Source organism: Equus caballus, chromosome 4 (genome assembly GCF_041296265.1).
Source record: "Equus caballus isolate H_3958 breed thoroughbred chromosome 4, TB-T2T, whole genome shotgun sequence".
NCBI lineage: Eukaryota > Metazoa > Chordata > Mammalia > Perissodactyla > Equidae > Equus > Equus caballus.
Window position 1 is genome coordinate 9,307,619 of NC_091687.1, and position 72,089 is coordinate 9,379,707.

The following is a 72,089-nucleotide window of genomic DNA, read 5'->3' on the forward strand; positions in this document are numbered from 1 at the left end:
GCAGTGTATGTTTTGCTTTGTTTTGTTTTTCCCAGTTGACAGTGCTTGAAGGGAAAGGCACCTGATAGTAGGTAAGAAAATATTGGCTCTGAGTTCAGAGAGACCTGGCTTTAAATGACAATTACTTACTTAATTACTACTTAAAAGTAGTGACCTTGAGCATAGAACTTAATTTCTCCAATATTACACTGTGGACCATATTCGCACCTACCTCCAGAGGCTATTAGAGTAATAATGAGGTTCCCACTGCATAGTTGAAATTCAGAGCCCCTATTCTGCCCACAGCAAACTTTTACAAGGGGAAAAATATTACAGATGACTGTCAGTATTTTTGTGTATGCGTGTGATCTATTATTCAAAAGTAGAACTGCCAACAGTGGACACTAATGCTGTTGAGGACTTGCAAGTGCGAGGTATTATTAATACACTTAATCCAGGAGACAGGGTGCTGTAACTCCATTCTACAGATGAGGAGGGACAGATGCAGAGAGTCCAAAAGGCTTCCCTGAGGTCACAGATGCTAATGCCAGACCCAGGATTCAAACACAGGCACTCAGGGCTCAGAGTCCAGTGGCTTAATCCCTCCACTGCGATACCTCTTGGTGTGACCGCAGGTCTCATGTGGTTATTGTGAGGAGCAGGAAACACAGTCCTTGGGAAACACTAGTGTAGAGCTGAGCACACACAGTGCAAGTCGTGCTAGACATTATGGTGACCCCATCGGAATGTCCCAAACCAAATGAGTGTGAATCTGGTGATCCTTGAAAGAGAAGAAACCTGGGTGCCTTCATTTGACTGTGGCTCCTCTTGGAGCAAATGCCCCAAAGACAGCACCATGACCACTGTCTCAGGGAAAGAATTAGAACTGTAGTATTGACTATCATCACAGCCAACGTTGGACTTGTTTGCTCAGGTGTCATGCTGTTTCTTACCTCGGACTTTCAGTTAGATTTCACCAAATCAAAGGACACATAGACAAAAGTAGACTCTTGATTTCTTTTATTGTGCCTATTATGAAAAACAATGTACAGACTTTTCAAGAAACAACAATGGTAGCTTAAGGATGTGTAAAATGGAAGGCTTCAAGGAGGTCATCTGGTTTAATGGCCCTAAGGGACATAACTAGAGCTGCATGTTGTCTGTACTCAGAAGGCATGATTATTTGAGTCCTGGAGGAGCTGATGGAGATGCTGGAGAGTGTGATGCTGAAAGACGACCCTGTGGCCCTGCCCCTGAGAAATGGCAGAACTCGTTGTTACAGAATAAGATTTTCTGGTTGCCCAGTGGTTTAGAAAACTATTTTCTAACGTTGATATAACAGAAAAATACCCCATGAACTGAAATAACCCATACAAAGAGAGAAACCCCAAATAGATCCTTGGCAGACAGTTTTAGGGAAAATAAACAATGGAGGAAAGTTGCCTTCTTTGTGCCACCAGCTGTTACAAACTCTTTCCGTTGCCACAGACTGCTGCTCTCCTCAACAGACAGAAGGCCATGATGGCAGAGTAGACCACGCTCATGATGAGGAGGAGGAGGTAGGCGTAACAGGCCAAAGTGCTGCTGAGCTGCAGCTGCAGGGCGTCTAAGAGAAGTCATATGATTAGATTCACCTGTCCTTTTGAAAGGATGGGACATATGAATTGGAAGGTGGTCACAGTTCTTTATTTCTAACGACCTACATTGCCTTGACACGCTGCACTATCAAACCCAAGAGTAAACAGGTACCCTACCCCCACTAACAACAACAGCAACAACAACAACAACAATAAGATGACTCGGAATACAGTTGACAAGTTATGTCGATCAACAACCTCTGCTAAATTCACTTAGAATATTCCATAATAAAAAAGTGAGGTTGCATATTTAATGAATGAATCCAATGGGAGAAAAGTATTTGTGATAAATAGCTTTTAGCATTTCTTCACCCCACCAAGTCTCAAAGCCATAATAATAGCTAATATTCCTTAACTACTAAGCAAGTGCCAAACACTCATTCTGAGAGCTTTGCATGCAAAGCTTTAATCTTATTTAATTTTTATAATAACCTATGATACCATTATTTTCATTCCCATTTCACAAACAATTTGATGATGGAGAGAGGTAATTTGCCTCATGACATGCATTTAGTAAGTAACAGAAGCCAAAATTTCACCCCAGTTCCATGACTTTAAAGAACACATTCTTAGCCATTCTGTCATTCTGCATCTCCGAATGCAAGAAATGCCTCAGACATCAAAAGGTTATGCATAAATATAAAGTGAGACTCTGATTTAGACACAACTGAGTCAATACACGTTGTGTATACATTGAGATTCCTATCAAGAATACAATCCATGGAAATTTGGTGGCGTTCACAGTGGGGTGGGCGGGAGGTTGAGTAAAGAGGGTATTATGTAACATGGAGAAAGCAGTTAATCCAAATTCTCTGAAACTTTAGGAAATCGTGGCCCACTCACCTGTCCTTCCTAAATGTCCCTCATTGTGGCTATGGTGTTATAGGATATTTGCACTTAATACCCTTTGAAGTTTTTCAAGAAATAAGTGAAGTCAAGAAATAACAACAATGATAGTGAACCAGACTGTCTATTCAATGAACCACAAGGCAGAGTCTCTTCCTGTGGAATTCCCCTTTTTCATGTTGTATCTTCGTAGATTCAAAACTCCAGCATCATTAGTACTTCTTGTGGAAAGAGATTTCAGAGGTGATGTGCTCATAACAGCTTGCCCTTGTTCAGGTGAGGTGTTAGCAGAGGGCCAGAGCCCCCTTGATGTGGGAAAGAAGGGAAGATCAGCAGGGCTAGAGCCAATGCTTCTAGTCACTTTCTTTGTACATACGTAGAGAGAAAGGGCCATAAATCAGCACTGCTTCTGTGCCAGCTAAATGAGATACCCTATGCTGGACATTCCACATAGATGATATTATCTCTTCAATAACTGAGTTAGGTGTAATTATTCCTGGTTAGCTGATGAGAAAAGCGCTGCTCAGAAAATATAAGTAATTTTCCTATATGGATGCAAGTAATCATTAAAAGAACTGGGATCAAGTCCAGTGTGTGATACTGTGAATCCTGTGCACTGAGCCACCCCCCACCATGTGTCCATCCTGTCTCAGGTACTTGGCTTTAAGTTTCTTGTTCTAGGACTGTATCTTAGAGGAAGAAGAAAGAACTGAGTAAGTGTATGAACTCTGGATTCAGATGGCTGGTGTGAAACTCCTGATCTAGCTGTGTGGCATGGTGCCAGGTACTTATTAATTTTAGCTGATTGCCCTTATCTGTAAAAGGGGAAAACATGTTCTACGACTTCATGAGAGTATTATGAGAATTAAACAAGAAAATGCATGCAAAACCCAGCACTAAGCCTTCTGTATATGAAGCTTTCAGTATCCTTAGTTCCTGTTTTTAGGTGCTGGGAAGGACCAGAGACTTAAAAAAGAAAATTCTAGATGCAGCTTATTATCATGTATCCCTCAGTCATTACAGACGAAAGCCACACAAATGAATGAAGTCCATTGTTGACATAATTCAGAGCCTGTCACTGAACTCTAATTTGCAGTCATCTCATCCCTAAACCAGCATTTACTGTGTTTAGATGACTCCTAGGAAGTGATGCATTGATTTAAAATATCACTCTGTCTGTTCTGCAACATCCAGCCTTTCTTGTTTTTCTACCTTCAAAGTGAAGTTTATCAAGAAGAAAAAAATGCTACAGCAAGACATAAAGACAAACATATACAAAAACTTACTGCTTTCACCATTCCAACAAGCTTTTGTGGAGTTGATAGCAGGGACCTCTAGAAGAAATAAGAACAAGTTGTAGTCAATTCTTCATGCCTATGATTTAACAGTGTGATATATATGTATTTGCATGTGTGTCTGTATACATATATATACACATATACACACATATATGTAAAATCTGCCAACAGACTGGGAATAAATTCATAAAAATATGAGACCCACAATTTCAGGAATAATTGGTCTTCTCAACTAAGTAGAAGGGGAGTTACAAAGATAATTTGATTAGTAGTGAAAAAAATGCTACAGCATGATATGGAGGAAAACAAACAAAAACTTACCACTTTCCTCTTTTGAGAAATCTTTTGCAGAAAAAACAGCAGTGACCTCTAGAAGGAATGAGAGCAAGTATTAGTCAATTGTGCATGCCCATAATCTGACAGTGTGTGTGTATAAATGTATATATACATATACATATGTGTGTATATATATATAATTTACTGAGACACAGGAGAGAAAGTCGCTAAAAATATGAAATTATGAGCCCCACATTTCTAAGAATAATTTGTCTTTCGTATTTTAAGCCCGAGAATTATAAAAGTTAAGTTAATGAGGACAGAAAAAAACCTATAGCATGACAGAGAGGCAAATATAGACATTGGCTTACTGCTTTCCTCTGTCGTGTAAGCCTTTGTGGAACCGATAGTGGTCGCCCTTGAGGTGACAACTAGAAGAAATGAGAGCAAGATTAGTCAATTATCCATTCCCATTGCTCCATAGTGTGTGTATGTGTTTATATGAGTATGTGTGTACGCACACACACACACACACACACACACACACACATAATCCGCTGAGAGTGAGACTGTCCTTTAAAGTATGAACCCTACAATTCCAGGCATAGGTCATCTGATTCTCTGTAGTTCAGTGGATCTAATTCATGTATTGTGTTTGTGCACAGGAAAATCTTGACCTTTATAAAAGATACATTTTGTTTTCCTTTGTCACAACTGAATGGTTATACTCAAGACTGTCTTGCTTTCCTTCTGTATTCACAGCTCCTGGCACAGCACCTGCCACAAACGAGTGGATGGGAAAACACTTGTCAAACAGAAAAATAAATGGAAAATGTCGCTACTCTAGTCTTCAGCACGTACTGCTGACGTGAAGAGTAGCTACCAAAATCAATTCACCAGCTCTCAGAATCCACAACTATATCTCATGTTTGAAGGAATATAATTTTGGCAAATTTCTCACAAAGCAAAGCAAGCATGCACACGTTTCTAAATTGTGCACATCACTGCATCCCCAACTCAGGCACGTGATTTCTCGAGTAGTGCTGTTTTGGACGTGACGCCAATATGAATAAAAGCTAATAGTGATTATTACTGTGCCAGGCACTATGTTAAATGCTCCACATGCGTTGTGTCATTTGATGCTCCAGTCACACTGAAGTGAGTTGTAGTTTGGAGGAGTCCTTGTTGCAAATGATGAAACAAGGTTGAGAGTATAAGTAACTTGTCAAGAGTCATACCAGTGATGGCAGACCCAGCATTCAAAGGATCCTTGTAGCAGATCAGTGAGATAGATCATGTGGAAAGTACTTTGTAAAAATAACCCATAGAAATAGAAAAATTATTTATAGAGAAACAAAATAATTCCAAATGCGGACAATACAAACATTTTCTTCTCTCCAGATATGTTACATATTCTTAGCAAATGAATTTCTTACTACAGGAGCTAAGCATTTCAGTGCAATTCTTTCCAAACATAGAAAGACAGGTCAAGTCACATTTATACTTCTCATAATATACACATGAGGTGAGACTTATATACAATGTCAAAAAAAAGAAGGAAGACGTATAAAGGTAATTTTTTTAAAGACTATTTCATGGATGAAAACTGATTTGAAACCATTGTTTTAGTTTATGCTTTTTCCACAAGATGTGTTCCTGTTCATATGGATGTCATTCTGGTATGAAATTTTATGCGCCCAATGAAACCTCTTTCTGATGGCGTTAAAACTGGACATGAGATATAAGATTTGGAATAAATTCCAAGAATGAAATGATAGCATAATCATATTTAAAAGCTAAAATATCTTCAAGAACTGACTTTAACATTTCTTAAGAGTCTCTTTCTTTTCCTTAACAATGACTTACTCATCAAAAGATAAATCAAACTCTCTTATTACCATCCACTGATTGAAGTAAAAACAATAAAGTAAACACTTTTCATAATAAAATTTGTGTATGCATCCTAAGTGCTCTTCCTCAACCAAGCTTGGTCAAAAACTTGTACCAGACTAGTTTTATCTTCTTCAAAGACACTTCATTGATTTGTCCTTTCAAGCAACATTCTAAGCTTTTATCAAAAACAAAGAAACTTTCAAGAAACAGCTTTATAAATGAACTGTAGAACGACATCAACAGAAATGTGCTTATTAGCTGTCTTGCCCTGAGAAGCCCATGCAGACATTTGTTTCAGAAATTAGGTGCCACATAAAACACATGACCAACTGAACTTCTCTATGATGATCATCACCATGGAACTTACTATACTTATTTTTCCCTGATCACTGGAAAAATCACAACTTAACAGGACACTTCAGCCCAGTGGTTATACTAAATTTGTGCTTTGCATACATCGCTTCCCCTCTACTTCTTAGCTATAGAAATACTAAATTAGAGCTGTTGTTTTAATGTCTCCTTAGAGAGTTTTAGGAAAGGTAATTAAAAATACAATAAATACATAAGTAAATACGTCTATGTAGCATTTTCATAAGCAAGTGTCTTTACTGAAAATATTTCATTTGCTTTTCGTCACAGCCCCAGGAGAAAGCCAAGGCAAGTTTTCCTACCTAATTTCACTGGTGAAACTGAGGATCCGAGAAGATAAAGACTGCCTTCCTACTTCAGACTGGTACGCAGCAAAGGTCTTCACAGAATTTGTTATGTGCTTGCTCCCTACAGCTTCAAAAGGGCTTGTTAACCACAGGCAATGTATAACTCAATTTCTCCTTGTTTATAGGTGCTCTGTGGCCTTTGGTCTGTTGTGTTCATACTCAGAACTTAAGTCCTGAATCTAGACAGTTACAGAACCAAATGCAGGACCACGGCACATTGAGCCCTCTGCCCACACTGTCTGAATTATACAGAATCTGCAACAAAGGGACTCCTTTGGGACATCATGCCTGAATCACCAGTGACTTTGTGTGATTAGGAAGAGAATCTATTCTCTTAAAACAGATCCTCCATGGCACGGTAATTCATCACAGTGTACTCATCCACACATCCCTCCCAGGCATGACACAGGCCAGTTCTGCAATAAACATTTGTTGTGCTCTATTTACCAAGAAACGCATTCATTATGTAGAATGAAAGTATGTGTGTACATGTTAGCCTCACCCAATCTTTAATTATGACATTTTACCGTGCGTTGTTAGGTAAAATACAAACCTGGAAAATCTAAGAAGATAAAAAATTTACAGGCATAATTATTTGACTTTTGGTCAAGCTGCCATCTGGCTCCCTCATATGTACATCATTTTGTAACCTAACGGCATTGTTTTTGGGTTATACTTTGTGTATGGCAAGATGAAAGTTAGAGCGACTTTTCTTGCTGATTAGCACATTCCTGGAAGACGTATAATTGTTCTTATTTCCTGATCAACTAAGATCATCCAAAGTGGAATCTCATTCTGAGCATTTCTTGCGTGCCAAGTGCTAGGTGCGGTCGCATATCTTGTTTCATTTAATCCGTACAACCACCCTAAAAAACTCCACTGTGACCTTAATATTTTGCAGGATGAATCTCAGTCTTTGAAAGGTTAAGTAAATTTTACTTTTTCTTTTTCTCTGTTATGCTCGAAATCTATACTATTTTAATTGTATGGGGAAATAGAAAGACATTTATGATAACAATAAATGGAGAAACATTTAAGAAAGACTTGCATTTGTTTAATTAATGGTAATGATGGTGAGCCAGACTAATTATTCAGTGAACAAGACTGAGTCTCTTCTGAGGAGAAAATTTCCCTTTTACATGCTTTATCTTCAAACAGTCAGAACTCCAGAATCATTAGCATCTGTTGTGCAAAGGGATCTCAAAGGTGATGTGCTCACAACTCCTTGCCCTTGGTTAGGGAAAGTGTTAGCTGAGGTCCAGAGCCCTCCTGATATTGCAAACGGAGGAAAGATCAGCAGGGCTAGAGCCAATGCTTCTAGTCACTTTCTTGGTACAGATATAGGGAGAAAGGGCCATAAGCTAGTGCTGCTTCAGTGCCACCTCAATGAGATAGCCTACGCAAATCAATCCACATAGGTGAACTTATCTCATCAGTAACTGAGTTAGGTGTAATTATCCTGATTGGTAGGTATGAAAAGTCCTGCTCAGGAAATGTAATTTTCCTATATTGATGCAACAAATCATTAAAAGAACTGGGGTTCAAGTCCAATCTGTGATACTGTGAAGCCCGTGCAATTACCCATCCCCCTCCTTGAGTCCATCGTGTCTCGGGGCCTTGGGTTTGGGGTTTGCTGCTCTAGGACCATATGGCAGAGGAAGAAGAAAGAACTGAGCAGGTGGATGAAGTCGTGATTCAGATGGCTGGGTTGAATCCCCAGATCCAGCTGTGTGGTAAGTGGCAGGGAGTGTCGTTAATTTTAACTCATTGTGCTCATCCATAAAATGGGGAAAATATATTGCATCACTTCCTAGGGATATTATAAGAATTAGACAAAAAAAAATGCTTGCAAGACCCAGCACAACACCTTCTGTATAGGAAGCTCTCAGCACGTATCAGTTTGTGTTGTTAGCTACTATCAAAGACCAAAGACAAAAAGATCTGGAAACACCTTGATATCATGTGTTCCTCAGTCGTTAGAAACAAAAGCCACACAAATGCTGGAAGCCCACTGTGGAAATAATCCAGAGCCTATCACGGCACCCTCTAATTTACAGTCGTCTCATCCCAAACCAGCACTGACTGTGTTAAGACGACTCCAGGAAATGATGGATCGATTTGCAATATCACTTGGTATTCTCTACAAAATCCAGCCATTCTACTATTTCTATCTTAAGATAGGGAAGTTCAAAAGTTAAGTTTCTCAGGATGACAAAAATGCTATCTCGTGAAATAATGGCCAACATACACAAGATAAATGGCTTTCATCTTTTAGGTAAGATTTTGTAGAACAAACAGCAGTCACCTATAGAAGAAATGAGAGATGTATTAGTCTACTGTGCGTACCTATAAGTCGAGAGTTGAAATATATGAGTATGTATGTATGCATGTGTGTGTGTTTCTGTTTGTGTGTACCTATATACATTTAGATTTATCTATTTATACATATTTATATGTATAATATAAATATTATATTATCTCTCTCTCTCTCTCTATATATATATATATAATCTGCCAACAGAGCCACAGGAGAGATACTCATCAAAAATATGCACCCTACAATTCCAGGGATAATTAGTGTTGTCTGCTATAAACTAGTGAGGTTCAAAATGTAATTTGATGAAGAGGGAAAAAAATACCATAGCATGACATGAAGGCAAGCAGAGAAAAAAACTTACCAGTTTGCTCTGTTGGGGAAGCTGTTGTAGGTGCAATAGTAGTGACAGCTGGAAGAAATGAGAGAAAGTGTTAGACGATTGTCCAGGCCCATTATTTGACAGTGTCTGTACGTAAGTACGAATATATGTATGTATATATAATCTACAGACAGACAGGAGACAGTCACTAAAACCATGAAAGTTATGAGCCCCACAATTCCAGCAATAATTGGTCTTTTATATCCTAAACCAGAGAAGTACAAAAGTTAAGTTGATTAGGAGGGGAAAAAATCCTACAGTATGACAGAGTGGCAGACATAGACAGTGACTTACTGCTTTGTTCTGTCGTATAAGCCGTTGTAGAACCAACAGTAGTGGCCATTGAGGTGACAACTAGAAGAAATGAGAGCAAGATTATTCAATTGTTCATGCCCATTGCTCGATAGTGTGGGCATGTGTTTATATGAGTGTGTGTATGCACACACACACACAAACAAACACACACACACACACACACATACATAATCCGCTGACAGTGAGACTGTCCTTAAAATGATGAGCCCTACAATTCCAGGACTGGTTCATGTGAATCTACGTAATTCAATAGATCTAATTGATAAGCTGTCTTTCTGCATGTTGACCTTCATGAAGAAAACATTGTTCCATATTTATCACACCTGGACGGTAATATCCAAGTCTATATTGTTGTCCTTCTGTATTCACAGCTACAAGGACAGTGCCTGTCACAAAGGAAGTGATGGGGAAATACTTGCCTAATGGAAAAAGAAACAGAAAATGTGGCTACTCTACGGTCTTCAGCACACGCTCCTGACATGAAGAGTTGCTACCAAAATCAATTAGCTAACTCTCAGAATCCACAACAGAATGTCACATTTGAAGGTGTCTGTTTTAGGCACCTTTCCCATGAGAGCAAATGACTCACATACCCCTTTCCAGAGCATGCATATCCCAACATCCCCAACTCACGCCCAAGATTTTCTGGAGTTCTGGGGTCTGTGGATGCGACAACAGTATGATTCCCTCTTATTTATATGTGCCCGGGGGCTTTGGTCTGTTGTGTTCATACTCAGGACTTTAAGTCCAAAGTCTAGACTGTTAGCGGAAGACTGCCAAGACCAAGAAACGTTCAGCCCTCTGCCCACACTGTCTAAATATGTGCAGCATCTGCATCAAAGGGACTCCTTTGAGACATCATGCCTGAATCACCAGTGACCCTGAGTTATTAAGAGGAGAATCTATTCTCTTACAGTAATACATCCTCCTTAGGATGGTAATTCTTCCTAGTGTCCTCGTCCACACATCCCTTCCAGGCCTGGCACAGGCCAGTTCTGGAATAATTTGTTGAGCTGCCTTTACCAATGGCAAGAAATAGATTCATTAAGCAGAACAGAAGTATGTGTGTACACAGTAGTGTTACCCAATCTTTAGTTATGAAATTTTACCTTGCGCTGGTTAAAAAAAATACAAACCTGGAATACCTAAGACCATTCTAAAACTGCAGTGGCAAAATTATCTGACTTTCTGTTCAGTTACCATCTGGTTCCCCCCAATGAACACCATGTGGTCACCTAATAGCATTGTTTGGGGGTTGCACTCTGTGTATAGCAAGATGAAAGGCAGACTGACTCTGCTTGCTGAGAAGAACATTCCTGTAAAATGTATAATTGTTGTTATATCCTGATTAACTAAGATCATCCCAAGTGGAACCTCTTTTTGAGCATTGCGAGTGTGCTGAGTGCTAGGTGCTTTCACGCATCCTGTTTCATTTAATTCATACACCAACCCTAAAAAGCACCACTGTGGCCTTAATATGTTGGGAGATTTATCTCTGCTCTGAAAAGTTAAGTAAACTGTAATTTTTCTTTTTCTTTGTTATGTTCAAAGCCTATAATATATTAACTCTATGGGTAAATAGAGCGACATTTATGCTACCAATAAATGGAAAATCTTTTAAGAAAGATTTCTATTTGTTTAATTACTTAACATTTGATGAGTCAGAGTAGTTATTAAGTGAACCACAGGACTGTGTTTCGTCCGGAGAAAATTTCCCTTTTACATGCTTTATCTTCAAACAGTCAGAACTCCAGAATCATTAGCATCTGTTGTGCAAAGGGATCTCAAAGGTGATGTGCTCACAACTCCTCGCCCTTGGTTAGGGAAAGTGTTAGCTGAGGTCCAGAGCCCTCCTGATATTGCAAACGGAGGAAAGATCAGCAGGGCTAGAGCCAATGCTTCTAGTCACTTTCTTGGTACACATATAGGGGAAAAGGGCCATAAGCTAGTGCTGCTTCAGTGCCACCTCAATGAGATAGCCTACGCAAATCAATCCACATAGGTGAACTTATCTCATCAGTAACTGAGTTAGGTGTAATTATCCTGTTCGGTAGGTATGAAAAGTCCTGCTCAGGAAATGTAATTTTCCTATATTGATGCAACAAATCATTAAAAGAACTGGGGTTCAAGTCCAATCTGTGATACTGTGAAGCCGGTGTAATTACCCATCCCCCTCCTTGAGTCCATCGTGTCTCGGGGCCTTGGGTTTGGGGTTTGCTGCTCTAGGACCATATGGCAGAGGAAGAAGAAAGAACTGAGTAGGTGTATGAAGTCGTGATTCAGATGGCTGGGTTGAATCCCCAGATCCAGCTGTGTGGTAAGTGGCAGGGAGTGTCGTTAATTTTAACTCATTGTGCTCATCCATAAAATGGGGAAAATATATTGCATCACTTCCTAGGGATATTATAAGAATTAGACGAAAAAAATGCATGCAAGACCCAGCACAACGCCTTCTGTATAGGAAGCTCTCAGCACGTATCAGTTTGTGTTGTTAGCTACTATCAAAGACCAAAGACAAAAAGATCTGGAAACACCTTGATATCATGTGTTCCTCAGTCGTTAGAAACAAAAGCCACACAAATGCTGGAAGCCCACTGTGGAAATAATTCAGAGCCTATCACGGCACCCTCTAATTTACAGTCGTCTCATCCCAAACCAGCACTGACTGTGTTAAGACGACTCCAGGAAATGATGGATCGATTTGCAATATCACTTGGTATTCTCTACAAAATCCAGCCATTCTAGTATTTCTATCTTAAGATAGGGAAGTTCAAAACTTAAGTTGATCCAGATGACACAAATGCTATCTCATGAAATAATGGGAAACATATACAAAATTAATGGTTTTCATCTTTTAGATAAGATTTTGTAGAATAAATAGCAGTCACCTATAGAAGAAATGAGAGATGTATTAGTCTACTGTGTGTACCTATAAGTCGAGAGTTGAAATATATGAGTATGTGTGTATGCATGTGTGTGTGTTTCTGCTTGTGTGTACCTATATACATTTAGATTTATCTATTTATACATATTTAAAATGGCTCTCTCTCTCTGTGTATATATATATATACACATATATATGTAAAATCGGCCAACAGAGCCACAGGAGAGATACTCATCAAAAATATGCGCCCTATAATTCCAGGGATAATTACTGTTGTCTGCTATAAACCAGTGAGGTTCAAAATGTAATTTGATGAAGAGGGAAAAAATGCCATAGCATGACATGCAGGCAAGCAGAGAAAAAAACTTACCAGTTTGCTCTGTTGGGGAAGCTGTTGTAGATGCAATAGGAGTGACAGCTGGAAGAAATGAGAGAAAGTGTTAGACTATTGTCCAGGCCCATTATTTGACAGTGTCTGTACGTAAGTACTTATATATGTATGTATATATAATCTACAGACAGACAGGAGACAGTCACTAAAACCAAGAAAGTTATGAGCCCCACAATTCCAGCAATAATTGGTCTTTTATATCCTAAACCAGAGAAGTACAAAAGTTAAGTTGATTAGGAGGGGAAAATATCCTACAGTATGACAGAGTGTCAGACATAGACAGTGACTTACTGCTTTGTTCTGTCGTATAAGCCGTTGTAGAACCAACAGTAGTGGCCATTGAGGGGACAACTAGAAGAAATGAGAGCAAGATTAGTCAATCGTTCATGCCCATTGCTCGATAGTGTGGGCATGTGTTTATATGAGTGTGTGTGTATGGACACACAGACACACACACACACAAACACATAATCCGCTGACAGTGAGACTGTCCTTAAAATGATGAGCCCTACAATTCCAGCACTGGTTCATGTGAATCTATGTAATTCAGTAAATCTAATTCATAAGCTGTCTTTCTGCATGTTGACCTTCATAAAGAAAACATTTTTCCATATTTATCACACCTGGACGGTAATATCCAAGACTATATTATTGTCCCTCTGTATTCACAGCTACTAGGACAGTGCCTGTCACAAAGGAAGTGGTGCCGAAACACTTGTCTAATGGAAAAAGAAACGGAAAATGTGGCTACTCTACAGTCTTCAGCACACGCTGCTGACATGAAGAGTTGCCACCACGATCAATTCATCAACTCTGAGAATCCACAACAGAATCTCATGTTTGAACGTATATGGTTTAGGCAAACTTCCAATAGAAGGAAAGCAGAGCACGTAGGGCTTTCCTAACTGTGCACATCCTCGTATCCCCAACCCAAGCACATGATTGCCTAGAGTTGTGGACATGGTAACAATATGAATAAAGCTAATAGCTACTGAGTAATTCTTACTGTGCCAGGCACTATGTTAAATGCTTCACGTGCATTATCTCGTTTAATGCTCCAGTCACACTGACATGAGTTGTATGAAGGACTCCTTGTTACAAATGAGGAAATAAGGTCTGGATATAAGCAACTTGCCGAGAGTCATATCAGTGATGGCAGAGCCAGCATTCAAAGGATTGTTGTGGCAGATTCAATGAGATGGAGCATGTGCAAAGCACTTTGTAAAAATAACCCATAGAACTCAAAAATATTCTATAGAGAAACACCATAATTCCATCATTGTGGACACTAGAAAATCTTCTCTTTCAGATGTGTTAAATGTTCTTAGCAAATGATATTTTCATCACAGGAGCTCAGCATTTAGTACTCTGAATATATACAACCTAAGGTGATATTTCTCTGTAATGTTAAAAAAAAGAAAAAGAATAAGATGTCACCAAACATACAGAGATAAAAGTTTTTTAAAAGATAATTGACTGTTGAATGGAAGAAAACAGAGTCAAAAGCATTGTTTTGGTTTATCCTTCTACTACATGTATTCTTGTACATTTAGATCTGGTACTGAATGCAGTTTTACGCCTTCAATGAACTCATATTTTTGATGGCTAAAACACTGGGTTTGAGGTGTAACATTTGGAATAAATTCCGATAATGAGAATGTTAGCATAATCATGTATCGATGTTAAAATATCTTCAAAACTGACTTTAATGTGTCTTACAAGGCTCTTTCTTTTCCTTAACAGTGACTTTTTCATTAAAAGATAAATAAAACTCTTTTATTACCATGCATTGCTTGAGGAAAAAACAAAAAAGTAACGGTTTTTCATTATAAATCTGTGTATGTATGCTAAGCTCTCTCTCTCAATCAGGGTTGGTCAAAAACTTGGACCTGATTAGTTTTATCCCTTCAGAATCACTTCAATGACTTCTGGTTCGATGTTATATTCTTAGTCTTTATCAAAAACAAGATACTACCAAGAAACAGTATTAGAAATTTGCTGTAAGCTGACGTTAACAGAGATGTCCTCATTAGCTTTGTTGCCCTGAGAAGCCCATGGAGACTTTTGTTTCACAAATTAGACGCCAAGTAAAACACATTATGAACTGAAACTTCTCTATGATAATCATCACCAGGCAGCTTACCGTACTTTTCATTTTTCCCTGATCACTAGAAAAATCACAACCTAAAAGGACACTTCAAAGCAGTGGCTATATTAAACGTGCTTTGCATAGATTGTTTCCCCTGTGTTCTTAGCTATAGAAATAGAAAATTAGGGCTGTTTTTTAAATCTTACTTGAGTCAGTTTTAGGAAAGGATATTAAAAATTACAATCAACGCATAAATAAGCACATCACCATTGTGTTTTCAAAAGCAAATCTTTTCATTGGCACTATTGCAATTGCTTTTCATCATGGCCCCAGGAGAAAGCCAAGGCAAGAGTTTGAAGCTAATTTGATCATTGAAGAAACAATGAAGCAGAGAAGGTAATGATTGACTTCTGAGGCCGGCCCTGTGGCCAAGTGCTTAAGTTCACATGCTCCCTTTCTGTGGCCCAGGGTTTCGCTGGTTCTGATCCTGGGCGTGGACATGGCACGGCTCATCAGGCCATGCTGAGGCACCGTCCCACATAGCACAACCAGAGGCACTCACAACCAGAATATACAACTATGTACTGGGGGTGGGGAGGGGCTTTGGGGAGAAGAAGAAGGAAGGGGAAAAAAAAAAAAAAGAAGATTGTCAACAGTTGTTAGCTCCGGTATCAATCTTTAAAAAAAAGTAAAAAGAGAAAGACTGACTTCATAAATTTGGACTGGTATACAGAAAAGATCTTCACACGTTTTGTTCTCTATTTGTTGCACACTGCTTCTAAGGGGTTTATTAACCACAGGGAAAAGTACAAACTGATTTCTTCTTATTTGCCCTTCGGAGACTTTGGTCTGCTGTGCTTATACTCTGGACTTCAAGACTTGAGTCTGTTGAATTACCAGGCCACTGCCAGGACTCCTTAGGGACATCATGCCTCAATCACCAGAGACATTAAGTGATTATAAAAGAATGTCTTCTCTTGTAATAGGACATCCTCCTTAGGGACAGTAATTCATCCCAGTGTACTCAACTATACATCCCTTCCAGGCCTAGGACAGGCCAGTACTGCAATAAATGTTTATTGAGCCGCATTGACCGATGGCAAGATATGCATTCATTATGTAGAATGGAAGCAAGTGTTTACACATTAGCCTCCCCCAATCTCTAATTATGAAATCCTACCTTACAGTGGCATATAAGACACAAACGCAGAAAATCTAAGGCCATAATAAAATTGCAATGTCAAAATTATTATATTTTTTGTTGAGCCGTGATTGGACTGCATCAAATAAGCACAACTTTGTCACCTAATAGCATTCTTTTGGGTTATACTCTGAATACAGTAAGAAGACAGTGAGAGTGACTCTGCTTGCTAAGTAGAACATTCTTGAAAGTTGTATAATTGTTCTTATTTCCTGACCAAGTAAGATGATCAAAAGGGGCCTCTCTGTTTGAGCATTTCTTGTGTACTAAATTGTTAGCTCGTTTCAGATATCTTGTTTCATTTAATTAATCCACAACCCTAAAAAAAGTCACTGAGAACTTAGTATCGGTTGATGAAACTGAGGCTGAGAAAAGTTAAGTAAAATCTTTCTTTTTCTTTTTTATGTTCCAAGGTCTAACTATCTTAATTCTATGGGGGGAAAAAGGACTATTTATTCTGCCAATAAATGGAACAACATTTAAGAAAGATTTATATTTGTTTTTCATTAATACTTTATGGAAAAGGTGGGCTATTCCCTTTGGAGAAAAAGTGTTTTGGAAGGTTATATTTATTTATACATACCTTTGTTCACTGAAGGAAAAAGAATCTCTTGGTCAATCCCTCTTTGATTATTCTCATGTTGGACAATACATCTGTGTTCTTTATCCATTGACTTTCCAGTCACGGTCAGCCAGCTGAATTTCATGTATGTGTCGTTAGTCTTCACGGTATTTCCCTGCTGGGATTTCAGAATTGTATGCCCATTCTTTTCTTTCCAGTATACCTTGATAACATCAGGGAAGAATTTCTCAAGAAGACACAAATATGTTCCAGCCTTATGGAGGTTGATTTCAGCAATTGAAGGAAGAAAAATGGTGGGCTTGGGGGGAATGGCTGCAGGAAGGCTGCCATCTGTGGGGGGAAATTGGATAGCAATTAAAAACAATCATTAGAGATGCACAAACATTGAGCAGTGTGGAACAACCTAGGACATGGTAAAAGGAAGAAAAGCTTCCACTGAATTAGTGCTCACCATGGTCGAGTACTGATTGGTCATATTTTCAATGGGAAAAGAGGTTCCAGAGGTTATATAACTTGCCCAGAGTCACAGCTGTTAAGTGGCACAGCCAGGACTACAACTTTTCCTTTGTTCCTTCTCCACATGCTAAGATGTGGTATGAATTTTTACTGTACCATTTCAAGACTTCTAACAGTCATGAACACACAAAATTTTTAAAATCTCTTTTGTCCTATAATCATGGAGCGTGTTTTCAAGGTGGGTAGGTAGGTGGTGGAGATGATGTCTCTGCACGTGAGAATGTCTAGTCCTTTCTAAAGTACTTCCCTTTTCCCATCCCGTTAATTTTGCAACTTATGCTCTTTTAGCCAAATCACACTTTGTCATGTTCTGTAACTCTTTGAAATCTAGATCTTTATTTAACTGTTTCTCAGATGCACCAGATTGGCTTATTTGTCTTATAAATAAATAGGAGGAGGAAATTTTTCATTTTTTTAAAAAATGATGCACGGTAACTTGCTAATGGGAATCCACTTTTGCATGTAATCGACAAGCACGTTGACCTTTTAGTTTCAAATGTGGATCCCATGCCCACTTCTGAGATAATGAGGTTCTTCTACTTGATGTATAGTTTTATATAACATCTCAATTTCACATTTGAGCCACTCCAAATTTTTGGGTAGTGCAGTATTAGAGCTGCACCTCCAAATTGTTTATAAATCTTTGAATTTAGAGGCAAATGAGCAGTATTTTACAAACTCTTATTAAAAATTTTATTGACTATTTTCAGAAATGCTATCTTATTAATCTTATAAAGTACTGCACTTATCAGAATTTTGCTTCACTTTACACTATGTTCACCAAAAGCACATTTTATTTTGGAATTTCATTTGCAAGTCAAGCTTGAAGAAGAATACATCATATTTTGACTCTCAGTGTCTCCTCCAAAATTTGTATCTATCCCGTAATGCTGCTGAACTGTTTTAGAGCTCCACTGTTTTCTTTCCTGAATTAAGTATATATATAATTGGTGTAACATTAAATGTCACAGTTCCAGAATCTCTTGCAGACATAATGTCAAAACAAGTAACACAATATCATAGTTTATAAAGCCATGTCACTTGGATGCTGGAATGTTAGCTGATTACATATTACTGTGAATCTAGTGATTGGAATTATAAATATTAAAACTCTTTCCAATTTGATTTCTAATTGACACACAAATGCTTTCCTCGTACTCTCATTGGGTTAGTTGGAGTTATATGATTCAATGGGCAATTTCTTGAGTAAAGAAGAATTAGATTTCTTTTTTTTTTTTTTTTTTTTTTTTTTATTAATGTTATGATAGATTACAACCTTGTGAGATTTCAGTTGTACATTTTTGTTAGTCATGTTGTGGGTACACCACTTCCCCCTCCGTACCCTCCCCCCACCCCCCCTTTTCCCTGGTAACCACCAATCAGATCTCCTTCTCAATATACTAATTTCCACCTATGAGTGGAGTCATGTAGAGTTCGCCTTTCTCTGACTGACTTATTTCGCTTAACATAATACCCTCGAGGTCCATCCACATTGTTGTGAATGGGCCAATTTCGTCTTTTTTTATGGCTGAGTAGTATTCCATTGTGTATATATACCACATCTTCTTTATCCAATCATTAGTTTCTGGGCATGTAGGCTGGTTCCACGTCTTGGCTATTGTAAATAATGCTGCAATGAACATAGGGGTGCAACGGACTCTTGAGATATCTGATATCAGGTTCTTAGGATAGATACCCAGTAATGGGATGGCTGGGTCATAGGGTATTTCTATTTTTAACTTTTTGAGAAATCTCCATACTGTTTTCCATAGTGGCTGTACCAGTTTGCATTCCCACCAACAGTGTATGAGGGTTCCTCTTTCTCCACAACCTCTCCAACATTTGTCGTTCTTGGTTTTGGATGTTTTTGCCAATCTAACGGGGGTAAGGTGATATCTTAGTGTAGTTTTGATTTGCATTTCCCTGATGATTAGCGATGATGAACATCTTTTCATGTGTCTATTGGCCATATTCATATCTTCTCAGAGTGAAGGGATGGAGAACAATACTCCAAGCTAATAATGAACAAAAGAAAGCAGGTGTCGCTATACTAATATCAGACAAGGTAGATTTCAAAGCAAAACAGATAAAGAAAGACAAAGAGGGACAGTATATAATGATAAAAGGGACTCTCCACCAAGAAGACATAACACTTATAAATATATATGCACCCAACACAGGAGCACCAAAATTTGTAAAGCAACTCTTAATAGAACTAAAAGAAGACATCAACAACAATACAATAATAGTAGGGGACCTCAACACACCATTAACACCAATGGACAGAACATCCAGACAGAAAATCAACAAGGAAATAATAGAATTAAATGAAAAATTAGACCAGATGGACTTAATAGATATATAGAGAACACTTCATCCAAAAACAGCAGGTTACACATTCTTCTCAAGTGCACATGGAACATTCTCAAGGATTGACCATATTTTGGGAACCAAAGCAAACATCAATAAATACAAGAGAGTTGAAATAATATCAAGCATCTTTTCTGATCATAACGCTATTAAACTAGAAATCAACTACAAGAAAAAAGCAGAGAAAGGTGCAAAAATGTGGAGACTAAACAACACGCTTCTCAACAAACAATGGATCATTGAAGAAATTAAAGAAGAAATCAAATATTATCTGGAGACAAATGAAAATGAGAACATGACATACCAAATCATTTGGGATGCAGCAAAAGCAGTCCTAAGAGGGAAATTCATCGCAATACAGGCTCACCTCACTAAACAAGAAAAAGCTCACGTAAGCAACCTCAAACGACACCTAACAGAACTAGAAAAAGAAGAACAAACAAGGCCCAGAGTCAGTAGAAGGAGGGAAATAATAAAAATAAGAGCAGAAATAAACGATATTGAAACAAAAAAGACAATAGAAAGGATCAATGAAACAAAGAGTTGGTTCTTCGAAAGAATTAACAAAATTGACAAACCCCTAGCCAGACTCACCAAGAAAAGAAGAGAGAAATCGCAAATTAATAAAATCAGGAATGACAGAGGAGAAATCACAACAGATACCAATGAAATACAAGAGATCATAAGAGAATACTATGAAAAACTATATGCCAACAAATTGAACAACCTGGAAGAAATGGACAAATTCCTAGACTCCTACAATCTCCCCAAACTGAATCAGGAAGAAATGGAGAATCTGAATAGACCAATCACAAGTAAGGAAATAGAAACGGTAATCAAAAACCTCCCCAAAAACAAGAGTCCAGGACCAGACGGCTTCTCCGGAGAATTCTACCAAACATTCAAAGAAGACTTAATACCTATTCTCCTCAAACTGTTCCAGAAAATTGAGAAAGATGGAGAACTCCCTAACACATTCTATGAAGCCAACATCACTCTGATCCCCAAACCTGACAAGGACAACACAAAGAAGGAGAACTACAGGCCGATATCACTGATGAACATAGATGCAAAAATCCTCAACAAAATTTTGGCTAACCGATTACAGCAATACATCAAAAAGATTATACACCATGATCAAGTGGGATTTATACCAGGGACACAGGGATGGTTCAACATCCGCAAGTCAATCAACGTGATACACTACATCAACAAAATGAAAACCAAAAACCACATGATCATCTCAATAGATGCAGAGAAAGCATTCGACAAGATCCAACACCCATTTATGATAAAAACCCTCAGTAAAATGGGTATAGAAGGAAAGTACCTCAACATAATAAAGGCCATATATGATAGACCCACAGCCAACATCATACTCAATGGACAAAAGCTGAAAGCCATCCCTCTGAGGACAGGAACAAGACAAGGGTGCCCACTTTCACCACTCCTATTCAACATAGTTCTGGAGGTGCTGGCCAGAGCAATTCGGCAGGAAAAAGAAATAAAAGGAATCCAAATAGGTAACGAAGAAGTAAAACTCTCGTTGTTTGCAGACGACATGATCTTATACATAGAAAACCCCAAAGAATCCACAGAAAAACTATTAGAAATAATCAACAACTACAGCAAAGTAGCAGGGTATAAAATTAACGTGCATAAATCAGTAGCATTTCTATACACTAACAATAAACTAACAGAAAAAGAACTCAAGAACTCTATCCCATTCACAATCGCAACGAAAAGAATAAAATACCTTGGGATAAACTTAACCAAGGAAGTGAAGGATCTATACAATGAAAACTACAAGACTTTCTTGAAAGAAATAGGCGATGACATAAAGAGATGGAAAGACATCCCTTGCACATGGATTGGAAGAATAAACATAGTTAAAATGTCCATACTACCTAAAGCAATATACAGATTCAATGCTATCCCAATCAGAATCCCAAGAACATTTTTCACAGAAATTGAACAAACAATCCTAAAATTCATATGGGGCAACAAAAGACCGCGAATTGCTAAAGCAATCCTGAGCAAGAAAAACAAAGCCGGCGGAATCACAATCCCCGATTTCAAAACGTACTACAAAGCTACAGTGATCAAAACAGCATGGTACTGGTACAAAAACAGGTCCACAGATCAATGGAACAGAATTGAAAGCCCAGAGATAAAACCACACATCTATGGACAGCTAATCTTCGACAAAGGAGCAGAGGGCCTACAATGGAGAAAAGAAAGTCTCTTCAACAAATGGTGCTGGGAAAACTGGACAGCCACATGCAAAAGATTGAAAATTGACCATTCTTTTTCACCACACACCAAAATAAACTCAAAATGGATCAAAGACCTAAAGATTAGGCCTGAGACAATAAGTCTTTTGGAAGAGAATATAGGCAGTACACTCTTTGACATCAGTTTCAAAAGAATCTTTTCGGACACTGCAACTCCTCAGTTGAGGGAAACAATAGAAAGAATAAACAAATGGGACTTCAAGAATTAGATTTCTTAATTGAGAAGAAAAGAAAAAGAAATTCTTGAGAAGTGCTACCTAAATAGCAAAGTTCCTGATTTTTATAGTAAATTAGTAAGCAAGCAATGTTGATGGTTTTTTCCATGTTGTAAATACAATTAGGTCATAATGTGCTTATTTTAATTTTATATATATCCTGCTTTTAGAGTAAATAGTATTTTGCTTATTATGATAGTAAGACACTATATTTCTCCAACCTTATACTTTGTTTTCAATTTAAAAAGCATGTTATAGGGTCTGGCTCGCTCTGCTTCAGTGGCCTTGGGTTCACCAGTTCCTATCCTGGGCACGAACCTACACACTGCTCAAGAACCCATGCTGTGGCATCATCCCACATAGAAGAAATAGAAGGACTTACAACTAGGATATGCAACTGTGTACTGAGGTTTTAGAGAAAAAAAAAAGTGAGGAATATTGGCAACAGATGTTAGCTCACGGCCAATCTTCTTCACCAAAAACAGCCTACGTTAAAAAAAAAATCATTAAAAAAACCCAGCAAATTTGCCTATCTCAAAAAAAAGCATATTATATAAAATGACTAATTTTTCAGTCATCCATTATATTTACATAATTGTAGCTTTTAGTCAATATATTAAAGAATGTAATTTTCATCTTAGAAAGTTTTGCTCTTTATAAGAATACTTCTGATCATTGTATTAAAGAAATTGAAAATAAAATGATGATTTGAAAAATTTCTGCATGTTAAAATGCTATACTTAGCTGCTGTCCCTTTTCCTTAGCTAGATCCTTTCAGTTTCATTTTATTCAGGAGAAAATAAATCTCACATTTGCATAACTTTCTCAATGTAGCAGTTAGCTGACCATTAAATAGTGTACTTATGTATACAGGGTTAGTGCCTATGTTTTAAATAATTGCATTGCAGGCTTTTTCTTTAAACATTCCTTTTAATACTTATTAACAGCGTATTTTATGGTAAAAGTCATTTTCATGCAGCGTAGAATAGAAACCAGGTAAAAAAATAAGCAAACACATCTAATCCATTTATATACCTCATCTGCATGACCAAGTAATACATTTGAGGGAAATTGCCTCACTTGCTTATATTTTATTAATATGCAACAGTATGAATTCTAAAAAAATTTACAAAATGTCAACTACATTTTTAATTGAAAGCATGATATTTCAACCCCACATGTTGGTATTGATTTAAGTATTCTTTAGTTTCTTCTTGTAATTTTTTATCAAATAAATAATTATAGCTATTTGATATTTAAATATGTATTTCAAATTTATGACAGATTACTACTATAATTGACTTTACGTCTTGACAATTTTCTGTAGGAATTTAAACTTTTTTCCGATAAACATGGGCATGAAGCTTAAACTAAGTGGCTACAAATTTTTGAGCCAATACATGTTAGTATTAGAGATAATATTAACTAAAATAAAGGATTGAGATTTTAAAAACATAGGACAGCATAAAAAACACATTTTAATCTCATTTTTCTTGCCAAGTGATGGAAAACCCTGCTAAAGATAAACAAATAACTCCAAATTCGTACTCCTAGTGTGAGTGGACAGTGAGATGAGTTTCCATTGGAGCAGTTGGAAGGACAGCTAATCCTCTGGAGAGCTACTGCTCTGTCAGTGTCATTGTCATCAAACAACTCTCCACACTGGGTACAGTTCTCCCTTCACAGTGGAATTGGAGGAACATTAATCCAGCACCTGTTAGGTGTTGGACAATGTGCCAAGCATTTACTCACACGATTTCATTCAATTCTCACACAAGGCCTGCTGGATACACACTGTCATCCCATTTTATGCATTAGGAAACTGAGGCTAGAGAATAATCGCCAAGTTCACATAAGCAGGACGTAAGTGGTGGAGCCAGGTCAGCCTGACCCCAAAGCCCAGGCTCTTTGACAACACCCTCTCGCAGTTAGAAAGGAAATGTGTCAACTCACAAAGCTTACCTGTGATAATAAACTTCGTCCGTGGGCCAAACCCATTCAAGATAATTACGTACGTTCTACTTAAGTCCTTTATGAAAATCCACATGTACACAAAACCAAATCCCATTGTAATATTTGCACAATGTTGTCTATGCTGGTTTTTGCCACAGGGATCTGTTTTAAAAGCTCTCCTAAGATTTCTAAGTCCAATCCCCATCATATTACTGTTTTTATTAAACTTTCTTAACTATTATTCCAATTGAAGTGCTTCTTTCCTTCCCTCTATTATGTTGAAAAATTCCATTCTTCTGATCCCTACTTATGATGACATTTTGTTGCATCACCAAGGAGTTTTGTACAAGAATTCCACAGTGACTGAGACGTATCAAAAACTTTAGACTAAAGTGGCATCTCTGAGTTCTTAAAATTCTAGGGATCTATGATGGCCTGTGATTCAAAAGACCAGCCTTCTGCTCCTGGTGCATTTTGCACAGAACAATTCTGTGGCTGAGAAGTAAAGTGAATGAAAGGCTTTGGGATTTCATTTGTTTGAAAACAATAGAATTTAGTATAAGTCAACCAAACATCCCTACAAGAGCTGAAGTGAGACCAAAATTAAACAAGATCTGAAAAGCGATTTGAGTAAAAATGCTATTGAAGTAGAGATTGTAATTATTATTATGGCATTATCAACATTATCTTCATCACTAACAATTCGTTTGTGATGATTGTGGGCTCCCGTATGATATTTTAATCTTGTGGCACCAAACCTTGCCCTTAATAATAGGGATTCAGTCTGCAATCTGGAGTTGGAATAGGGATTGCAATCTGGAGTTGCAGTTACGTCTGTGGTAACTAAGCCTGAAGACTTGTCCCTTCGTTTGCATTCCACTTTGCTCTAATAAGCCTGGATTTCTCAAAGCCATAAACCGAGTAAACGTGACTTTCATGCACTCAATTAATAGGCAATCACTGTTTTGTCTTCTCCACTGCATTCCCAGTGTTAGGAAAATCAAAGGGATCATTGGCTAAAGCTTAATAATATACAGTCAGTGTATGAAAATGCTTCACTTGTGTTGTCCAACCAACTGGCTTTTTTCCCTAATCAACAGCACAATGTATTTGCATTCCAAGTTTTCACCAAAAATTTCAGCCTCAAACTGACATCTTTCCAGCCCATGTGGGAGGTCCAGCTTGAAACTCCTGGCAGTGGGCTTTCAAGGCAGAATGACTAGAGAGATGACAAGATGCTTGTCCTCAAATCCTCCTATTGCCACATTAGATCACTAAGCCTCACCTGCCTGACAATATCCACTGAGGGTCACTGTCTGTGGATGACAGCGTTGTGATGCCCATAGCATTGATGCAGTGGTGGTATAATATGGGTTTGCTGAAAGACCATTTCTTCCATCTTATCAAATGGATGTTAAAGGCAACGTCCACTTTATTACTTCATTTTCCTCCAGAGAAATCATGCTTGAAGTCCTTTTCTAAGTTTATCATGGGAAAAACTTGTCCTATTTGAAATTTTATTCTGCTTCATTTCATCGGTTAATGAAAACTATGAATTCCACTTCATTTCTCCTGTTACCTCTGAGCATAAAATTTGACCCTGTGTTTTTGCTAGATAATCACAGATCTTTTTTCTTCTGCTTTCCTTGGTGGTTCTTTTGTTTTGGTTTTTTGGTTGGTGTTGTTTTTTCTGAGGAGTATTAGCCCTGAGCTAACATCTGTTGTTAATCCTCCTCTTTTTGCTTCAAGAAGATTAGCCCTGAGCTAATATCTGTGCTAATCTTCCTCCACTTCAGACAGCTGGTTGCTGTCACAACATGGTTGACGAATGGTATAGGTCCCTGCTTAGGTTCAGAACCCACGAACCCAGGACCCCAAGCAGAGCACGCTGAACTTAGTCGTTATGCCATGGGAGTGGCCCCCCTCCTTAAGGATTTGGATCTTCTATTTTTATCTCATGCTTTGACTGGACAGGCATACTTTGAAGGTATGGTACATTCAGCTCCACATCACCGCAATAAAGCAAATCACACAATTATTTTGGTTTCCCAGTGCACATGTAATTTGTCTACACTATTCTGTAGTTTATTAAGTGTGTGATAGCATTATGTCTACAGAAGTAATGTACATGCCTTAATTAAAAAATACTGTATTGCACTACTCAGCCATAAAAAAGGACAAAGTCGTCCCATTCGCAACAACATGGATAGACCTTGAGGGTATTATGTTGAGTGAAATAAGCCAGACAGAGAAAGACGAACTCTGCATGACTCCACTCATAGGTGGTAGTTAACATATAGACAAAGAGAACTGATCGGTGGTTACCAGGGGAAAGGGGGGGTGGGGGGAGGGCAGTGGGGGTGAAGTAGTGTACCTACAACATGACTAATAATGATGTACAACTGTAATTTAACAAGGTTGTTAACTATCAGAATCTTAATTAAAAAAATACTGTATTGCTTAAGAATGCTAATGATCTGAGCCTTCAGAGAGTTGAAATCTTTTTGCTTGTGGAGGGTCTTGCCTCAGTGTTCGCTGCTGAATGATCAGGGTAGTGTTTGCTAAAGGTTGTGGTGGCTGTGGCAATTTCTTAAAAGAAAACAGCAGCGAAATTTGCTACATCAACTGACTCTTCCTTTTACTATCAGTTTTTGGGTAGAATGTGATGCTATTTGAAATCCTGCATTGTCATTTCAACAACATTCATACCATCTTCACCAGGAAGAGATTCCATTCCAAAATACCAATTACTGTGCTCATCCATAAGAAGTAACCGCTTGTTGATTACAATTTTGGCATGAGATTGCAGCAATTCACTCACATCTTCAAGTTTCACTTCTAATTCTTGCTCTATTTCTATTTCCACCACATCTGCAGGACTTCGTCCACCGAAGTCTTGAATCTCTCAAAGTCGTCCACGAGAGTTGGAGTCAACCTTTCCCAAACTACTGTTAATTCTAATATTTTGACCACTTTCAATGAATCATGAATGTTCTTCATGGCATCTAGAATGGTGAATCCTTTTTAGAAGGTGTTCAACTTACTTTGCCCAGATATATCAGAGAAATCACTATCTATGGCAGCTATAGCCTTATGAAATGTATTTCTAAATAATAAGAGTGGAACGTCAAAATTACTCCTTGATCCATGGGCTTCAGAATGGATGTTGTGTTAGAAGGCATGAAAACAACATGGATTTCACAGTACATCTCCATCAGAGCTCTTGGGTGACCAAGTGCATTATCAATGAGCAGTAATACTTTGAAAGAAATTTTCTATTCTAACAGTCGTTTTCAACAGTGGGCTTAAAATAGTCAGTAAATCATATTGTAAACAGATGTAATGTCTCCCATCTTTTGATATCTCATTTATAGAGAACAGGCAGAGTAGGTTTAGCATAATTCTTAAGGGCCCTAAGATTTTCAGAGTGGTAAGTGAACACTGGCTTCAACATAATGTCATCAGCTGCATTAGCTGCTAACACAAGACTCAGGCTGTCTTTTGAAGCTTTGAAGCCAGACACTGACTTCTCCTCTCTAGCTATGAAAGTCCTAGATGGGACCTTCTTCCAAAAAAAAGCTGTTTCATCTACATTAAAATATGTTATTTAACATAGCTACCTTCATGAATTATCTTAGCTGGATCTTCTCCATAACTTGCTGCAGCTTCTACATCAGCACTTGCTGCTCCACCTTGCACTTTTATGTTATGGAGACGGCTTCTTTCCTTAAACCTCAGAAATCAACCTCTGTCAGCTTCAGTCTTTTCCTCTGTAGCTTCCTCACTTCTCTCATCTTTCATAGAACTGAAGAGAGTTAGTGGCTTGATCTACATTAGACTTTGGCTTAAGGGAACCTTATGCCTGGTTTGATCTTGTATTCAGACCACTAAAGCTTTCTCCCTATCAGCAACAAGGTTGTTTTTCTTTCTTATCATGTCTATGTTCACTGGAGCAGCACTTTTAATTTCCTTCAAGAACCTTTCCTTTGCAGTCACAAACTGGCATAAGACTTGGCTAACTGGCACAAGAGCCCTAGCTTTTGTCATATCTCGGCTTTTGCTATGCCTTCCTCACTAAGCTTACTCATTTCCAGCCTTTAATTTAAAATGAGAGACATGCAGCTCTTCCTTTCACTTGAACACTTAGAGGCCATTGTAGGGTTATTAACTGCCTTGATTTCAATATTGTTGTGTCTCAGGGAATAAGGAAGCCCAAGGAGAGGGAGATGGGGAAACAGTCAGTGGAGCAGTCAGAACACACACCACATTCATCAATTCACTTTGCTGACATATATAGGCCCACTTCACGGTGCCTCTCAAAACAATTACAATAGTAACATTGTAGATCACTGATCACAGATCACCATAACAATAATAATAATAATGAAAAATTTTGAAGTATAGCAATAATTTCCATAATGTGACTCAGAGAAATGAATTAAGCATATGCTTTGGCAAAAATGGCGCTGGCAGAGTTGCCTAATAGAGGGTTGCCAGAAACGTTCAACTTTTACAAAATGAGGAATGCCTCTGTTTGTGTATTTGATTTCAGGTCTTCTCACATAGATTTCGGAAATAGGCAGTTTAAATAAATGACAATTAATTTGTGCATTATAGCTTGTTTCTTTTTCAGCCCCAGAGGTTGATAGATTAGTAAGGTCTGACTTAATATGACATGAGAGGTAGGAGAATATGTTTGCAAATCTCAGCTCTGTGATATAGACATAAAATATGCAGAATTCAAACAGACTGAAAGTGCCAGAACATAAAGAGAGGTTTTCTTTCCCAAAACTATCGCACAGAAAACAGGGGTCGCCTTATGTCTCAGTCCTTTTACAACATTTCATGTTAAAAGATGCTCTTCTAATACTCTGCTGTCATCAAAAACTACTACTTGGACAAGATCTCCACCTTTAATTGAGCTCAATTAAAGCTAGTTTTAGAGCAAGCACTGGTGAAAGAAAATAAAGAAATTTAACATGGATTTGGTAAATATTATTTGGGAATAAAGCTTGTACAGTTTATGCTTATGTTGCATATTTATAAAATAGAATAAATTAAAGAGTTGTTTTCCTTTTATTTGCAAATGGATAATTTTCTCTTTAGATAAATATCTGGTGACATCATCCCACAGGGATCACAAAACTGGCACTCAGCCCCTGAGATGACCTAGAATGTCGCTCTAAGGTGGGTGTTGCAGGTGTATGTGAAGAGTCTGAACAAAATATTTAATGAAATATGAGGGCAAAAAGAGCAGTGATTATCGGGGCTGGCCCCGTGGCCGAGTGGTTAAGTTCGCGCGCTCCGCTGCAGGCGGCCCAGTGTTTCGTTGGTTCGAATCCTGGGCGCGGAAGTGGCACTGCTCGTCAGACCACGCTGAGGCAGCGTCCCACATGCCGCAACTAGAAGGACCCACAACGAAGAATATGCAACTATGTACTGGGGGGCTTTGGGGAGAAAAAGGAAAAAAATAAAATCTTTAAAAAAAAAAAAGCAGTGATTATCAACTGATACTTATGTTGATATAATTTTTAACTCTGTAGCTATAATCTAATTAAAAATCAAATACTATACGTGGATATTTGACTTTTATTTATTTGACTATAAATTAATATATTCAATATGCAAAAGCCTCTCCTTCTTTTTCTTGCAGATGCTTCTACTGGAAAATGAGAGATCACCTTATATTCAGGCTAATAAATTTGAGATAATACTTATTATATTCTAATAATTTTTAGAGACTTTTAATAGTTAGTCTTAGAAATTGAAAGGTTTTTCCAAATACAGACCATTCCTTCCTATGTGAACTGTAGACTAGATGGTAATTAATGCATTTATATGCACTCCTGATTTCTTAAAGACCTCCAATGGTGGTAATTTGAATCCTGGAGAATTGACATTTTTATCACTGACCATGTTGGTAATTTCCATATTTAATTCCATTTAATATTCGAAACATCCACTTGAGATGGTTGTTTCATGGATAGAATGAATGGACGGAAACATATCAAAATGTTAACAGATTCCTATTGATATATACATTTAATATTTTGTTTATTTTTCTGTGTTTCCCAATTTTTTTCATAATGGGCAAGTATTATTTTAATAATTTAGTAGAGTTATAACAAGTGAATCAAAATTTATTTACTGAAGGATGACTGGTCAAAAAGTGATAAATCCTGAATCAGTGTCCATATTTTCCCTGTCCCACTCTTCTAAAAACATTTGAACATATACTCACTTGGAAAATAAAGGACTAGAAAGCTGGTTTTTAATCTATGAGTTCTCTGTTTATATGATCACAACCACTAAGGAAAACAAAATTCTTACTTGCTTTCATTTTTTCAATCTTTTAACAACTTTGTGAAAATTCTTTGAAAACTTTCTCTTCAGTGGATCTAGTGATTAAGAATATCCTTGTGAGATATTCTTCCTCAGTCAGGCAAAATTTCATCTTTAAGGCTAATGAAGACTGATTAAATTTACTGGACTGAACTTAGAAGAAACAAACCCATCTTGTGACATTCTTGAATATGGTTGCCCAGTTCAATGTTTTAATACTTGATGTTAGTCACGCTCTGACCAAATAATAAGTTTAGCATTGTTTTTTCAATTTTTCCCATTGGTTATTTTGGAATCAAATACATAAAATACCTAAATTTCATTACAAATCTTTCAATACAGAAATCGCAAATGGACCTAACATCTCCACCCTTAGGGACTCATAATTCATCTAACTAGGTAAATTTTTGTTAATAGCCTCCTAGCTATGGCTAGGAAGCCTCCTCTGCTGGGCAGAGAACAGCCTCCAAGGACATGGTTGGGGTTAGAACGCTTATCTACTAGGCTAGAAGCTTTTGGAATATTGAGACTTGTTCTATCTTTATCTTCTTCCATCATTCATCTCCAGAGTCCAGCTCAGAAACTGTCTTCAATGACTGTTTGCTGACAGAATCAATAAGCAAATGAGGATGTAAAACCATGCAGACTCTTTTCATGGACTTTGGAGCTGAAATGGCTTATTGAGCTTACAAATTCCAGTAAACTGGCCCATCTCTAGGAAATTCATCAATTGTTGCGATGGCATAAATTTTGACTGATTTTAGCCTACCTCTAAGAAGCTAGAGTAATAAGTGAGATTTATTGATCTTATATAGTCAGTTACTTTAAGAATCAATGTTTGGCACTGCTGTTAGGGATGAGATGATAACCAATAAGATAGGTTTTGTAGGTTACTGGGAGAAAAGAACACTATGTAGGATCTCAATATATAGAGAAGAGGTATTTAATAAAAGTGCCTCTCAGCTAAAGTATTGTTAACAAGAAAAGTATCATGAACCAGTAACATAAACAATAGTTTACAGACATAGTCCAAAAAATATCTTAATTTCTAGCCTGAGTCAATAATTTTTTAAGTGTGTATTTTAAAAGTGGAATTTCAATCTGCTTACAATCAGGGATATGAACAAACCATTTATGAAGTAGTTTTGTTTTCATGTATAACAGCTAGTAGTTGCAAACTTGCTATTCATATGCTAAGGTCAAGTATGTGGCAGTCAGATAAGAGTCATCCTAAACTGTTTTTTCTAAAACGCATCTACCAGTTTTTCATTACTAGAGTAAGAAACAGAAAAAGGTTACTTACCAGAGGGAGTTACTATGAGCTTAGTCCCTTTTCCAAATATCTTCATCCAGTTTGCTGTGTCACACTGGTTACAGCTTCTACAAAAACTCAGCCTCCTCCTAAACCTGATGATGTACCTATGGTTAAAAAACTGTGTACTGGTAAATTGATCTTCTGGGTTCCTTTGGGAGTCCTTGAACATAAGTTTTGTGACATCAGATATTATATAAGTTGTCCTCAGATAAATTGACCCAAGCGTCTGTTTTCCAAAAAGTCTGTAATCATTGAAAAGCACTGGTGGAAATGGAAAGAATAAGAGCAGACTAAGAAGAGATCAGGCCCAACTGGTCAACCAATTACTTTCCTAAATTACTAGGAAAAACATTCAGAGAAATAGGATACATATATTTTTTTTATTTCCAGGTGTTCAATTGTGTTGAAACTGCTCAGAGATCACATCAAAGGGAAGGCCCTTTTGTTCTCACAAATACCAGGGCTGCTTCGTTAGCAATTTGGGAATGTATTTCTGAAAGGAAGAAACTCTTCAGTAACTGAAATGGAATGATGCCAATAAAAATAGACTTGAGAAATGTGAACAAATTTCTTCCTTTTGTATAAAGCCACTTTTACCATTTGGCAATAGGATTGCTTACCCAGCAATGCCAAATAGAAAATAATAACTGTGATGACATTCTTTTTCATGGTATAAAAAAAGAAATTTATGGAAGTCTATCTTGTATGAAATAATAGATTATTTGAACTAAATTTCAAATCACATTAAGTATTCTTTTGTGATTACAGAATGTGGAACTAGAAATCAACTGTAAGAATAAAGCTTGGAAAGCTACAAATATACTGCTGAATAACTATTGAATCAATGATGAAATCAAAGGAGAAATAAAAAAAATACCTAAACTGAGGGGCCAGCCCCGTGGCCAAGTGGTTAAGTTCATGTGCTCTGCCTTGACGTCCCAGGGTTTCACGGGTTCAGGTTCCATGCATGGATCTAGCACCACTCATCAAGCCATGCTGAGAGCGCATCCCACATAGCAGAACTAGAAGGACTTACAACTAGAAAACACAACTATGTACAGGGGCACTTTGGGGAGAAGAAGAAGAAAAAAAATAAGATTGGTAACAGATGTTAGCTCAGGGCCAATGTTTAAAAAAAATAACCACTAAATTCAAATGAAAATGAAACACAACATACCAAAAGGTATGTGATGCAACAAAAAGTGGTAGTGAGGAAACTTTATAGCAATATTGGTCTACCTCCAAAACAAGAAAAAGCTCAAATAAACATTTTAACGTTACACCTACAAGAAGTAGATGAGGAAGAACAAATGAAGTCCAATTTCAGTAGAAGGAAAGAAATAATAAAAATGAGTGTGGAAATAAATGAAACAGAGATTGAAAAGATAATGGAAACGATCAATGAAAGTAAGAGTTGGTTCATTGAAAAGGTATACATATTTGACAAACCTTTAGTAGGCTCATTAAGACAAGAAGGTAGAGAGGCCGGCCTGGTGATATAGTGTTTAAGTTCCTGCACTATGCTTCAGTGGCCCAAGGTTGGTGGGTTCAGATACCGGGAAGAGATCTATACACTGCTTATCAAGGCATGCTGTGGCAGATGTCCCATGTATAAAATAGAGGAAGATGGGCACAGATGTTAGCTTAGGAACAATCTTCCTCAACACACAAAAAAGGAAAAAAGAATAAAGGGAGAAAGCTCAAATAAACAAAATCCAAAATGAAAGAGGAGAAATTAAAACAGATACCACAGAAATACAACCGATTATAAGAGAATACTATGAAAAGCTATATGCAAATTGGATAACCTAGAAGAAATGGATAAATTCCCAGGATCATACAACCTTCCAAAACTAAATCAAGAACATATTGAGAATCTAAATAAAACAATCACTTGAAAGGAGATTGAGGGGCCAGTCCGGTGGCACAGCAGTTAAGTGTGCACGTTCCGCTTCTCGGCAGCCCAGGGTTTGCTGGTTTGGATCCCAGGTGCAGACATGGTACCACTTGGCAAAGCATGCTGTGGTAAGCATCCCACACATAAAGTAGAGGAAGATGGGCGTGGATGTTAGCTCAGAGCAGTCTTCCTCAGCAAAAAGAGGGGGATTGGCAGCAGTTAGCTCAGGGCTAATCTTCCTCAAAAAAAAAAAAAAAAAAAAGGAGATTGAAAGTGAAATAAACCCCACCCCCACAAAAAAAGTCCAGGAGCAGGCAACTTCTCTGGTAAACAATACCAAACATGTAAAGAATATTCAATACTTCAATATCTATCCTTCTCAAACTTTTCCAAAAAGTTGAAGAGAAGAACCTTCTTAACTTATGTTACAATCTCAGCATTACCCTGATTCCAAAAACAGACAAGGATGACACAAAAAAAGAAAATTACATGGCAATATTGCTGAGCAACATAGATGCAAAAATTCTCAACAATATATTAATGGATTGGATACAACAATACATTAAGAGATCATGTACCGCTATCCAGTGGGATTTCTTCCAGGGAGGCAGGGGTGGTTCAACACCCACAAATCAATTAACATGATACACCATATTAACTAAATGAAGAATAAAAATTATAGGACTATCTCAATAGATGCAGTGAAAGCATTTCACGAGACCTGGCATCCATTAATGACAAAACCTGTCAATATAATGGGTGTAGAAGCAAAATACCTCACCATAATAAACACCATATAAGGCATGCCACAGCTAACATCACACTCAGTTTTGATAACCTAAAAGCTATCTCCCCAAAATAGGAATAAGACAAGGATACCGACTTTTATCACTCTTATTTAATATAGTATTGGAAATCCAGACCAGAGCAATTAGACAAGAAAAGGAAATAAAAACTATCCCAAATCTAATGAAGAAGTAAAATTTTCACTAATTGTGGATGACATGCTTTTATATATAGAAAACTCTAAAAACACCAAACAAAGCTCTTAGAAATAACAAATGAAAACAGTAAAGCTGTAGAGTACAAAATCAAATATAAAAATAAGTTGTGTTTCCATACATTAACAATGAACTACTTGAAAAAGAAAACAAGAATACAATTCCATTTAAATTGCAACAAAAAGAATAAAATACAGAGGAATAAATTTAACCAAGGGATAAAGACCTATACATTAAATCCTATAAGTCACTATTGAAAGAAATCAAAGACATAAAAAAATGGAAAGATGTTCCATGCTCATGGATTGGAAGAATTAACTTAGTTAAAATGTCCATATTATCTAAGCAATCTACAGATTCAATGCAATCTCAATCAGAAGCTCAATGACATTTTTCAAGGAAATAAATAAAGAATCCTAAAATTTCTATAGAACAACAAAAGACCCCAAATAGCCAAAGCAATTCTGAGAAAAAAAGAACAAAGCTGGTGATATCATACTCTTGAATTCCAAATCTACTACAAAGCTTTTGTTCAAAACAGCATGGCACTGGAAGAAAAAGAGACACATAGATCAATGGAACGGAATTGAGAGCCCAGAAATAAAACCACAAATGTATGGACAGTAATCTTTGACAAAGTTCCAAGAATGTATATGGAGAAAGGAAAGTCTCTTCTGTAAATGATGTTGGGAAAACTGGACAGCTACATGCAAAGGAATGAAAGCAGACCATTATCATATACCATACTCAAAAATCAACTCAAAATGAATTAAAGACTTGAATGTAAGACCTGAAACCACAAAGCTCCTGGAAGTAAACATAGGCAGTACATGCTTTGACATCACTCTCAGCAGTATCTTTTTGAATACCATGTCTCCTCAGGCAAGGGAAACAAAAGAAAAAAAAAAAAAATAGGAGTACATCAAACTAAAAACTTCTACATAACAAAAGAAACCATCAACAAAAAGAAAAGACAACCCACCCACTGGAAGAAAATTATTGCAAATTATATTTGAGATAAGAGGTTAATTTCCAAAATATATAAACTGATAAAACTCAACAACAGCAAAAAGAAAAACCTGATCAAAACATGGGCAGAGGATATGAGCAGAAATTTTTCCAAAGAGGATATACAGACGGCGAACAGGCACATGAAATGATGTTCAATATCACTTATTATCAGGTAGATGAAAATCAAAACTAGTATGAGAGCCAGCCCTGATGGCTTAGTGGTTAAATTTCAGCACTCACCAGTTGGGCTGTCCGGCCTCATTTTCCAGTTGCGGAACCACATCACCCATCTGTCAGTTGCCATGCTGTGTCTGAAGCTCACATACAACAACTAGAATGACGTACAACTAGGACACTATGCACTGGTGCTTTGGGGAGGGAAGAAAAGAGGAAGATTGACAACAGATGTTAGCACAAGGCAAATGTTTCCTTGCACAAAAAAAAATACTGTGAGATATCACCTCACAATCATCAGAATGACTATTTCTAAAATATAAAAAATAAACCCCATGTATTGGAGAGCAGGTAGACAAAAGGGAACTCTCACACACTGCTGGAGTGAATTCAAATGGTGGAACCCAATATGGAAAACAGTATGGAGATTTTTCAAAGAATTACAAATAGAAGTACCCTATGATCCATCTATTTCACTTCTGAGTATTTATCAAAAAACCCTGAAACATTATTTGAAAAGGCGTATGCACCCCTGTTTTCACTGCAAAATTATTCACAATAGCCAAGACTTAGAAGCAGCCAAGTGTCCACCCACAGATGAATGGACAAGGAAGACGTCGTATATATACACAATGCAATACTACTCAGCCATAAAGAGGAAGATATCATGCCATGTGTGGCAATATGGATGGAACTTGAGGGTATTATTTTAAACAAAGTAAGTAAGAGAGAAAAACTGCATGATTTCACTCATATGTGGAATATAAACAAACAAATAAACACATAGAGGAGAAGAACCGATTGATGGTTACCAGAGGGAAAAGCAGTGAGGGGAGGGCAAAAGGGGTGAAGAGGCACATATATATGGTCACAAATAGAAACTAGACTTTTGGTGTTGACCACAATGCAGTCTATACAAAAGCCAAAAAATAATGATGTATACTTGTAATTTACCCAAGGTTATAAACCAAATTGACCCCAAAAATAATAAAAATAATAAAAAGTAAGTAAAAAATAAATAATAAAAATAAATCTCAGCAAATAGTAAAAAAAAAAAAAAAAAAGGAACTGGGTATTGCAGCCACTATGGGTAATACTTCCTGTCTATACAAGTTAGAAAAAGAGACCTTCAAGCCTAATAAGCCACCGTGGGCACCCCAAGCATGAATTTCATCTCTAACTTGGGAGATGGGATCAGTAGGAATCAGGAGAGAAAACAGATTTTGTTTTTAAAAAAGGCAATGTTGTTAGAGAAAATGGGGTCAAGACAGAGAGCATTACAGACATTTCTGATCACCAAATTTCACCTGGTCTGTCCCTAAGTACTCAATAATATGCAGGTGGTTTAATACTTTGAAATGTGAATTCTTTCTCAAATAAATTTTAAAATAAAATTCAAAAGCCACAAATGTTTTCTACTAGACAATTGGAGGACTTCAGAAACGACATAGAAAAGCATATCGAGGATCCAATGTCCAGAGACGACCACTTGAAAGTTGCCCACTCCTCTGAACCCATTTTCAGAGCTGGAAAACAACCACACTCAAGACAAAAGAGTCAACATGGATTTCAGGGGGGCCTGGCAATTGTTTGAATTGTGATTTTACAAGATGACTCCTAGGTTACAGACATCAATTTCCCACAGTGCTAGGACATGTGGGGAGCTGGGTGATAAGTACGATATATGAAAGTAGTGATTTTGAAGATTTTCTTGGATTTTCTTCAGCATTCGTTAGATAATATAATGGTGCTTCTATTACTCAGAGTCATCGTGTCTCACCCACTTCAGATATTAAGGACAATAAGTTAGGCCAAAATCAAGAGGATCTTTCAGGCATCCAAGTATAAAAAAATCCCCACCCACTAGGTAACGTGAGCACCACAATAGTAATCAAAATATTCATCTCAGGGCTGGCCCCGTGGCCGAGTGGTTAAGTTCGTGCGCTCCACTGCAGGCGGCCCAGTGTTTCGTTGGTTCGAATCCTGGGCACGGACATGGTGATGGGGATTTTTAGGCTGCTTAATTTTAAAACGGTTTATGATGAGGATTTTTAGGCTGGTTACTTTTAAAACTACAGATAAGAAGCAGGCTCCAAGGAGTGGAATTTGTTTGCCCTTTGATCAGAGACAATTGCATTTGTAAAGGAAATCTCCATGCCTCCCTCTCTGGAATTTGTTTGCCCCTTGTTGGGAAACGTTTACATTTCTAAGGGAAACCTCTATCTGTGAAGATGCCTCCCTCTCTGAGCCAGGAGGAAGGGGGGATGGCCTTATCTCTGGAAACTGTCTGGCAACCTCATGTAACTGACCCTCCCCCCGACAAATCCTCCTTTTATCTTTAGCCGAGGATAAAATTCAAGCGGTGACTTCTGCCATTTACTCAATCCGGTTTGATTCTTATCTAAAAGTTGTGGGACCGCCAAATGGCCAGACCAAACGGGCACTAATAAAGAGATAACTCACATACCTATGCCTTAAATTTGGCCCTAACCCTCAGTTCGGGGCAGCAGCAGAAGCTCTGACTGCCCATGGGTCCTGTCCCCATGCTACTCTATCTCTATTCTCTAAATAAAAGAGCACTACTGCCAGATCTTGAGAGTCTAAGAAATCTTTCTTTCGACTCCTCGGCTCACCGACCCCGCATCAATGGCACTGCTCATCAAGCCACACTGAGGCAGCATCCCACATGCCACAACTAGAAGGACCCACAGCAAAGAATATACAACTATGTACCTGGGGGCTTTGGGGAGAAAAAGGACAAAAATAAAATCTTAAAAAAATATATATATTCATCTCAACTCCACAGACATTGCCTGAGTCCTCACTATATTCGGTGCTACACATTCTAGTAGATGCTTCCAGTGTTTCTATGAATCAGCAATTTAAACCACCATTCGATTGGCAAAGGTCACTTAGGACAGGGCTGGTTTCCTCTGGCTGGTTGCCTTTGATAGGTGTGGTCACAGTGTCCTTGGGGAAGCTCAGCTCAGCCCAGAGGAGAAGGGCAGGAGGAGGAAATGACTCCAAACATGGACTTGTTTTTCCCACAATAGAGTTGGTTTGCTCCTAGCTTAAGCCCATTGTCCTCCTCGATGTGTGTAGGTCAAAGGGACTATAGATCCATGATGGGAAACATAGATTTGAATTGACTTGGGATGACTACTTGCAAGAGTCTTCTCAGATCTAGCTACTCTCTCTTTAAACTGTAACAGTCAGCCACTCCATGAGAGATATGGTGCTAATGATGAGGATTTTAGGCTGGTTACTTTTAAAACTGCAGATGAGAAGCAGGCTCCGAGGACTGGAATTTTGCTTGCCCTTTTGAGAGACATTTGCATTTGTGAAGGAAGGGGGGATGACCTTGTAGGGACCTGAAATTGCCCACCCCAGGATATGTCTCTTTGGCATTGGGATTGTTTGGGGCTGATTGCTTTTGATAAACTGGGACAGGGAAGGAGGCTCTGGGGAATGGAACTTGCCCTTGTTGGGACACCTTTACATTTGTAAGGTAAATCTCTATCTGTAAAAGGTGCCTCCCTCTCTGTACCAGGAAGAAGAAGACAGATGACCTTGTCCCTAAAAAATCTTAACAGGGAAGGCAAGAACTTAAATTGATTGCTGTCTGACAATCTCATGCAACTGATTTAGGGTGGTGGCTTCTAACCTTTCTAACCTTTACTTAATCCGATTTGATTCTTGTCTAAAAGTCATGGGATCACCCAATGACCAGACCCCACCTGCACTGATACCATTTTAACTTTTTTTTCATGCTATTTCCTTTGTCTTGTAAAGAGATGACTTACATACCCATGCCTTATAAAATTAGCCCTAACCCTCAACTCGGGGCAGCAGCAGTGGCTCCTCCTGCCCGTGGTCCCTGTCCCCACGCAGCAGCCTGACTGCCCATGGGTCCTGTCCCTGATGCGGGGTCGGTGAGCCGAGGAGTCGAAAGAAAGATTTCTTAGACTCTCAAGATCTGGCAGTAGTGCTCTTTTATTTAGAGAATAGAGATAGAGTAGCATGGGGACAGGACCCATGGGCAGTCAGAGCAGCTGCTGCTGCCCCCGCTGGCATGGGGACAGGATCCATGGGCAGTCAGAGCTCCTGCTGCTGCTGCATGGGAACAGGACCCATGGGCAGTCAGAGCTCCTGCTGCTGCCCTGAATTGAGGGTTAGGGCCAATTTTATAAGGCATGGGTACGTGACTTATTTTTACTGGAGAAAAGAAAAGATGATGTAAAAAGTCATTAAATGATTTCAGTGCAGATGGGGTCTGGTTATTGTGCGGTCATATAACTTTAGATACGAATCTGGCCATAGAGATCGGCATGTAGGTGAGGATGCCCTGGGCTTCTCTCCCTGGGGCGGTCCTAATTCATACCATAAAAAAAGTCCACTGGGTCCTATAGTTTGGCATGTAGGCCAGGTCACCTTGGGCTTCTCTAGCTGGGGCAGCCTTAATCCACATCATCCCCATGCCAGCGGGGTCAGCAGAAGCGGTAGCAGCAGCAGCTCTGACTGCCCATGGGCCCTGACCCCATGCTATTCCACACTATTCTCTAAATAAAAGAGCACTATGGCCAGATCTTAAGAGTCTAAGAAATCTTTCTTTCGACTCCTCGGCTCACCGACCTCGCATCACTAAGTCCTGGTATACAAAGGTGTGTGGGTCATGTGCATGTGTGCAAGTGTGTGTGTGTGTTCCTGTAGGCGCATGCATGATAATTGTCGTTTTCTTTGTTTTTTATCAGCTAACATTTACTGAGCTCTGACAATGTTCCACACACTGGAAAAAACACTTAGTCTGCATCATCTCAGGAACTCTCATATCAACTCATAAGGCAACTACAGGACCTCTGTTTTACACGTGAGGAGATGGGCTAGAGAAGCTCTCGGCCAGACACACAGCTACTAAGTGTCAGAGCCCAGGTCAGACACGGATCTCTCTATACAAGAGAGGTGGGTCCTAACCACTTTGCTTTACCGTATGTGTAGTCAGATAACAGCAGCACAGCAGGAGAAGGGGGCTCTGCAGGAGCAACCTGCAGCCTTAACAGCACAGGTGAGATTTGCAATGTCTGCTGTGACAGTGGCTGGCTCAGAGGAGTCAATGAAATGCTTGCTGTTGGATGAATGAAATCTTAAGCCAGAAAATGAGCTACTCCTCAAACTCCAACCCAAAGTAGACTTTTATGTGGACTCATGAAGTAGCAGTGTTTAACACTTTTGTGCAAAATGAAATATCACCACTCCAGAGCATGCATCTGGTATATTCTCATTGCAATTGGCCATACTAGTGGTTAGATTATGCTGTGTTTGTTAGATTTTAGTCTCTAGGAGAATGAATGGCATTTAATCGAATATGCAGCTTTTTAATACAAGCAGAAAGGTAGATCATAAAAATAGCAAAGTTATGCCAATTAAGTAGAACAAAAGAAGTCACAGAAATGATGTGGTGTACATATCTTGGTAGAAAATAAAATAGAGCAAGTGAGGGAGGTTGACCCAGATGAATAACATGGGTGCCATGGGAAAGCCTGTTGGGGAGAGAGTAGATTCCAGAAAAGACCAGCCTGATCATTTGCAACTACTTGTACACAGCTTCCTCTTGGAGGAAATAAAGAATTTGGCAACTCCATACACAGTGACCCACAGGAACATTTATCTAGAAAACTGCATAAAAGCATACAGGTGAAGAAACACTGAACATTTACTGACTGACACGGCTCTAATGTCTGCCTCTGTGCACCTCCCAGAAGGCACAACAGTAGGTGACTGAGTCTTCTTTCCCTACATTGCGAATGGTGAGGGTAGACGTAGAAGTTTCAGGTATCTTGTCTACCTCAAATTTGCCCATCAGAACACCTGACTCCATCCTGACAGTGTTGTCAGATGAAACCCACTGCAGGGGCTACAGGGCTTGACCAGGGCTTTCCTGATACCAATATGCGGACATCGTAGAAATTGTTACAGCAGATAACACACATTCCAGGTTGGTTGATTTGATAGGTCTTTAGTACTGGAAATTGTTCTAGATGACCTGCACCATGCATTCCCTGGAAGATAAGGGAAGGAGAAGAGTAACAAGCATAAACTTAGAAATTTTAGAAAATTAGCATATTAGAGAATATCTGTCTAATGGAATTTGGAGGAAAACAACTTACAAGCTCCAAGGACTACGAGAGGTAATGCTTGGAACAGTGAAAGCATATCTGAAAGAACTTCGTTTTCCTCCAGGGCAGCCTGCAACCCCTGCTGAAAATAGTCTCAGACCGTGTGGCTTGGCTGAGTCTACCAAGTCAAACCTCCCATTGGGGAGGGTGAACATGGCTCCCCTACCTCATTGTGAAGGAGCGTCCTCACCACTGTTAGCACCTCCACTCTATGTGAAGAGAGTAGGGCAAGGTCTTCCACCTTAGATCAGACCACATAGTACAGACGGCCACCGTAGAACTCTGAGAGGACTCATTTATCTAAAAAGTGTTCATGAGGCTCCCATTATGTGGGAACATTGTGTTAATTTCTTTGGATGTAATAAAGATGCAATGATGTGGCACCCAACGTGAAGAGCTGTCTAAGGGAGAGATGGCTATGAGGTAATGCTGTGATCTCGGTGCTCTCTCATTTCTCCCACTGCCTGTCACAGGACAAATCCTCAATAAGCCCAGAGAGTTTTCAGGTCAGAGTTGGTGAGAAGAAAGGAGGGTGGTCTGGGCTGTGTTAGACATCATTAGGCCCCCAGAGAACTTCTGACACCAGCTGGCAAGTTTAGTTCATCAATCTGCTTCCTTCTTTTCCGCTACCCACACACCCTACGGCTTAGAGTGGTATTGGCACCTCCAGGAGTCTGAATTATCCGTTCTGGTTTGTTTGCTTCTGTTTGAGATTTCAGGTTTATGTTCTCTCCCTCAGCCACCTCAACAATACATCTGCACTAAACCCCAGCTTCTTCTCTATGAAACTGGATTTCCGCTTTCTGGATTCCTGAGTTTCCTTTTGGTATGTTTTTCTTTTTCTAACCCAAGACATCCCATCTATCCTAGGGTGTTTTTACAGACTACGCTTCCCCAAACCACCAAAAGTTGCTTTTTCCAGATTTCTCTTCTCACTTTACCTCTCTGCCTGAGGGGTCTCTTCCCATTCTTGGCCTTAAATATCTTGAGGGAACGAGTGAAGGAAGACAGGAGGAAATTACAGGACCATCTCCATCCTACACCTTCTCCTGAGCTCCAGACCCACACATCCAGCCAACTACTGGGCATGTTCATGTGTCTGACATAGGGGCTCAAACTGACTTTGTACATGGCCTAAGCTTAATTCATTCCCTCCCCCAACGCATCTCTTCTTCCTGTCTCCGTGAAGGAATTTTCTACCCACTTTGTTCAAGCCAGGAACCTGAGTGTCATCCTCAATTCTCCCCTTTAAGAAGAATTAAGACCTTGCCCAAGGTGTTGAGCTCATCAAGGGCAAAGCCGGAGTCAGTGAGGGGTGAAGACGGGGTGTAAGGCGGTGTGGAGGCTCACAGCAGAGCGCTGGGCAGCTCCTCTGGGGAATGTGGCCAATGCTGTTCTGTAAGGAGATGAGTGAGGAGCTTGTTCGCCCTGTTGGCCACCTCATTTTGACTTGTTCACAGAGCTCCCTCCTCCATGGAGTCAGGCACTGAGATGGGGGCAAGAAAGAGAAAGGGTTCTGTGCTGTTAGGACAACGGGGGAGACGAAATGAAGGAACAACCTGAAAACAGAGCTAAATTAATTTTCAGCCTCTCTAACCCGACCTCTTATCACACCTACTGGGGGGTCTTAGCTTTGACCTAGGCCTTCAGGAGAGTGTAGGGGTGCTGGAATCTTTCACAGTCAGCCATGTCTTAATTATAACTTTCTCACTGCAATAATAAAAGCTGAGGGAGAGAGACAATGAGTTAATAAATCTGAGGAAGTGATTTAGACTTTCTTTTCATTAATCGTTTATACCAATGCTGTTAAACTGTGCATAAACTTTGAATCTTCAATTGAAAAAGTGTCAATTCAGCTTAGATCCCAAAGAGCTTCTTTGCCCCGCCCTCCCCCACATATAGCACCAATGGTGCTTCCTGTTTGTGGCTTGAGGATCAGTAGCATGGTTTTCTTTGCTTTACTTCTGTTTTTTTTTTTTTCTCTTTCTTGTTTTATTTTCAAGAATTTGACTGGCTTTATGAGAAAGTAATGATTATAGTTATAGCTTTTTTATGATTGTGCTTTATAGTATGTATCACAGCCACATAATTTCTGGAGTTAAACCACATCATTTTACAAATGAGAGAATAGAGGTGCAGAGCAGCTAGAGATCCACCCAAGTTCCCATATGAGGTGTCGTTAGGGGAGAAGTGGAAGGCGGAGGGCCCGATGTCTCCCCAGGACTGACTGCATCACCCTGCATGAGGATTGTCTTCTACCACCATGATCTGAGTGGTGGGCCTGCTAATGGACGAGGGTGCCGAGAAGGTGGCAATATTGTCTCCTGTGCATCTAACTGCTGACTCCTCTGCTGCAATGTGATTGACAGTTGGTGGGGCAACAGCTTAGAGACTGGAGTTAGGAATTGACATCTAGTCTCAACTTTCAACCACTTTGTGGTCAATCTCCAGAGAGTCTTTCACCCTTGGGATTCCTTGCAAAATACTTTCTTTGTGCATTCCTTAGGGGAGATGGTCAAGTTCTTAAATTGTTAGTCTGTAACAGTGCCGTATAAATAAATATGAGTGACCAATTAAAGCCACAAGCTAATTTTTCTTTAGCCGCTGCATTAAAAAAGTAAAAAGGAATAAGCAAAATTAATTTTAGGACTATTTCTATTTAGTCCAAAATATCCAAAATATTATTTCAACATGCAATCAACATAAAAATTATTAATGAAATATTTCACTTTTCTTATCTTAACTTCAAAATATGGTTTGTGTTTTACACATCTAGTCCATCTTAGATCGGTCTATTGGTCTGGCTACATTTCAAGTGCTCAATAGCCACATGTGGCTAGTGGCTACTGGATTTACCAGCCCAGATCCTCCTCCAAATGCTCAGGAACACTGAACTGGGTGACCTTTAAAAAGGCCCCTTCTGACTAGAGGGATCCCTGAGTTGCGTCAGCCTGCACACTAGCAGCCCTTTGGTCTCATCCATTGCCTGCAGTGGACTGGTGGAAGTGACATCCAGGAGAGTCCAGGATGATGAGGGATGACCACAGGATAACCACAGGGACTAGAGGTGATGGAAATTGCCAGGCCATGACAAAGAAGGGAGTCCGTGTGCTTTTTGCACAAGGGACAGGGCTGCTCAAGTAGCTATGCTTGTTCCAGGCAGTACAGTAGTATACTCCTGCATTGCACTTCTCTCCCTGCAGCATGAGTGGATATGGCTGGTGCCATCCTTGGCCTCCATCATGGTGACTTTATCTTCTTTTAGGATTGAATCCCACTGCACATCTGTCTGAACGTGGCCGGTCAGAGGAGGCTCTCAGGGTTCCTGCATTTCCATGACTGTGGTGACACAGGTGCATTCCCTAAGCAGACGGAAGTTTCAAAGTGCCTAACACTCCTTCAAGGATGTTTTTTAGACCTCCCATGGAGGGGATACCAGGGTCATCTGGCCTGACCCAGATCGATGCCCACTGCAAGAGCAGTGTCTGGGCAGATGACCCAAATGCTCCTTTTCCCCATCTTAATACTAAAATCTCCACCCTAGGAGGAGCTTAGGCCTAGTAGCATAACATGTGATGTATTGAGAGCATGTTTTCTGACTAAACCCCTGCCCACTAATAGCCACCTCTACACGTGATGACAAACTTCCCTTTTAAATATTCATTGCCTACCCGAAATAAAAGGGCCTGCTTTCCTTTGTATGAGGAGTGCTGTGAATTGGTAAATGATGCCACATGGTCTCCTATTTGCTGCAATTATACTTTGCTTTGTGTGTCAACTACTTCTGGTGGAGAGTCTGATTTTAACTCTCCAGGGAGTGAACTCATTTTAGTTTGGTAGCAGTGGTACCAAGTGGATGTAGCTGACCATGGTGTGGGCATGCACAGCAGGATGGCCAAGCTGAGCCAGGGTCATCGAGCACACCACCACTGAGGCCAGCTGCTCCAGCCTGACCACTGTCTCGTCACCTGAGATGGAGACAGCAGTGAAGCAGAGGCAGCAAGAACCTTAGAATCTTCCTGTGCACCCTGCACTGGGAAAGGGTGTCAGACTTACCAGACACAGGAGAGTCCACAAGAGGGCAAGGAGCCCAGCATGGCCCTGCTTCCTGCTCTTGTGGAGAGAATCCCAGAGTGACCTTGAGAGAGGAGCCACACCCTGGTGGGTGGTGGGGGCCAAGTTGGGGTCTGAGTCAAAACTTCCCTGGGAGCACAAGGAGGTAACTGGTGAGAGAAATGAGGGAGGGAGGGGTCTGGAGAGAAGAGACAGAAGTCTGACCACGAGGTGAAAGGCGAGATGAGGAATGGTGAGAGTTCTGAGAAGCTTAGAGAAAGTTGGTGGAATGATAATGGCAATAAAAGTATTCTTTGATTGGACATTGACTCTGCTCTAGCACTGCAGTAAATGGTTTATATTCATTGTTTTATTAAATCCTGAAAATAGCCTTGTGGGAGAAGTATTATCAGACTCAGTTTAGAAAAAGAGAAAGTGGGCCTGGTATTTTAAATCACTTTCCCAAAGCTGCACACTGTGAAAAATGACATGAGTGGAGTCATATCAGAGCCAGAGCTGCCATTTCAGAGGAATTGCCTTGCTCATCTTCTTTTCTTTATTTTCCAAATTGGACCAAACTGCTGACATTCTAAGTAGTCAGTATGGACAAGAATGCCCTATTTGTGAGAACTGATGAAATTGGACTTTGTTGATGACTGAATTGCTAACCAATCAATAAGGTACAAGTCTAGGATTTTGCCTGATGCCAGAATATCAAGCCAGTCTAGGAAGTACAATCCTAGCCTCCCCCATCTAGAACCAATGTACTCTTCGTTAATACAACTTATGTCATCTTCCTCCCTTTTTCCCTTAAAAATCTTGAGCTCGTCTCCTGTAATGGAACACTATTTGGGTTTCTACATAAATCTGTGTTCCCTGAACTGCAATTTTTGATCCCAAATAAAGGCTTTGCCCTCAAAACTGGTTTCTGATTTTATAGGTTGACAACGCCCACAGAGAATGAGGTGGGGATGTGGAGGCAGGTCTGGCTGGAGACAAATCTCATGCTTCATTTACCTCTTGACACTAATAGAGCAACGGGTGTGCTGCTTGCTTGGGAGGGAGGGACAAGCACAGAACAGCAATCCCTGCCAGAAACACATGCCCGCCATCTGAGGTGCATTGGAGCATTTCACACTGTCAATGCAAATAATCCATAACTAATCTATAAATCAAAATTGGAGTGAGTTTATTATGGACTAGCCTGGGACCTTCCTTCCTTAAGGAAGGAAGGGCACCAAAGAAGTGGGGAGTGATGCGGGGTCGGTGAGCCGAGGAGTCAAAAGAAAGATTTCTTAGACTCTTAAGATCTGGCAGTAGTGCTCTTTTATTTAGAGAATAGTATAGAATAGCATGGGGACAGGACCCATGGGCAGTCAGAGTTTCTGCTGCCGCTTCTGCTGCCCCCGCTGGCATGGGGACAGGACCCACGGGTAGGCAGAGCCGCTGCTGCTGCCCCTGCTGGCATGGGCACAGGACCCATGGTCAGGCAGAGCTGGTGCGTCGGGACAAGACCCACGGGCAGTCAGAGCTCCTGCTGCTGCCCCGAGTTGAGGGTTAGGGCTAATTTTGTAAGGCATGGGTATGTGAGTCATTTCTTCACAAGACAAAGGAAAGAACATGAAAAAAAAGTTAAAATGGTATCAGTGCAGGTGGGGTCTGTTCATTGGGTGATCACATGACTTTTAGACAAGAATCAAATCGGACTAAGTAAAGGTTAGAAAGGTTAGAAGCCACCACCCTAAATCAGTTACACGAGATTGCCAGACAGCAACCAACTTAAGTTCTTGCCTCTGGCATTAAGAGTTTCTAGAGATAAGGCCATCCCCTTTCTTCCTGGCACAGAGAGGGAGGCATCTTTACAGATAGAGGTTTCCCTTAGAAATGTAAATCTTTCCCAACAAAGGGACAAACAAGCAAATTCCACTCCTTGGAGCCTGCTTCTCATCTGTAGTTTTAAAAGTAACCAGCCTAAAAGTCCTCATCATAAACCGTTTTAAAATTAAGCAGCCTAAAAATCCTCATCAGGGAGTACAGAGTGGTTATATACGGTCAAAGAGCATGTATCACATATGATTGGAAGGTCCCTTTTACAACAGTCACGCAATTTGCTAGCCAGCACAGTGATACACACAGCAGGTAGCTGATCTACTGTCCTGAGGGACACAGCGGGTAACAGGTCTGTTGTCTCCAGCTGGGTGGTCACAGGGTGAGCACAGCAATCACTTCCTAGCCTAGGGAGTAATGCATATCCTTAAGGAAATGCCAACGTGGGAGAAGTTGCATCTTCAGGGTTCTTGTCTTTGGAACATAACGAAAGCTTAAACCAGATATAAAATGTATGCTCAACAGCCACATCAGACATTTTTGGAAAAACAAGGTCAGGTGGAATTAGTTTTACACCAAATGGCTTCCAAATATAGTCCAATATATTGTATTGTTAACCATTTATTTATCAACGCAGAGATCCCATCAAAGAGGATTTTAAATGCCCTAAAATAACATGATAGCTCTGTAGTCCTGGAAAGTTACATCACCTCCTTTTCCTCATCTCTAAAAGTGCAGCTCATCAGGTTGCCTGTAGAGTAAACAGAATGATGTGAGCAAAGTGTGTAGCCCAGTCCCAGATGCATAGAACTGCCCAGGATGTTGACAAATAAAAATGGCAAGTAATAGGATATATTGGAGTATATGAGGAAGCCATTTTGTGTAAACCTAATTCGGCCTGACCTTGTCCTTCCAAAAGGGCCTGACCTTGGCTGTTGAGCATGCATTGTATATCTGCTTTAGATATTCCCTATGGCAAGAGCAAAGACCCTTGAGATAAAGGTGCAACTTCCCTCCCCCTCCCAACGTTGGCATTTCTTTAAGGATAAGAATCTTTCCTTAGGCTAGAAACCGATTGCTGTGACCACCCAGGTCAAGACAATAGACTTGCCTCCTGCTACACCCTCTGAGATAGCAGACCCACTACCTGCTGTGTCCATCAAGTGCTGTGCCGACAGGGCAATCTTGTGACTATTGTGGGAGGGACATTTCAATCATATGTGAAACGTCCTGTTTGGGGGTATATAACCACTTTGTATACCTCACTTCTTTGGTGCCCTTTCTTCCTTTGGGAAGAAAGGCCCCGGGCCATGGTCTTCATATTTCACCTCAGAATAAACTCACTCAAATTTTCATTTATAGATTGGTTATGGATTATTTTCATCAACAACATGGTGGGATTACTGTTTCACCTTGAAATTGGAGAGATTGCAGTAGATAATCTCTGGGGTTCACATAAAGTAGAAATGATTGGGAATATTACCTTTTTGGAGAATCAAGGATGTGTGTGTGCGTAGCCAAAGGAAGAAGCCTAGATTGAACTAAGAGACAGGGATAGCCAGGGGTCAGGACCAGGTCCTCTTGTTGCAGCACCATATCCTCAGAAATGTCAAGACAGGGCATTGTGAAGGATCAGAGAGGAATGTATTTTAAACGAAGCTTCCAGAAATAGAGGTAACCTTGACTTCCAACAGAAAGGAAGATTCCTTCCCAGTTATGCTAATTACACACAGGGTCTCCTGGGTATGGTTATGCTAGTTAGTTATGCTAATTATATCCTGATGGCCAAGAAGAGAAAGCAACTGGAAAGGGCACTTGGCCTGGGGAGGGAAGTTGTGGGTCCTCCAGCATGCACCACCAGACCCTGTTCCTGAGCTGCTCTTCTACAGTAAAAACTGAGAATCAGACCTGCTCAGCTGTAACCAAAAGTCAAGTCTCCAGTGTCCCCTGATGTAGGCTTTTGGGTCATGCTGAGTTGGTGAGGTGTCAGCCAAATGTAAAGCAATAGAATCTACTTTGGTAAAAGAATATTCCAGGGCTCTTATTCATACCTTCTGCTGATGTTTAGCCCATTCTGGTAAAATGTTAAGTGGAAAAGAAAGTGACAATTGTCATGACACCAGCATAGCAAAAAGACAGGTGAAAAGAGTTTTAATATAGTCAGTGAGCAATTGGGTGTTGAGAAATTGGGTAAACTGTTTTCTTTCTATTTTTCTCTATATTCTACATTTCAACAATAAGAAAACATTGCTTTGGGGGACAAAATCCACAACTACGTATTGGTTCATGAAAAAAAATTTTATTTCGCATTGTCAACATTCAAAACTATGTTTCTCTCAATTATTATAACCATTTTTATTCAATTACTGCTCAAATTTAAGACTGAATAACTGTTGACGATAATCAGCCATAGTTTTAAAGAAATCTGTTCCAACCCCCAGCCAAATACTCTTTGCAGCATGTCAAATTACAAAAATAATGCAATTTAGTAATGAGATTGATGCCTCTATTCAAGGGAACACAATCCATGGCCTGGGGAGCACAGCGCCTCACAGGCAGTGGAGCCCTCTGCCCAGGGACTGTAGGAAAGAGGAGCTCTATGGAGCCTTAGGAGCATTGATGCAGAAACAGGCAGGATTAGCCAGGAGGTCAGTGACTTCCTTATAAGGCCAGCACGTCAATCAGAGAATAAGGAGAGAGCATTTATCTTAAGGTGATTGGCAGGGGTTGCATATCTGACCTTATTTAGAACAGGGAAATCATCACAGGTTCCTGGCAGGTGGGGCCTGGCTGGCTGGATAGACTGTGTTTCTGGTCCAGCGCAGCATTTATAGGGACAGGAAAGTTATCTGAGTTCTGATTTGCTGACCTGGCACCCGGGACAGCAGCAGCTCAATCTTCAGACTAAAAGGTAATTTCAACAAGTGATGTTTGTTTTCCTTTCCTCTTCTCTTCCTGCTGTGATGTGTCCTCTCTAAGAGGCACTGAAATGTTATACTGGTCTGAGAGACACATGTTTAAAAAACAATAGAGGAAAACTCTTGTTCAGCACACAGTCAAAGAGTATCCAGGGCTTTTCCTCTCAGCCCTCATGTGGAGTCTGGAGGATTCTAGTCAAGACCCCTCTGGTCTTCAGTAAAAGAGAGGCAGGTGTGGCTTGAGGGAGCAGGACTTCCTCTCATCCGGGTCTTCCTGCTGCTGCCAGGACTGACACTGCTCTGAGGGAGCCGAGCTCAGCCAGCCTGGGAGCAGGGGGTGGGCAGAGCAGATCAGACTCAGGCAGAGGGGTGAGCAGAGACCCAGGTACTGAAGTTTGCGCTTTTAATTTAACCTCTGAGGCCCTGGAGACTTTATCTGACCCGGACAGCGCTCTTCAGGCCATCACAGAATCTTAGAGCTAATCTAATCTGACTTCTTCATTTTAGTCATGGAATCAATTAGATATTCACATTAGGACAATTATTAGTGAAATGGACAAGCCTGGAAAACCAAAACGAAGAAATCCATTGACATATTTTGATGAGAGGACTGTGGATACAATCTTCTTTCTTTCATCTCCAATTTTCCTCCATATAACACTGTGTGTTGAGTAAATATTTTTTCTTGAAAAATCATTTGTCTTCTGTTAGAATTAGTAACTATTTTTAAAACCGAGTCATAGGTTTGCTAAGAAATCAGAGGCTTAGACACTTGAAGATGAAAGGGAAACCCTTCTTACCAGAAGCCTCATTGCTTCTCATTTTTAAAGATGAGAAAACAGCTCCCCAAATGCAGGTGACCCCTTCAATGTTACAGGACTGTGAGCACTGATGCAGAATCAGGACACCCCTCCCTGCTTTCTAGTGTGCGTGCCTTTCATGGAGTGAAGCTGTCATTTCAAATTCGACAACTTCATCCAGAGCACCCAGGAAGTGTCAGGTGTGGGGCCAGGCCCTTTCACGTTAACCTCATGTTTACAACCAGTGAAGATAATGCAACTCTTCGGGGCCACACTCGTATTCTCAGTCACCACAGGATGACAGTTGGGCTCCCTGGACATTCCTCACAGAACTCTCTTTAAAGAGTGGACCAAGCCTAAGAGCTATCAGGTTTGGGGGCACTATCTTTTAAAGGACTTGAAAAGATATCATCAAATGTCCATTAACAAGCTCAGTAGTTCAGAGAATGAACCAAAGGTGTACTATAAAGGGTTTATGAGAATTTGGTTTGAAGACAAAAAGAAGACATTTAACGTGATTTTTCTTAGGGATGTGTGCTATGTCAGGAAATAGAAAGAATTTAGAACGAAATGTGTTATTGGCATTGGTGTTGGTGGTGGGGTGGTTTACAAAGTGGAGTGCATAAGACAATACGTTGGTGTGTGGGAAGAAAGTGTTAGATGTACGTTTTGTTTTCATCTCATATTCTCAAATTGTCTATTTTTGTGTATATTTTATAATAGACATAATGCATTTCTTCCATAGTTCTTGTGACATTACTTAATAAGTAAATACATGTACAAAAATTGACGGTTTATTCACCAATAAAATAAAGCCAAGAAAATTTTGAAGAAAATGAAAGCAAGAAAACATGCTCGCCAAAGAGCAGGAATTATTACAAAGCTATACTAATTAGAATACTGTGTTCCTGCCACATGATTAGACAAAATAGGGATTCGGCCCCATTTGTAAAGGTGAAGTTGTACATACACAATGATTCCAGCTTTTTCCTTAGAGAAACTGGCTCATGTACGTGGACACATACAGTGAAAAGAAGAGAGGGCTGTGTGAGCCTCTGGACCCTTAGTTATCACAGGGGTGGCAATGAAGAACAGGGGGAGAAATGACGGATGAGTCAATAATTTGGGGGAGAAATTGGATCTCCACATTCAGATTCCTACCTTACCCCCATACACGAAAATTCAATTCAAAGCAGATCAAAGAAATAAATGTGCAGAACAAAGCCTAACACTATTAGAAAAATATAAATGAGGACCTGTTTATGCTTCAAGATAAGGGATAAACTTTCATAAAACTGAGAAATACTTGAAATAATGGTCCCTGATGCAGTAAGCAAGTTAGAGCTGGTTCATTGTGCATAGAATTCTTCTTGCCTGGGGTCACAGCAGTGCGAAGGAACTGGAGTTTCCACTTGTGGTTCTGGTGGGATTGTCATGGAGAAATGTGATGACCTGTTAGGGCAGCAGCATCCAAGGTGCCATAAGAGAGGAGGGGTTTGTGTCTTGGGAGGAAGCCCAGGGGCACCTTTCTAGAATGCATTCTTATATCAGGCTAGGAACCTGCCCATTTGAGAGGGAGACAGGTCACCCTATCTCTTCCCGCTGGGACAGCAGTTCTTACAAATCAATCTGAATAAAAACCAGTGCAGAGGGCATTGAAAACTACACATTTTCAGCTTTCATCCCAAGATTCTGACATATTTTGTTGAATGTTACCCAGAACCTGCACTTTTGTTCAAACCTCCCCGGTGCTTTTGATGAAGGTGGTCCACGGACCACAGTTTGAGAAACACTATTCTAGGAGCTTAAACTCTAAGCTAGAGCCAAGGCTAAGAGTTTTGGCAGAAGGTTGGAGCATCCAATACAAAAGAGACCATACATAGGTGAATCCAGCCTGTCTGTACTTCAGTGTTAATTTTACATCCTTAAACTTGAACCAATGTGGTAGCCACAACACATTCCTATATGGATTTTGAGTTCAAATATGTACCATTCATGTCTGAGTCTTCACCGCAAATGTCCCTAATTCTAATTATTTAGAAAAAAATAATCTGATGGACTCATTCTGGTTTAGGACTTGGCCGTGTCACTGTTGGGGAAGGGGTGAAGGGAGCTTTGGCTTTACTTGCCTAAGACAGAGCAGTTCTGGGTGAGGCTGAATAGAGCACAATGGTTGGCATCTCTACAATAATCACTTTATTCCTACACTTTCACCGTCTCAACAATGCCATGGTTGACTATGGTGAGGGAAATATCAGTTTGTCCAAAAGATAAATCGAATACCAGCTTGAGGTCTTCATGAAGTCCAAAGTCTTCATTCCATCAAATCTCATTCTCCTCAGTACGGCAGGAGCTCCTTTCCCAGCCATTTTCTCTGGATAATGATTGGATAAATGATTCAGTACCACTAGCCTTCCTATACTGCTCTCCTAAATGTCTCCCTGAACACATCACCTAGAGAGGTGACCTTGTCTGTCCCAGGAAGCAGATAGAATGGACTCCACCAGTTCCTAGGAGAGCTGAAAGAATATGGTGTCTTCAGACTGCTTGTCTAAGGCCTTGAGATTAGGGGTGGATCTTTCAGAATGTGCCATGACTCACTGAAGCTGGGGACAGGCCAGTGGGCTGTAAGGGTGGAGGTTGGTCGCTGAGCACAGGGTCTCTCATGTTCAGAGCACAGTGAAATCAAGGCAGGAAGGGAGGCAGGGGCTGGTCTTTCCTGGGTGTCAAGGCTGCTCTTGGCAACCACAAGCAAAATTTTCTGTGCAGGATAGAGGAGATATGAATCACTGTGCCTCTCCCAGACAGCACAGCAATACACACCAGAATCTCTCTCTTGCAGAGATTTGATTAAAAGTTTACAGGTCCCCCCTGTGTCTTTAGAAGCATAGTATTTCTGTGAACTGAACCCCGAGTCCACCACAAACTTTGAGCTGGAGAACTGGTAGTAGAGAAGGCGTTGTGGGGCTGTCCCCTCCTGGTATCGGTACCAGTGGATGATGCCGCTGCTTTGTTTAATATCACAGGTGATTTCAACAGCTAAACCAGCCTGTCTGGTGACCGATATCTGTGTCCCTTCCAAGTTGGAAGATACCTGAGTGGCTGCAATGGGAACAACAAAAAGTAATGAGGAAGAGCTAATAGGAATCCCTCAGTATGCCCTCCCGTTGTCAAAAAAGAGAAAAATCCCAGGAGCATGGAGGCAGCACACTTACCAGGAGCCAGGAAAGCTAGAAGGAGGGCGAGAGCCCACAGCATGTCTTCCTCCTCTGGCCTTAGAAGGAAAGGACAGATGATACTCCAGTCCTGCTCGAAAGACAAGGACCCCAGGACACAAGGAAGGAGTCAGTGCCGGGCTCTGGACAGCTGTCACAGGCGGGCAGAGACTGAGGGGCTCTCCTAGAAGACCACCCAGCTGATGACCCAGAGTGGGTGGGGCTGGGGGAGGCCTGGGGAGGAGCCCTGCCTCTCTGCTCAGCCCATTTCCTGACAGCCTCCTGGGGCAGGCTGAGAGCAGGCCCTCTGCAGAAGAGGAGGAGCCAGGAGCCCTGAGAGCCCAGAGCAGAGGGAGGGACAGCCTGAGCCAATGGAGGGGGCAGGAGAGCCATGGATTCAGCTCCGTGTTCCCTGGTGCAGGGAGCGGTCCTGAGTCGGGGTACTTTCCTGCGACTCAGGGTTCAGTGTTCACGCTGCTGCCATGGGCTTGTCCTGTGATGCAGCTTCTGTATTCTGGCCCTGAACCACCTTCCTTTCACAGCTGTCAGAAAACTTTGAGGCAGCACCAGCATAGCTGATAAGCAGTGAACCCACTTTAGTAAAAGAAATCAAGAGAGACCAGCCCAATGGTGTTGTGGTTAAGTTAGTGCCTTCCTCTTTGGTGGCCTGAAGTTTGGATCCGGGACACAGACCTTTGTGCCACTCCTCATGCCGTGCTGTGGAGGCATCCCACATACAAAAACTAGAGGAAGATTGCCACAGATGTTAGCTCAGGGCCAGTATTCCTCACACACACACTCAAAAACAAGACAAAGAAAAAAGAAAAGAAAGAAAGAAAACAGAAATTAGGATCAGTTATGTTGGTCTACATTTGACTTTCCTGAAAGTCAAATGGATGTGTGTGTGTGTGTGTGTGTGTGCGCGTGCAGCAAATCAGTATGTTAGAGGATTCCTGTTCATCCTCACGTAATACGTCCATTCAACGTAGGGTTGCCAAATTTAGAAGAAAAGAAACTTGCAGGGTGCTGGTCAATATTTTTGACACAATTAAACTAAAAAATTATGTATTGTTTATCTGAAATTAAGACTTCCCTGGGCATCCTGTGTTTTATCAGGCAGCCCTCCCCTCAGGAAGTGTACCCATATCTGCGATTTACTTGGATTCACAGATGGGTAGATAAGCAATCAAACAAGCATAGTGAAATCACGGGAGAAGTGAAATGGTACATACAGAGATTTCACCCCCACTTTTAATGATGTGTTTGGATGCAAGTTTACAGTACACATGGTCGAATGTAGAAAAATGTCCTCTCCATCATTGTTTTGGCCTCTCTGTCAGGTGGTTCATTTCTGCCGTCCTAAGAGACAGCTGGGAAAGGAGGAAGGGAGGGGACTCGGGCTGCTCTTCCTTCTGTCTCAGGGACCACACGCGCAGGGACGTGAGGTGTCAGAGCAGCAACTCTGCAAGAGAACTTTCCAGGTCACTAAGCAGGAAGCAAGCTCAGTACCGCAGAGTCCCAGCACATGCCTGCTGGACAGAATCATGGTTTACAGCTAAGAGAGGAGAAAATGCCTTCACACTAGAGTCAGTAGAATATTCTTGAAAGAGTAATAAAATAGAAGTGCCCCACCAGAATGTAAAAGGAAATATAGAGCTACAGTAATGAAAAGAGGGCACTGTTGGCATCAGAATATATTCACAGAGCATAACGTATCCTGAGAGATTGCAAGAGAGAGAGAGAGAAAGGGAGGAAGAAAGGACGGGGGGAGAAAGAAAGAGGAAAAATAAAATCTTAAATTGCATTATCTGTTGTTTGTGGTTGTTACAATATTTTTTCTTTCCGCAGCAGTGGTTGGACATGAAGCAACAACGTGAGCATGTGAATAGCATATCTTCTAAAATGACTTAAATAAACTCTTGTGTGGCCACACCCAGGGTCCTCCAAGTGTCTGTAGCACAGCTCATCTTCAGGGCACATACGTTGTTGTAAAATCGTAAGGCAATGTGGCATTTTGCCTTTACACTACATCTCAAATATTTTGTGTTCTCTCTTTTCTAGTGTGAAAAATCCTCATTGAATGTCACCTGAGGAAAAAAAGGACTAGAGATGAGGTCTCCCTATTGAAGGTTGAAATGGTGACATCCACTGCTGACTTCACTGAACGGCTAATAAAGAATTTATTTATTGTCATACCTCACAGACACTGTCCCACATCCACATCCATTCAGTGGCCTGCCTGTGGCTGGTAAAATAAAGCAATGATCCGTCTTGCATTCAGTGAGACCAATTCTGATCTATTAATGAATTGTGGCAGGAAGGGCTTGTGCTGTATTCCTAATCAAGACACTTAACATATTGGAATAACACTGTTACAGTAAGCAAAGTATCTTGTTACTTTGATTCACTTAATGGAATTTTTTTGTTTCGTGTCTCAGATTGCTTTTATATGTCTATTTTAACACCTACGTCTGCCTTGTGTTTTCTAACTCATGCACGTGCTCTCTTCATACAATTTTAATAAGTAATAAAATCCAACATGTCAAAATGATTCATTTCGTTTTTCTTGTTTTGCATTATGTATTTGGCTGTAAGAGTTGGAATTACAAAAGAGGGACAAGGAGAGAAAGTGAATACATATAAAAGGTCACCAGACATTGCCTATTACTTTTATCATGAAATAGTATCTTTCTCCTAGAGGTATGGTTCTGAAATAGCCTGAGTATTTTGAGGCTCCACTATGAAATCATTGCCATTGTTTTCCCTTTATGTTTACCTAATTTGAATTAAAATGAACTAAATCATATGGTGAACTATATTTTCAAACATGATTACACACCTCGATGCTTCACAGGAAGGCAGCTTGTCGATTAGTTTATTTTCATTATCCACTGAGTCATTCAAGAAAAACTCAATTGTGTGTAGCAGGAATGGTGCTGGTTTGGGTGGAAACTGGCCATTTGTGCAGATCACCTCAACTCCATTTGTGCTTGCTCTAAGAATGGGCAAAATGACAGAAATGCAACTGGGAGTCTCACTCAGAGGCTGTGTCCTAAAGAAGAGCTTCTTAGAGAGGACAAAGGGATGAGGAACAGCTCCGGCATCTGCTGTAGGACTGAAACTTCAAGAACTCAATGGTGTTACCACAGTGAGAAGGTACTGTCTCAGGAGTGGAGTCGCGTATTTACCCACCCCACAGACATTGCCTAAGCTGGACATCAGTGTATCAATTTAACCTGGGAAAGAGCTCTCCTCCAGACATGCTGGGCTCAATCAGCAGTTGCAGCCCATTCTCATAGGAAGCCAAGGCACAGTCAGGAGTTGGCTCTCAGAACACAGACCAAGAAGAATGAAGTGAATGATTTGAATGTGCCATGAGGTCAAACTATGAAAGTCTAAAGCATTGATCTCAACAATAGAGCTCAACTTCCCCCTGGGACTGGACAGATCGAGTCCGTGATTTGGGAACCCTCTTTCCACCAAGTTGGGTTTGTGACGGTGGGGTGGGGACATTTGCTATTTATGCTCACATTGCTGAACGGCCGTCCTCTACTTGAGCCCATTCACACTTTTATCTGATGTTAATGTCCTCTACTGAGCCTTGTTCAGGTTGACTCTGATTCATTTTGGAGGGACTTATATGATTTAGTAAATGCCGTTCAGTTACACTTGAACTCAGGGTCTGTGTGTCTCTGTGTTGTTGTGAGGGAAAAAGCACATCACTATTGCCCACATCTACAGTCCATCCATGCTCCCGGGTTCAGGGACACAGATCTGTGTCACCTCATCTACGTTGACTAAATGAAACCAAAAAGTACCAGCCTCAGTAAATCAAACACCATGGAAGAGCACGGACACTTGGTGGACTGTCAGGATGATCTTAGTGCTCCAAGAAGTCCCGTCTGCTCTTTCCTTCAGAACAGGGTCATGAGAGTGGACTGAGATGCAGCATCTGAACAGTCCTGGGAGTAAGATTCCAGACTCACACTGTGGCTAATTGGAGGAAACTCTGTAGATAAAAAGCAGGGAACCCCTGACCTCAGCCTAAGAGTATGTTTGACAGCAATCACATGTGTGTGTGTAGATGAGTATTTTCCTGCCATCAGCTGTGACCCTTTGAAAGTGAGCATGGTTGGTTGTGGTTTAACTGTCCTTACTTTATCTCATGATGCTTTAGCCACTGCTCCCACAACCCCAACCAGTAGGGGTCGGTTTAAGTTTGAGCATTTTCCACGAAATCAACCACATTTGACAGAGCATGTACACAAAAGAAGCCTGAGAAAATAACACACCAGCAGCCACATCAGCCCCCTCCTGCCACCCAGCGTGTCCCCTCCACCACTTGTGCTCTCCCTCTCTGTGCCGCCTCGTTCAGGGCAGCCCAGGCCCAGTGCGGAAGGAAGCTGCTCAGAAGTTGGAAGCCACAGGAGACACTGCCTAGCAGTGCCTGGCGGTGAAGTCAGCTGCACAAAGCTTTCTTTGATTTTCAAGTTTCCCTTTTTTGCTTCTACTCTTTCCCAAGGTAGGAGTAGTTCCAGGTCTCTAAGGAGAGGGCCAGGGATTGGGCCTAGAGAATCTGGAGAAATTCACTATAACAGAGGAGAAGATCTAGTTAAACTTAATCATTCTTGTGTTTAGTGAGTCTCATTTTGTTTCCAAATGGGAATCTTTAGTTGATTTCCAAAAGAACATATTTCACAGAAACTGAAGCTGATTGTAAAGAAATAAACAAAAAAGGTTTCCCAACTTTAAATGAGACAATGTTTATTTTTAATATATAAATAGGTTTTTTTTTACTTTAAATGGATTAGTTAGAGAAAATAGAAAAATATACAATCTCTTATCATTTTTCCCCCTCCTGCTATGCATTGAACCTGTTGTTTTACGTCTATGCCTGTGGAAATAGAGAGACACATATAAAGGCAGGTGATACCTTTTGGTATTATAACTCAGTATAAGAACAGTCAAATGACATGAAGAAATGTTTCACGGAGATAGAAATATAGATTTTCAATATATGAAAAGATGTTTCTCCTCACTCATAGTAAGAGAAAAGCAAATTAAAATGATGATGAGAAACTATTTTTCACTTGTCCGATTAGAAAGTCCTGAGGCACACTCTTGGCATTCACCGACACTATGGTAGAAGCACAAAATGATGCTCTCTCTATCATACGCGAGCTAGCGATACCTATCAAAATGCCCAAAAGACACACTCCAAATGACAGAAAATGTTATTACAATTTCAGTATTTCTTAAGAGAGCAAAGATTGGTAATGAGCCATAGGTCTATGACAGGGAGCTGATTGTATAAAGTGTTGCACATTCACAATGAAACTTCATGCAGCCTCTAACTGGCCGTCTGCACTGACATGAAAAGAGCTCTAGGAGATTTAAAGGAAAAGAGAAGTGCCGAATAATGTATTCCATTCACTAATTTATGTGAGAAAGGAGGAAATGAGAATATATATACATGTACAAATATTTATATGTGTACATTCATATTTGCATAAATAAAACCTGAAAGGATGCCCAAGAAACAAAAGTAAGACCTGTAAGAAGTGAGGGAGGTAGAGACAGGGTTTGAAGTAAGATCTCTTAATTTATTTTTTAGAATGTTTTGATTTTTGAACCATGTGAAGGCATTATCAATAATTCTATAAGGTCGTGCTATGCATATTATTTTTTCAACAACACTTCCTGATTAATTTTAGATTTCTTTAAACAATCTACAATTTTTAAGACATGTATTTTAGTCATATGATATCTTTCAGTTTGTTTTGTAGCTTCTTTTTGGGCATTTGTTTAACTTGCAGCTGCTATAAATGGTGCTACAGTGAATGAACATCCTTGCATATAAATCTTAGTATATATATTTTGTTTCCTCAGGAAATCGATGGGTGGAATGGTAGGAACACTTTCCAGGTTGCAGCAAGTTCTTCCTTGTGTGGTGGGCTCTGTGACGGTTCCTCACTGCATGCGGTCTAGGACAGCAGCACTGGAGCTCAGGAGCTCTTTCAGTCACTTGCGGGCCTCCACTCCAGTGCACATTAGAATTACTGAAGGAGGTTTTGAAAAATCTCTTGGCTTGTGCCGAAGACTGGGCCTCAGTGTTTTTTAAAGGCTCCCCAGAGTTCAGCCACTGGGATAATGGATAGAGCAGCAGGTCTTGAGTCAGGCAGACCTGGAGTCATGTGGAGTCTGGTACTACTCCATACTTACTCTTGGGCATATTTCTTAGCCTCTCTGGGACCTAGTCTTCTCATCAGCAAGATGAGTATGATACCCGTATGTGGTACAGAGAAAGCATTAGACATAAAGCACGCAAACTGCTTAGCTGAATTCCTGATGCTCACTAGTTGGTAGTTACTTGCCGTTATTCAAACAAACAAAGGCAGCAAGCAAGCAGAAAATAGAATAACAGAACATGACAGAATCCATGTATTTACCCAGAGAAGATTTCGTGGCTAAAGAAAACGTTGAGTTTCTAGCCTTTTGGTTGAATTGTTTCATGTTGACATAGTATCTGTTTATCTCTTGTTATTCAGAATTTCTAAACAGTAGTTATATGGGACTTTGATTAATATAACTGGGAAAATCAAACATTACTTTTTTGTGACCTGCTTGATTGATAGAAAGCCTTCAAAAATGAAGTTTATGAGGACAAGAATTCCAAAACAGTAGGAGGAGTTCATCGTGGGGAAATTCTGAGAGTTGTTGCCTTGAGGCTTCCCTCTGTTACAGCTGAGAAGTGTACGGAGACTAGCTCTATAGAGACATTGAGACACGAGTGTTTTTATGTGGAATTGTGTAAATCTTTGCCTGGTTTTCCATGCACACCTCTGGATGCAACCTGTTGTTTCTGTATTCATTTTATCCAACCAGATGCCATGGACTTCAATCACAGAAGTCCTGTTGGTGAGTGGGAGGTCAGCTATAAAACTGTTCCCAGCATAAAAATTGTGTGGCAGGTTGGCCTATGACCCTTGAATTGTCAAACAGCATAGGAGCAAGGAGAGGAAGTCTGGACAGTTCTTTTCACTAGCTCTTAGCCTAATAAGGAAAGAAATTTTCCTGTTTTAATTGAAACTAAAGTAACCTGTTTCTACTCTAGTAGCAAATAACGGAGAAGTCAAGAGCAGAGCTTGTGCAGCCAAGCTGCTCGGGTTCAAATCTCACTTCTGTTTCTTATTAGCTGGCTAACTATGGGGACATTCTTTATCCCCTCTCTACCTACTTCCCCATCTATAAAAAAGACATAATTGTACAGATCTCATAGGTGTTTTTGTAAAACTTAAATAAGTTAACGTGTATTACTGCTAGTACCATTAAGCACAATAACAGCATTTGCTGTTATTTCTTCACTTGGTGGTTAATCTTTGGCCGTAAAAATTGCACTAGAAACCTGATATTATTTTATTCGAACACATTCTTCTAAAGCTGGGTGACTTAAGCAACATGACATGGTCAAGAGCAAATGACATGGCTAGTTAGAGGCAGAGAAAGGAGCTCAGACTCTAACTATGGTGTGTGAGGTATGACTTCTGGGCCAGTGTTTCTCCCACCAAGTCATGTGGCATTCGTGCTGTGGTGGAAAAGCACTGGAGCAGAAAGGATGTATGAACAGCCTCCTACCTCCGAAATTCACCTGAACCTACCAGAGGCTTCCACGGGTGATTCTGAGGACCCCCGGGCCCATTCCATCTAGGGGAGGAGCTGGGGTGTCAGGATGGTGCACCCAGAGAGCACCACCAATGGGCCTGCTCTGCCCGAGACTCTCAGTCCATTTCATTAGCAGGCCCTGAAAGAGCAGTTACTAATCCAGGACACACACTCACAGAATAAAGTAGGATTTCCGTAGTGCTGACAACAAAGGGAGCAATTACAGTAACAGCAGAGTATATACATGAAGAGGAAACTGAGATGCACCCACAAGTCTTAAGAAAATTCTCACTGACTCCTTGTAGGATGGCTTTAGTAAAGAAGCAGTGCGTGTTTTGCTTTGTTTTGTTTTTCCCATGTGACAGTGGTTGAAGGGAAAGCCACCTGAGGGTAGGTAAGAAAATACTGGCTCTGAGTTCAGAGAGAACTAGCTTTAAATGACTATTACTTACAGAGTAGTGCCCTGGAGCTAAGAACTTAATTTATCCAGTAGCAACCCTGGGGACCACACTTTCAGGGGCTGTGAGAGTAATAATGAGGTTCTCCCTACATAGTTGAAACACACAGACCCCATTCTGCCCACAGCAAACCTCCACAAGGGGGGGAAAGTATTACAGATGACTGTCAGTGTTTGTGTGTGTGTGTAATCTACTATTCAAAAGCAGAACTGCCAACAGTGGATGCTAACGGTGTTGAGGACTTGCCAGTACCAGGCATTATTAACTCATCTAATCCACATGACTCCAGGAGACAGGGCGCTGTAACTCCATTCTACAGATGAGGAAGTTATGACACAGAGAGTTCAAATAGCTTGCCTGAGGTCACACAGATGCTAATACTAGACCCAGGATTCCAACACAGGCGCTTGGGGTTCAGAGTCCAGGCGCTTAACCGCTCCACTGTGATGCCTTTTAGTGTGAGTGCAGGTCTCATGTGGTGAGGAAACATGGTGCTTGTGAAACATTAGTGTAGAGCTGAGACATTCTAGACATTTTCCTCATGCCATCAGAATGTCCAAACCAAATGAGTGTCAATTGGTCACTTTTGAAAGAGAAGTAGCCTGGGTGCCTTCATTTGACTGTGGCTCCTCTTGGAGCCAGTGTCCCAAAGAAAGGGCCATGACCGATATCTCAGGGAAAGAATTAGAGCTCTGTATTGACCATCATCACACGCAACGCTGGATTTGATGGCTCAGGTGTCCGGCTGTTTCTTACCTTGGAATTTCAGTTAAATTTCATCAAATTAAAGGACACATAGACAGAAGTAGACTTTTGATTTGTTTTATTGTGCCTGTTACAAAAAACAATATACGCAATTCAAGTAACAACAATGGTAACTTCAGGATGTGTAAAATGGAAGGCTTCAAGGAGGTCATCTGGTCCAATGGCCTTAAGGAATGTGACTTGAGCTGCATGATGTCTGTACTCAGAAGGCATGATTATTCTGGTTGCTGGAGGAGCTGACGGAGATCATGGAGAGAGTGGTGCTAAAGGACTACCTCATCGCCCTGCCCCTGAGTAATGGTGAATTCATTGTTGTTACAGAATAAGATTTTCTGTTTGCCCACTGGGTTAGAAAACTATTTTGTAATATTAATATAGCAGAAAAATACACCTGTGAACTGAAATAACCCAAGCCCTCAGAGAAACCTCAGCTAGATCCTTAGCAGACAGTTTTAGGGAGAATAAACAATGCCTTCTTTGTGCCACCATCTGTTACAAACTTTTCAGTCGCCACAGACTGCTGTTCTGCTAAACAGACAGACGGCCATGATGGCAGAGTAGACAGTGCTCTTGACGAGGAGGAGGAGGTAGATATAATACGCAGACGTGTTGGTGAGCTGCAGCTGCAGGGGGTCTAAGAGAAGTCATATGATTAGTCTCAACTGTCCTTTTATAGGATGGTATATATTAATGGGAGGGTGGCCAGTTATTTACTTCTAATGACCTACATTGCCTTGACATCCTGCACCAACAAACCCAAGAGTAAACATCTACCTTACCACCCCACTAATAACAAGAAAAAGATAACTCGGAATACAATTTACAGGTCATGTCAATCAACAACCTCTGCTAAACTCACTTAGAATATTCCATAATAAAAAAGTAAGGTTGCATATTTAACAAAAGAGTCCAATGGGAAAAAAGTATTTGTGATAAATAGCTTTTAGTATTTCCTTACCCCACCATGTCTCAAAGCAATAATAATAGCTAATATTCATTAACCACCAACCAAATGCCAAACACTCATTCTTAGAGCTTTGGATGCACAGCTTTAATCTTATTTAATTTTTATAATAACTTATAATATTATTCTTTTCATTCCCATTCTACAAAGAATCTGATGACAGAGAGAGGTAATTTCCCTCCTGACATGCGTTTAGCAAGTACCAGAAACCAAATTTTCATCCCAGCACCATGAATTCAAAGAACACATTCTTAGCAATTCTGTCATTCTGCATCTCTGAGTGCAATAAATGTCTCAGACATCAAAAGGTTAAGCATAAATATAAAGTGGAATTCTGATTTAGACGCAACTGAGCCAACAGACATTGTGCATGCAATGAGATTCCTATTAAGAGTACAATCCATGGAAATTTGGTGGTGTTCACAGTGGGGTGGGTGGGAGGTTTGATTAAAGAGGGCATTATATAAAATAGACAAAGTGGTTAATCCAAATTCTCTAAAACTTTAGGAAGTTGTGGCTCACTCAGCTGTCCTTCCTAAACGTCCCTGATTGTGGCTATGTTATAGGATATTTACCCTTAATACCCTTTAAAGTTTTACAAGAAATGGATGAAGTCAAGATAATTAATGATAATGATGGTGAGCCAGACTGGCTATTCAGTGAACCCCATTCTGAGACTCTTCCTGTGGAATTCCCCTTTTTCATGTTTTATCTTCATAGAGTCAAAGCTCCAGCATCTAGTACTTGTGGTGGAAAGAGATCTCAGAGGCAATGTGCTCATACTCCTTGCCCTTGTTCAAGTAAGATGTTAGCTGAGGTCCAGAGCCCCCTTGATACTGGAAATGGAGGGAAGACCAACGGGGCTAGAGCCAAAGCTTCCGGTCCCTTTCTTTGTACATATGTAGGGAGAAAGAACAAGAAGCAAGTACTGATTCTGTGCCAGCCAAATGATATACCCTATGCTAGACATTCCACATAGATGACCTTAGCTCTTCAATAACTGAGTTAGGTATAATTATTCATGGTTGGCAGAGGAGGAAAATGTTGCTCAGAAAAAGTAAGTGATTTTCCAATATTGATGAAAACTACTCATTAAAAGAACTGGGGTTCAAGTCCAGTCAGTAATACTGTGAAGCCCTTGCTCTTACCCACCCCCCATCATGTGTCCATTGTGTCTCAAGTACATGGCTGTGAGTTTCTTGCAGTAGGACTATATCTTAGAGGAAGAAGAACGAACGGAGAAAGTGTATGACCTCTGGATTCAAACGGCTGGTCTGAAAATCTCAATCTAGTTGTGTGACATGGTGCCAGAGACTTAGTTAATTTTAGCTCATTGCCCTCATCTGTAAAAGGGGGAAAAAATATTCTACCAATTCATAAGAGTATTATGAGAATTAGACAAGAAAATGCATGCAAAACCCAGCCTTATGCCTTCTGTATATGAAGCTCTCAGTACAGTCAATTCCTGTTTTTAGGTGCTAGGAAGGACCAGAGATTAAAAAAAAAAAAACGAGGCGCAGCTTAATATCATATATTCCTCAGTGATAACAGACAAATGTCATACAAATGAAAGAAGTCCATTGTTGACATAATTCAGATACCATCACCACACGTTCCAAAGTACAGTCATCTCATCCCCAAGCCAGCATTTACTGTGTTAAGACAACTCCTAGGAAATGATGGATTGATTTAAAGTATCACTCAGTCTGGTCTTCAATATCCTGCCTTTCTGGTTTTTCTACATTAAACCACAGAGGTTCAAAACTTAAGTTTATTCAGAGGAAAAAATGCTGTCACATGACTTAAAGGCAAACATACAAAAACTTACCTATTTCATCTTTCACACAAGCTTTTGTGGAATTGATAGCAGGGACTTCTAGAAGAAATGAGAGCAAGCATTAGTCAGTTGTTCATGTCTATCATTTCACAGGGTGATATATATGTATTTGCCCGTTGTGTGTCTGTATATGTATAAATACATATGTAATACACACATATACATATAAAATCTGCTAACAGAGAATATATTCATTAAAAATATGAGGCACACAATTCCAGGAATAATTTGTCTTTGCTACTTTAAGCTAGTGAAGTTGAAAAGTTAAGTTGGTCAGGAGGGAAAAATCCTAAAGTGTGACAGAGGGGGAAACATTAACAACAACTTCCTGCTTTCCTCTGTTGGTTAAGCTATTATAGAATCAATAATAGTGGTCATTGAGGTGACAACTAGAAGAAAGGGGAGCAAGATTAGTCAATTATTCATGTCCACTGCTTGATAGTCTGGGTATGTGTTTATAAGACACACATAATCCACTGACAGAGATATCGTCCCTAAAACTGTGAGCCCCACAACTCCAGGCACAGTCCATGTGATTCTATGTAATTCAGTGGATCTAATTCATGAACTGTGTTTCTGCACATGAAGATGTTGACCTTCACGAAGAGCACATTTTGTCCTTCTTTGTCACAACTGGACAGTAATACCCAAGACTGTCTTGCTTTCCTTCTCTATTCACGGCTCCTAGCACAGTGCCTGTCTCAAAGGAGGTTTTGGACAAACACTTGTCGAATGGAAAATTAAATAGAAAATGCGGCTACTCTACAGCCTTCAGCACACGCTGCTGACGTGAAGAGTTGCTACCAAAATCAATTCATCAAATCTTAGAATCCACAACAGAATCTCATGTTTGAACGTAGACAGAATAGTCAGATTTCCCATCAAAACAAATGAAAGCAGGCACGTTTCCAAATCACGCACATCCCCATATCCCCAACTGATACACATGATTTTCTGGAGTTGTGCTGTTTGTGGACATGACAACGAAACGAATAAAGCTAATAGCTATTGAGTGATTATTACTGTACCAGGCACTATGTTAAATGCTTCACATGCTTTATCTCATTTAATGCTCCTGTCACACTGAAGTGAGTTGTATTTTGGAGGACTCCTTGTTACAAATAATAAAAAAAAAAGCTTTGGATTATAAGTAACTTGTCAAGAGTCACACCAGCGAGGGCAGAGCCAGCATTCAAAGGATCCTTGTAGCAGCTTCAGTGAGAGAAAGCATGTGGAAAGTAGTTTGTAAAAATAATCCATAGAAACAGGAAATAATCTGTAGAAACAACATAATTCCACCACTGTGGACACAGAAAACATCTTCTCTCCCAAGATGTTAAATATTCTTAGCAAATGAGCTTTTCATTACAGGAGCTCAGCATTTCAGTGAAATTCTTGCCAAAGCTAGAAAGATATGCCACGTAACATTTATGCATCTCAGAATATATACAACCTGAGTTGACACTTATCTACAGTGTGAAAAAGACAGGATACCCACACAAAGATAATTTTTTTTTGAGATAATGGACTGTTGGATGGTGGAAAACAGAGTTGAAATCATTGTTTTGGTTTATCTTTTTTCTACTAAACATGTTCTTGTGCATATGGATGTGCTTCTGGTATGCAATTTTATGCACTCAGTGAGATCTCTTTCTGGTGGCTCTAAAACCAGGTTTAAATGATAAGATTTGGAGTAAATTCCAGGAATGAAAATGTTAGCATAATAATGTTTAGATGCTAAAATATTTTCAAGAACTGACTTTAATGTTTCTTAAGAGTCTCTTTCTTTTCCTTAACAGTGACTTATTCACCAAAAGATAAATCAAATTCTTATTACCATGCATTGATTGAAGCAAAAACAAAGTTAACACACTTCATAATAAAATCTGTGTAGGTATCCTATATTCTCTTTCTCAACCAACGTTGGACAAAAACTTGAACTAGACTAGTTTTATCTTCTTCAAATCACTTCGCTGATTTTTACTTCCAAGTAATATTCTTAGCTTTTATCAAAAACAAAGAAACTTCCAAGAAACAACATTAGAAATTTGCTGTAGAGTGGCAGCAAACCCTTTTGCTTTACACTAGCTTTGTTGCCCTGAGAAACCCATGGACACATCTTTTTCAGAAATCAGATGCCAAATAAAACACATTATGAACTGGAACTTCTCTATAACAATCATCACCATGGAACTTACTGTACTTCGTTTTTCCTGATTCCTTGAAAAATCCCAATGTAACGGACACTTGAGCTCAGTTGTCATATTAAATTTGTACTTTGCATACATTTCTTCGCCTCTATTTCCTAGCTGTAGAAATAGTAAATCAGGACTCTTTTATTTTATTAATCTTTCCTTAGTGAGTTTTAGGAAAGGATATTAAAAAACACAATAAGTATATAAATAAATGAATCTATATAGTGTTTTCATAAGCAAGTGTTTTCACTGACAATATTTCATTTACACTTCCTCACGGACCCAGGAGAAATATAAGGCAAGCATTCTAACCAAATTTCACTGATGAAACTAGGGATCCTAGAAGATAAAAACTGACTTCAGAAATTCACACTGGTACACAGCAAAGGTCTTCGCATGATTTGTTCTGTGCTTTTCCCTCACTGCTTCAAAAAGGTTTGTTAACCACAGGGAAAAGTACAAACTGATTCCTCCTTATTTATAGGTGCTCTGGGGCCTCTGGTCTATTGCTTTCAGACTCAGGACTAAGTTACAGAACCAAAGCAGGAACAAAGGCACATTCAACCCTCTGTCCCCAACACTGTCTAAATATGTGCAGCATCTGCATCAAAGGGACCGCTTTGAGACATCATGCCTGAATCACCAGTGACCCTGAGTGATTAGGAAGAGAATCTAGTCTCCTACAATAGTGCATCCTCCTTGAGTCAGTAATCCATGGCAGTGTACTCATCCACACATCCCTCCCAGGCATGACACAGTCGAGTTCTGCAATAAATGTTTCTTGAGCTGCATTATCAATGACAAGAACCACAATAATTATGTAGAATGAAAGTATGTGTGTACACGTTAGCCTCACTCAATCTTTAATTATGAAACTTGACCTTCCAGTGGCATATACAATACAAACCTGGAGAATGTAAGAACACAAAAAAAAGTTCAGAGGCATAATTATTCAATTTTTGGCCGAGTTGCCATCTGGCTACCTTAAATGAACATCATTTTGTCACCTTATAACATTGTTGTTGGGTTATACTTTGTGTATGGCAAGATGAAAGTTAGAGTGACTTTTCTTGCTGACTAGAACATTCCTAGAAGACATATAATTGTTCTTATTTCCTTATCAAGCAAGATCATCCAAAGTGGAATTTCATTCTGATCATTTCTTGCATGCTAAGTGCGAGGTGCAATCACATATCTTGTTTCATTTAATCCATACAACAACCCTAAAAAACATCACTGTAATAATATTTTGGAGGTTGAATCTCAGGCTTTGAAAGGTCAAGTAAATTTTACGTTTTCTTTTTCTTTGTTATGTTCAAAGCCTATGCTATTTTAATTCTATGGGGAAATAGAGAGACATTTATGCTATTGATAAATGGAAAAACGTTTAAGAAAGATGTATATTTGTTTAATTAACAATAATAATGGTGAGCCACACTAGCTATTCAGTGAACCACAAGACTGAGACTCTTCCAAGGAAAGCATTTCCCTATTACATTTTTTATCTTCTAGAGCCAGACCTCCGGAATCATTAGCACTTGTGGAAAGTGATGTCAGAGGTGATGTGCTCATAACTGCTTGCCCTTGGTCAGGTAGGGCGTTAGCTGAGGTCCAGAGCCTCCCTGATATTGGAAATGGAGGGAAGATCAGCAGGGCTAGAGCCAATGTTTCCAGTCACTTTCTTGGTACATACGTAGGGAGAAAGAGCCACAAACTAGCACTGATTCTGTGCCAGCTAAATGAGATACCCTATTCTAGAAAATCCACATAGGTGAACTTATCTCTGCAATAACTGAGTTAGATGTAATTATTCATGGATGTCAGAAGAGGAAAGCATTGCTCAGAAAATGTAGGTAATTTACTGTTATTAATGAAAATAATCCTTAAAAGAACTGTGGTTCAAGTCCAGTCTGTGATATGGTAAAGATCATGAACTTGCCCACCCTCCAACATGAGTCTGACATGTCTCAGGGCCTTGGTTTTGGGGTTTCTTGCTCTAGGGCTATAACTTAGAGGAAGAATAAGTATATGAACTCTTAATTCCAATGGCAGGGTTGAAACCCCAGACGCAGCTTTGTGGCATAGTGCCAGGGACTTAATTAATTTTAACTCATTGTCCTCATCTATAAAATGGGGAAAAAATATTGCACCGCCTCCTAGGAGTATTAGGGGAATTAAACAAGAAAAGGAATGCAAAACCAGAACAACGCCTTCTGTAAAGGAAGTTCTCAGTGCATGTCGGTTCAATAATTAGCTACTAGCAAAGACTAAGGTCTTCAAAAGAAACCTTGAAGCACCTTGATATCACATATGCTCCAGTCATTAGGAACAAAAACCGGGAAGATGAAGGAAGTCCATTGTTGAAATAATTCAGAGCCTATCCCTGCACCCTCTAATTTAGTCATCTCATCCCAAACTCACATTGACTGTGTTAAGATGACTCTTAGGAAATGACAGTTTGATTTCAAATGTCACTCAGTCTATTCTGCAACATCCAGCCATTCTAGTTTTTCTATCTCAAGCCAGGAAAGTTCAAAAGTTAAGATGATCCAGAGCAAAACATAGCTATAGCGTGACATCTAGGAAAACATGTATAAAAACCTAGCAGCTTTTCTCTTTTAGACTAGGTTTCACAGAATTAATAACAGTGACCTTTAGAAGAAATGAGAGCACATATTAATTATTCATGGTTATTACTTGAGAGTTGATATATATGTATTGTGTGTGTATGTGTTTCTGTGACTGTATATAAATATATACATCTATATTTATGTATCTATTCCTATATGTATACAATCTGCCAAGGAGACACAGGAGAGATAATCATTAAAAATATGTGCCCTACAATTCCAGGCATAATTAATCTTGTCTACTACAATCAGTCATCTTCAAAGGGTAATTTGATCAGCAGGGAAAAATAATGCCATAGTATGTCATGCAGGCAAGCATGTACAGAAACTTACCACTTTGCCGTCTTGGGGAATCTCTTATAGACCCAATAGCAGTGACCGCTAGAAGAAATGAGAGCAAGGATTTGTCAATTGTCTGGGCCCAGTGTTTGATAGTGTCTGTATATCTTTCTATCTATGATCTACTTACTACCTGTCTATCAATACTGCTGACAGTCAAGAGAGACAGTCACTAAAAATACGAAAGTTATGAGCTCCACAAATGCAAGAATTATTGGTCTTTTGTATTTTAAGCCTTAGAAATACAAAAGTTAAGTTGTTAAGGAGGTGGGAAAAGCCTATAGCATGACAGAGAGGCAGAGATACAAAATAACTAATTGCTTTTATCTTTTGGATAGCCTTTGCAGAACGAATACTAGAG

The 72,089-nt window shown here is 39.9% G+C and overlaps 1 gene segment (V, D, J or C); it reads right to left on the reverse strand.

Moving 5' to 3' along the window:
- Positions 1–982: 982 nt before the first annotated feature.
- Positions 983–55,040, reverse strand: LOC100062122 (T-cell receptor gamma chain C region DFL12-like). The segment is given in 12 exon segments: positions 983–1,585; positions 3,749–3,796; positions 4,082–4,129; positions 4,408–4,467; positions 9,324–9,371; positions 9,636–9,695; positions 12,911–12,958; positions 13,223–13,282; positions 16,805–17,134; positions 31,798–31,861; positions 54,454–54,765; positions 54,879–55,040. Coding segments are annotated over 10 exon segments (891 nt in total).
- Positions 55,041–72,089: the final 17,049 nt, after the last annotated feature.